The sequence below is a fragment of the Nelumbo lutea genome, chromosome 3, assembly GCF_056320005.1.
Source record: "Nelumbo lutea isolate HS-2025 chromosome 3, American lotus-T2T, whole genome shotgun sequence".
Classification (NCBI taxonomy): Eukaryota; Viridiplantae; Streptophyta; class Magnoliopsida; order Proteales; family Nelumbonaceae; genus Nelumbo; species Nelumbo lutea.
The window spans coordinates 41015358-41087446 of NC_142686.1; the positions used below are offsets into that span (position 1 = coordinate 41015358).

Genomic DNA, 72089 nt, shown 5'->3' on the forward strand with positions numbered 1-72089 from the left:
TGTTAATAAATTTTTTACATATTTCCAAGTGAATGTATTTTGGAAAAAAAAATTGCTCCTTCTTCTAAGTAATTCCGCTTTTTCATGGTGGATGATTCAGCCACATCTCTTATTTTATTAAAAAATTTAAATATCAAATGAGCTGGCTTGAACATCCACGGTGAAAAAGCGGAAGTATTTACTTGCAGGATGGAGAGAGATAAAGGTCCGAGTTCGGGATTTTTCTAAGCTTTAGTGGTAGGTAACATGAAACCTCAGGGCTCAGGGGATATTCAAATATGTTAATAGCCAGTAATCTTCTTTCATGTGTATTTGTGTACTGACCCCTGGACAACGAATCGATTAGGGTTCCGGTTTTCAGGTTGAACGGTCCGATTGTTGGAATTTAATATATGGCCCATTTTGACAAAAAATATAAAATAAAAAACAGTTAAAACCGTTGAATAGTTCAAATGATTCAATTGCCCGAATTAACAATTTACTGACTAAATCAATATTTTTTAGTAAAATTCCAATTTTAGGACCTAATCGGTTCCTTTTTTCCAGTCTGACCATCCGGCCCAGTTCAGTTTTGAAAACCATTGATACTGACTGTTGTTGTGGTTAGAGAGATGTGCCGAATGTTGTACAAAATGTAGGAGGAGAGGGATACTATTTCTTGGAAATTGGAATACCATGACTTTTAGGCTTTGTACCGGAAATTTTGATAGAGGGGCATTGTTTTACCTTACCATGAGATGAAAAGGATTGGATTATGGGCCTGTTTGGTACATCTTTTTCTTGTAATTCTGATAGTCAAAAGATGCATTGATCTTTTGACATAAGATCTGGACAGCCTGAAGATAATTTGGCATTGGCATGTCTTTCCGTGCGTCTGTCCACATCTTTCCACATGAGATTAAAATGCGAAAGACACGAGAAACCTCAAATTAAACTTTCCGAAATCAGCCCGAAATGCGCTTCTTGCATCTTTTTGACACCGTCTTTTAGTAGTTAGATCTTCCGTGAATCAAACGGGAATAGATAAAAAATCGGCCTTTCCAACTTGTAAACAGCCGAAGAACCATGAGGAAAGCACGCCAAATGGGCCATATGTCCTTCTCTCAAAAATATTAGAGTTACATTTCTGCTGTCGTTGATTCGGCTGAAATGGGTAATTTGGTGATCTGCTGAGGAATTCAAGAAGATTGTTCTAGATGATACTTCCAACTTCAAAAGGTGGGGTGGGGACTGGGAAGTTTGTTTTGGGGTGAACATAGGTCGGGTTCAGATTGTCGATTGGCATTTGACAAGCATTAAGTTTTGAGTTGAGTTGTTACCCATAAGCCCATAACCCAAAACTGCGTCTTAGGCTTTTGAGTTTTTCACTTTTCTGAGTTAGAGGCTAACAAATTGGGTTAGGTTAGAATAGCAAAGCCCGACAAATGCAAAACAAATACCTCAATATTATTATTTTGACAAAAATAAAACAACTTTTTCGGGTCTAATTAAATCTAAAATTACATATACATTTAATAATAAATCGATTACATCATTAATAGCACCATCAATGATTAAAAATAAATAAATAAACCAATTACTTTGACTAATTCATCTCTAATATTCCAAATATTTAATGTGACTTTGTTTATCTTTTCATTAGAGAGATGCACATTTTATCCGAAATGATTTAATATACAGATAAAGGGTGCAAAATCTGAATTCAATGCAATTACCAAAATCTGAGCCAACTGATGGTGGCTCAGTTGGTAGGTTGATCAAATCCCGTGGCCACCAGGGGTTGAAGGGTTAAGGGAAAGGAGATGGGCTATCCCCTGTTTTGTAAACCCATGAAGCAAAAAAAAAAAAAAAAAATGTAATTACCAAATCCAAAACAATTGGATCGTTAGACCGGGTTAGGTTGGGTAGTTCATCCTGAACTGTTAAATCCCAAACCAAATGTTTTAAAAATTGACCTGAAGGTCAAATCATTTTTTTGTCTCTGGGGATCGTTTGGACCGAACGGGTCAAACCACATCCTATATATATGTGTGTGCATAAATACATATTGTACCATTAAATAATGTATACTTATAATTTATATGTAATATATGCAAATTTATATTTTTATTTATAAAAAAATATTAAAAATTATGATTTGAGGCTAGAAAAGTTTTTTTTTTCACAAAAATAGTGGGGCAAGGCGTCTTGGAATATAATTCTCAAAAAAAAAAAAAAATCACCCAATTCAGACATCGGAACACAAAGTTATGGTCTCCAAAAGCTTGCATACGTGTTTAGTGTACAACCAATGACCTAATCATTAAGTTGAATGGGTCAATAGTCTAACCACCGGGATAGATGGTTTTTGACCTGCTCAACAATTTTTTGACAAAACTCCAAGTTTTATAGAAAGCAAACCCAAAATTATGGTTTGGTGATAATTCAGACAATTCAACCGACTAGGTCAATGAAGGGTTGAAACCACTACCCTAAACCCTAATCCTGATCCTATGCTTCTCACCCAACTTTGGGATTGGGTTTGCTTGTATTGGGTTCTGGTTGGCTAGGTTTGGCTTGTATCAAATTTGGGTTGATCTAGATTGGCTAAACCTATCTCAACGGAAAGTTAAGTTAGATTCATATTTTTCAACCCTAACCCAAAACCTAAACAATAACCTAAACAAACCCAATCAACTTTTTCAGTTTAGGTTTCAACTAACCTAAACCCAAATTGCTATCCTAGTTGCTTACAAAAAATAAGTTGCTGTCCTAGTTATAGGTTAAATATTTTGCTATTCCGCATGGAATTAGATTAAGGCTATGTGTAGGAGTGCTTAAAAATAAGTGCTTTTTGGGCTGGGATCAAACCACTAACCACTTATTGATGTTTACGAAAGAAGCTCAAAATAAATGTTTATTTTAAAAATAAGGACTTGTTTTTTAAACCCCAATTTCTAATTTATTTTTTCCCCGATTAGTTTTTAGAATACCAGTTATGCCCTTCGAATGTAAAAAAAGAAGGGATTGGGTATTTGATGTTTTCTTCTTCACTGTCTTCTCCTACCAGCGGCACATCTTCACCTTTGCCGGTTAGTTTGATTCCGTTCTCCATCTTCTCACCATACCAGCGGCAGAGCTGTGCTACACACTGATCAACGAGGTATTCCTATCGAAGTTTGGTTCCTCCTCATTTCTCAGTGAGACTACTGTTGTTGCCTTGGCTCTGTTCTTGACCTTACTGTGTGGTGTGATCGGTCATCTCCTGGAAGAGAACAGAACATATGGGCCAACGAGTCCATCACTGCCCTTCTTCTGGCTCGTTGCCATTTTGGATTTCAGTGTTTCGTTTTAATGATTTTGTGCTTTGATTTATCATTTTTTCCCTTTTTTGTTCTGCTTCATAAATGACGGGTGTTGTGTGCCATTTTAGGGCAACATCTCTGGAGTTGTTGTATTATTTGTGACCAAAGGCAAGAGCTTGCACATACTTTCTTTCATTAAGGAAATTGTTCTGCATTTATCTGCTTTCCCCGATCATTTTAAATGCTGGGTAAGATTTCGGGTGTGATCTGGGTTCCTGTACTCTCTTGTGCTCCTTGGGTGGCTTGGGATGCAACTCAATCCATTCGAAGCATTGGTCTCAAAGGAGCCAATGCCTTCTCTGATACCACGTTCATCTCTCATTCAACTGTATTGAAGCCATCGTGAACCCTGTCATCTGCTCTGCAACTTGCGACTTTTTTATATGTTGTTTTTGTATATCAATAAATGATAAATCTCAGCTCGGGGTTTACCAAAAGTTTGGATGTTTGTTGTAAATTGGGCAAAGCTTCAAATGTTTGCTTCAGAGAGGGTCTGTTTTATTACCGCATTCTCTGAGCGATCTTCCAAACCTCTTATTCCATTTAAGAATGAATCTATTTATATCCTTCGTTGTTCAAAAAATTTGTCTAAACAAATTATTGTTCAAGACAGTACAGTGTTTTAAGCAGTACAATAATTTAACAGTGTATTAAGAGCACAACGTGTACAATAATTTCTTCACTTCTTGAAATTTCAAGCACAAAAATGTGCTTGATTTACTGTTCAAAACACTATTAAATTATTGTGCATGTGGTACTCTTAAAACGAGGGTTAAAGTTATTTTTTGAAAAAAATAAGTGTTTCTAAGAGAAAAAAAAAAACATCAAACATTTCATGCACTTGATGGATGTCAAATATAAATAAGTATTTATTTGAGTAAACATTTATTTTTAAAATAAATACTTCCAACTTGGCCTAAACCAAAATGGCGAGGGCAGCAAATAGATAAAAGAACAAATCATAAATTCACAGATGTAGTTGGATCCAACTTTAATTCGTCAATATTTAGATTCAAATCCAATCTTATCCATCGGATTTATAGGATTTTGATCAAATATTCCAGTGCTAAATTAAGTTAAAAGAATGGTCAAATATTATATATTCGGATCTGGAATATATAAATCCTAAATATTGGATGAGATGGGAAGCTTGAATACTGTGGACGGATCAAATATTCCATTAACGGGCTAGGATCCACGATGTTCAAGACAACATCGTATAGTATACTACTGATGGGTATAGCCCATGAAGGAAGAAATTAAAAAACAAACACGCATAAAAAAACGATTTGACCAATTAAACTTAATAGTTGAAAACACGTAACTCTGGCCAATTAAACTGATCTTTCCCCATCAGAAGACAAGGCAGTACTAGGAATAATCATAGGGACAATTAATAGATGACCATGAATCAAAGACCGACTTTTAGGTCAGTTTTGCTGTTGAACCTTCTAACAGTTTCAGAAGGGGGAAAAAATCCTTGCAGAATGTCTCACTTTTTGCTAATTCTCAATAGGTTATTAACAAGATAACTAGGCCGGCGACTCTAACTAGATGGAATGAGCAGATCCTCGTGGAAGAAATTCGACACTTGTGCTGTTTTTTTTTTTTTTTAATTTATTTCTCTGTAACACAGAGAAAGTCTCGCTATATGGCAGATACAACTATAAGTCATAACCAAGGTTCAAATTATTGATACATCGGCTGATACGTATCCCTTTCGAGAACCCTCCAATACACCTCTACAGTGGGTGTATCAAGGGTCTGACCGGTTCAGGGGGTGGAACTCTAAACTGGCCCCCCTGAACCGGTTTCAGAAAAAGAAATAACTGTTTTGTTTCTGTTGACTTTCGATCTCCACCCTGGCCTAATTGTTAATGTTCCGGTGTTCTTTGGTGCGTTGTAGTTTCTTTTCCTTGATCAATGATCGCAAGCTTAAAAACTAAAGGAAGCAAAAGGTAGAAAAACCTATACAAATCTTTACAGATTACCTACCTTTCCTTTCATTTCCTGTACCTTTTCTTTCAAGCCAAACACAGCCCTAATGAGATGAGAAAAGGAAAATCTCGGTTCACCCACAGTTCTCACCAAACCTATTTCCTTGTCACTACGGCAAAAATCGACGGACCTTTCCTAGAGGGCAAAGGTTCGCTAGTTCTCTAATTTGTTTTTTCACTCGACATATTTGTATTGTACTCCTTCCATGGTTGCAAAAAGTGATATGCATATATAACAGTGTTTTAAAAGCGCAAGGGCCAATTTGCACCTGAGGCGCAATGCGAGGTGAGCACCTTTAAAAAGGCGCAAAATTACAAAAAAAGTCAGAAAATAAAAAAAATGCCTAAAAATTAAAAAAAACGCAAAAAAATATTAAACATAATGTTAATAAAAAATATAAACTTAAAATTTAAAATAAATGTTTAAAAAAACCTATTATCTAAAGTTTAAATGCATAAATATAACATGTAAAGCGTATTCAAATAAAAACTTAAAAATAAAAATATATAAAGCATTTTCAAGCATGTAAAACCTACAATCTCTTTTTTTCCTTAATTGCATTGCTTCAAATAGCTAATGTAATGTAAAATATATTGCATTATTGATTCTATAAGTTGCCTTTGTACCACGCCCCTCAAGGCGAGTCCGAACAAGTCTATGTTAGAGTTTGGAATTCTTATTTCTCACATAAAAAATAATGAATTTATAAATTTCATTGCCTTTTAAGAAGATATTTTATTGCAATGAATGAATGAACAATACTAACAAATAGGGGGTTCTCGGAGCTTCGGTAGCGAGCGAAATTTAAAAAATAGCAAAAAAGCGCAAAAATTTAAAAAGACACATGTCTGGATTGAGGCGCAAGGCGCACCAGGTGTGCGCCTAGGACATGGGCGAAGCGCATACCCCAAAATGTGCCTCACCTATGCACCTAGGTGCACCTTTTAAATCACTGATATATAGAGCGGAACAAAAAAAGAGATGAGAAAAATACCTGGTTACTCCGGAAAAAGTGTCATCTACAGGATCATTTGGCATCAAATTTGATCCCCCTCAGCAAACTGCAAACCCAGCCTCTCACCCAAGTTCTCTCAAGACAAACCGACCAGGGAAATGTAACGTGGTGTCCTCGATCCATCTATTTCCTTCATAAAAGAAGACGGTGAAAAGGATAGCAGAAAGAGCATAAAATTTGGTTGATGAAGCAGATTGCCGTGGAAGCAAATTAAATGATAAGACTATCAACAAAAGGGCAAATGAAATGATAAAGATCATGATTTCAATGAAGGCATTTTAAAAGCAGACCAAATAAAATGTCTCAATGTGTACTTTCAGGAAAATGATGTATCCGACTTAAATTTACCAACCCAGACTCAATTGACTCAGGCATCAAAGCCGCATCAGAATCATCAGAAAAAACTATAGGACCACACATAATATCACCAAACGCCTGCTTTGCTGTAGCACTACTAGCAGGACCGTTTTTGCGATTGTCATTGCTGGCTGTTTGACCATGGCTACTGGTTGAATTGCTGGAAGCCTCAGAGGCATTCTCAAGGGAAGAACAGTGATTCCCAACGACTTCCAATTTTTCTTGATTAGAACTAGCCATGACCTCTATTTTCTTCTGACTGGAGGGTGGAACTGCCTCCTCTGATTCAGCATTGCCTGCAACTGATACTGGTTCTCCTGGCCTCATCCCCCAAGGAGTAGGAACTGTCTCCATTGCCTCATCTACAGGAGAAGTTGAAACCAGCTGCTCTAATTCAAACTTCTTGTCTCCAGGATTTGGAAATGGTTCCATATTCTCCGGATCAGAAGTTGGAACTGCTTCATCTGCTTTCTCTTGCTTTGTGTCCCAATTGGAAGTGGGAACCGGCTCCACTTTCTCTCCATTTGAAGCTAGCATCTTCTTTGGTTCCAAGTCAATATGTGATGAGACATGAGGTTTGGCCTTTGCCTCTTCACTTTGCCTCCAGTAGAGGACCATGGCTCGCTGCAAATTCAACCATAGAATCAGAAATGCAAAAGGGAAATCTTCAATCTATAAAATGAAACCCAACCGTTCATTATAGAACGGTTTAATTTTAGTGGCATATCATTCAATCATTTGTGACCTCATACAATGCAAAAACCAGAGAAGATGGTATTTGAATTAACATAATTTTAGAGTTGTCATGTTTAACAAGTAAATTTACAATTTCTTGTGGCTCACAGGCTACATGCTAGATTAGAAAAGCTAGGGTAAAGGCTATGGTGTTCATCATAAAAGATTGCTCAGAGGACAGTTTGGCGCAATGGCCATACACCCAAAGAAAGTCAAAAGATAGTAGGCCCATAAATGTACAAATACACATTTATGTCCTTAACAAACATGAAAGCAAAACTGCAACATAATTTTTCAACACCACACCTTTACTATTCAGATAAAGGAAAGGATTAACCAATTACATACATCACAAATGAACGCACCTCAAAAACAGAACTGTTAATTGCAGGGAAAAATGAATCACTCGAAGTGGTATAACAAATATCTGCACCATCTTCTGCAATCCCCTGTCATAGAAAATGAAATACGAAAAATACCATTACTCATCAATCAATAAATTATGAAAATTAAAGGAGAGATCATGTTTTCTATCAAAATCTACCTTTGGATTCCAGACATGATTGGTAACATTGTTATCATCATCAGTTTTATTTCCTTGAGCTGCCAATACACCCATGCACTGGCTGTACGATTCTGGACATGCAAGTTCCACCGAGACATCCAGCTTAGAGAGGTAAATATGGCAGAAATGATCACCATCATCACTTGAGGTTTTACACGAGTCGATGAGCTTTTTATGGATAGTTTTTGGAGGAGCTTCAGAAATATCCTTTCCTTGACGAGTGACACTGGATTGCTTTAACTCAATGTTTTCTGCCCCAGGACCAGGCTTATTCCGTTCATTCCGAGATCGCTGGGCTGATTGTCCAGCCCAGACTTCATCCACTTGGGCTCCTACTGGATAATCCTCCTGGGATGCTGTGGGCAACTCCATGTTCATACTACCATTTTGTCCCTTCCACATATCAGCACCTGTATCCCGTCCCCGACCACTCATCACATGTCTGTTCTGATCCCATTCTGGTCTCCCATAAATATGAGAATCATCCCCAAAAACACCATTATTTCCATCCCATCCATGCAAATGAGGGGGGCAAGACTCATCTGCTGGATTACGCCACGCAAATGGATGGCCAGGGCCAGAAAATCTGTCAGCATCAGGGATATGGTAATGAACACTTCCATGATTCAATTCCATTGATGGCCTAACACCAAAAATAGGTGGAACAGGAAACTGCTGCATCATTGCATGAAAGCTTCCAGGTGGTGGCCCATGTTGATAAGGAATGAAGCCATTAGTTACAGGGGAAGGCCAGTTTGGGTTACCTTTCCAAGCATTACCCTGCCCTCTCACTGTATTGGGATCATTACTCCTGAAACGGCTAACAGACTTACCCCTACCATCTTCATCTGAAGACCCGAAAAGTGAAGGACTGTCAACCCCACTTCTCAAAGGAGGTGGTGGAGGAAGAGATGAAGAGCTGCTAGGTAAGTTACCAGTTCTATTGAAAGATGATGAAACAGATACATTGTCACCATCGGCTTGAGAAAAATCATCTACCATTGGCTTCTCCAAGGGAAACTCTCGGCTTCCTCTATCTTCATTTGTTGAATAATCCCCAGCATCCCTGGAACTAGTGCTCCTCCACCCAGTTTCTCCAACATCAAGGCTCCGCCTCACACTGGTTCTGTTAGAATATCTTCGTTCAATACTTGTTGATGAAGGGAACTTATCCACCAACTCTATCGGTGAGGTGGCATGGACATCTGACCTTGGTGATCTTTCAGCTGACATCTCACCCAAATGGTTGACCTCTTTTTGGGTGGTCTTCTCCAAGCATTGAAACTCAGAAGCCTGTACCATGGCACCAGAAACACCAATGACATCTATTGTGGAAGTTACATTAGACCGAAATCTTTCTTCAGAAGTATAGTCTCTAAACCTCAAGTTTCTGTGCTTGGAGCTATGCCTGGAAATATGACAACAAATTCAATGGTTAATGGGTCCAAACTTATGATTCACTTATGATAGAAGAAAAAAATTATAATTACTGGCCCCAAATGCATTTATAAAACATTCTTATTGAGCTAATCTTTGGAAATTTTAACATTCAACAGCCACTGCAAAATTTCCACTACAACAATAGCCATGTTTCAGGAAAGTTCTGCATACTGTTTTCAAAGTTCCACAATAAATCTTGATCTCAGCATTCCAATTAATGCTTGTTCTTAAGCTAACCATTACAAACTTTAAGAATTCCAAATCGTAGAGAAGATTGACTTAAAATAAGCTTGTGAATCCTATAATCAAAGGTGATAAACTTTTGTTTTCTTAGAATTTAATTAAAAAGGTAAGCATATCTAATAAAAATGTAAGCAAACAGAAAAATTATTACGCCCCATTGCCAACCTACATCCACTGCACAAGTAAATGATGCCACCAATTTTTCTAAATGTACTTTTGTCTGCTGGCAAAAAGTTTATCATATATAAGGCAATATATGATTATATATTTTTCCAAATGTACCTTAACTCACATATTAATGGAAACATAAACTCAAAACAGATTTTAAATAAACACAGTTTTTTGTTTTAGTATGTTTTCTAAAACAAGAGCCCCTAAAAATTAAACAAATGATAGAATGTGAAACTAATTCCAAATCAATTTGCTTTAATTGTACAAATTAAGGGAATATTTAGAATTGTAAGTTATTCAAAGAAAAGAGGAATTCTAGTAAAATTTGAATCAGAGCCTTCAGGATTCACATTTTGAATAAGGAATGGGTGTTGTAAATCTTAAGATATTGACAACTATGATCAGAGACATCTAACTCCTATTGAAGCTACAAACTTTGGACAAAAAGATTGAAGGAATTCATGAAAGAGAAAGAGACTCGAGACTTCAAACATGTAAATGAAGCAGCAAAAAGTCCTATCCATAGGAAAATGACAACCCTGTATCCAAGCAATCCAATCTGGACTGACATAAGCAAATACATGCATAATATTGATATAAAGTTAAGTACATGTAAAACAGATGCCCATATGAACATGATTAGTCCTAGCCCAATGTGCTTCATTCTTTAAGGTCCTACATTCTGGAACATCTTCCTGATTGGGCAATCCTGTGAAGGCTTTATGGAGAGGGACAGTACCCCTAAAAATTGAAGCATTTTGCTGGGAAGTTTACCATGAAAAGTATAACACCTGTAAAGGTTCAAAGGAGAAAGCTTTATTGGTGCTATTGCCTCGTGTATGTGTGTGTGCGCGCCTTTTTTGTAGAGCAAGTGGTGAGAATGCTTTCCACCTACTAATCTCTTGCCTTTTGGCTACTTGTGATTGGGAGCATTTCTTTCCTTGGTTTGGTTGCAGGTGCAAACAACTTGATAGCTTGGCAGATTTGTTCCCATCATCTTTCTTCTCACTGTAAGAGCATAGACAGATAAAAGGCCACAGGCCTGATTTAACATGCCTTGTACTGAAACCAAACAGAACTAGTCCAATCCTACCTGAGGTACAAACATTAATGGCTGACAGCTTGCCATACCCATCTCTCTCTCTCTCTCTCTCTCTCTATATATATATATATATATATATATATATATATATAGCATGGATACTCTCTCTTCCACAGTCCCCCTCTTGGACCTCAATTTGACGAATCTACCAACATTCTCTTCTTTTCTCCCACCAGCTCAATCCACTGCCTGACCCTTGGACCTTCAAAGACTTGACTGTGGTTGCCCCATCCATGGGGAAATTTGTGTCAAGGTGTACAAGGGCCGGCATCCTTTAGTGCATTTGGGAGAGAAGAAAGCTAGACTCTTCAAGGATGAAAAGCTTGTATTGAAACAAGAGAACATGAAAAAGCAAGGCTGCACATTGGGCTAAGATCTTAGACAGCTTCATACTTTTGCCTTGTGGTCCGATAGGGAAAGGTGAATCAACTTGGCCTGAAATTCTCGCTGCAGCTATTGGGTGGCTAAAAATCAATGAAGGGGACTCAGTGTTATTGGGTGGCTAAAAATTAATGAAGCTGGATCATGGAAATATAGGCATGTGTAAGGGTAAAGTATTGATGTTGTAAGGGTAAATTAATGAAGCTGGATCATGGAAATATAGGCATGTGTAAGGGTAAATTAATGAAGCTGGATCATGGAAATATAGGCATGTGTAAGGGTAAATTAATGAAGCTGTTTTAGATGGGCCCGCAAAGCAAGGATAAACGGAAGAAAATTGTATTGGGTACCCCAAGGGTAAAGGATAATTTCTATATATTTCATACATAGGATGGTTCACTAGGCAAGGCTAAATATTGTTTTTGGGATGGCTAAGTATTGATGTTGTAAATATTCCTATTTATCTCTTGATGAATACATGTAAAAGCTGCTAATCAAAAAAGAAAAAAAAAAAGGTTGCACTAGTATGTTACAATTTTGTGTGCCATTTCTAATTTTTGTGCCCCATAAACATGGTTTAAAATGTAGACATATTTCCTATTACTTCCATGATATATTTCCATTTCCGTTGGTACTGACACAGAATATGCATGAGGATGCAAAAGCTAATTCATCTACCCCTTTAACGTGTAAGAGACCACTTTTCCTAAAAGTAGCCGTAGATGGTCTTTCATGCACATAATCCAACCATCTCAATCACCTCTCATTTTGTTACCTACTGGAGCTACCCCTATGTTCCTTGTTATGACTTTACTTCTAACCCTGTCCTTTCTAGTTTTACTACTCATCCATCTAAAAATTCACATTTCTACCACATTCATTTTTTGGACAAACTGTTTCTTAACTGCCCAACCATTTGCTCCATATAACATAATTGGCCTTACAACTGTTATATAGAATTTTCCTTTTAGCTGAAGCGGTGTTTACATATCACATAAGGCTCCAGATGTACCCCTTCATTTTGCCCATCCTGCTATAATTTTTTTTCTTTTGGATTAATGACAGGACAAATTTTATTAAAAGAAGAAATTTAGTACAAAGAAGGGGGAGGGACAAGCACTCTTAGCTCTCCCCAAAAAGGAAGATTACAGAACAGCCCAAAATAATTCATTACTTCCCACCCCTTGTGTTTAGCAAGCGTATTAGCAACAATATTTGCATCTCTTTTAACCCAATTACAAGACACCTCTACCCCTTGCAGCAATTTAACCACTTTTCTCTTTTCATGAATGTAGCACCACCATTCTTTTTCCTACTCTTTTTGAAGCCAACTAATTACAAGCTTCGAATCACCTTCTATCACCAACTTCCTGACATTCAGCTCTTTAGCCTTTTGGACCCCTTCCAATAACAGCTATAACTTCAGCCCTTAAGGAATCCCCTTCACCGATTGAGCCTGAGAAGAGAGCAATGATATTTCCTCCTTCATTCCTGAAAATTCCTCCAATGCCAGAAGGACCAGGATTTCCTTCACTGCTTCCATCAAAATTAAGTTTAATGAAACCACTAAAGGGTGGGAACCACAATGGCCTGACCGCCTTCTTAGGTGGAGCAGAAACAACCATGTCCCTCCACTTCCTCATCACCTAAATGCCAGGAACATCTCTGAAAATATCCAGACTTTACGTCTTTACCCAATGGACTACCTTGATAGTGATAGCTTCGATGACAGCTTCTATAATCCTTGATTTTTCATGGAAAAGCCTTTGATCCCTCTCCTCACAAATTGTCCAACACAACACCGCTGCCCTTGTGCACCTCCATAGTATTCTTCCCCTCTTTTTTGACCAGCTTAGGAAGTTAAAAGCAAATAGGCTTTGTACACCAGGAGGAGGGTTCCACCTGCACCCAAATTGAAGAAAAAGGGCAGGGAATTAATAAGCGATAGCAGTTCTCACCATTAACTTCGCAAAGGGAGCACCAGTGAGGGGAAAGGCACCAATGGGGTCCTTTTTCTTTGCAGAAGCTCAAAAGTATTAACTCTTTCCAAATACATTCCCCAGCACAAGCTACCAACCCTGAGCGGAATAGAATTACATCAAATCTCTTTGGATGGAAAGGAAGGCCCTTGGTTTTCACTTGATTGAATAAGGGCTGAAAGAAAGGAACCACAAGAGAAGTTATCTAAGGGTGAGGGGTCCAGATTCTCCCATCCCTCTTACTACCTTCCAAACACACCGCTTCCAAGGAAGGACATCCTGTTGTAATTCTTTGGGCAACATCCTCGATCTCTCCTTTGTTATGAATTGTTGAACCAAGGTAATGAAAGAGGTCACACCGAGTTATCTCTTGGTCTCCAATCCTAAGTGTACTCTGATTTGCACACCTATTATTATTAAATTTGCATTGCATATATTCTGTTTTAATCAATGCTTTTAAAACCAACCCGGATAATGAACCGGTTAAAGGTCTGGTTCCCGGGTCGAATGGTCAGCTCATTCTGACAAAAAAATTAAAAAATAGTCAAAACCGTTGAACGGTTTGAATGGTTCAACCACCCAGGTCAGCAGTTTGTTGACCAAATCAACATTTTTTTGGAAAAAAAACCGGTTTTGGTGAAAAATGGAACTGGTCACCTGACCGGTTCCCGGTTTTTCTGGCCCGACCGTCTGGTCCAATCGAGTTTTTGAAAACCATGGTTTTAATCCAACTTTTTTTTGATGAGTAATAGTAAAATTTTATTAATTCAAAAACTGATTTAGATTTTTGACTTCATATAACATCCAAGGGAGAGGCGCGAGCTTCAGCCCCTCCTAGAATCTTACAATTAAACTAGGAAAAAAAAAACAGGAATCACAGCTGAGCCAAAAACAATTCTTCCCTATTTACCCCTTGCTTGGCTAATACATCAGACAAAGTATTTGCTAATCTCCCCACCCACTGTAAACAGACCAACATATTCCTTGTCAACCAACTGAATTTCTGTATTTCATTCTTGTAGCACCACATAGCATCTTCAGCATTTTTCAACCAGCCCACCACCACCTTGGAATTCCCTTCAATTATCAGATGTTGTACCCCCAGCAAGTTTGCAAATTGCACCCCTTGTACAACAGCTAATAGCTCTGCCCTGATAGTCTCCAACTCCTAAAAAAGCAAGACAATCTCTCCATTCTCATTGCTCAAAACACCCCCCATTCCGGATAATCCTGGGTTACCCACGCTACTTCCATCAAAGTTCGACTTCAGTGAGCCTTCAGATGGAGGAGACCAGCTTGTAATTAACTTGTCCTTTAAGGGTGAACACCTCGCTACTACTGACCAGTTTCTCCAAAGTCTCCAGCCAAAGTATTGCCCTATGCAACACACAGTCTTTCAGCTCCTGATTGCTCCTTTCCTTTTCTTGAAAAATTCTAACATTCCTTTCTTCCCAAAGAGTCCAAATCAGGGCAGCGCAAGTGCATCTCCACATAAGTCTCCCTCTTTTTGTAGGCCAAGATAAAGTAGATTGGTCAAAGATCATGCGAACTTCTGTTGGTAAGCTCCACTTGTTGTAAAACCACTTGTTTCTTATGCAGTTGCTTGTAAACCTAATTTTGCATTTAATCCTTCACTAGTTTCATCAATTAATACCATGTCATCAGCAAACATCAGGCACTGTGAGGCTAAGTGTTAAACCTTTGTGAAGACCCATTGTAACGGTAAAATCTGATGCCTCTCCCACAGGTGTTCCAACATTAGTTTTTGCACCCTCATACATATTCTTACTTAGGTCCACATACCTATTTAGGCATCCTTTCTTTTCCAAAGCCCACCATTTTACCTCCTTAGGGACTACCTGTGGTCTACCATTTGCTCTCTCTAGATCAATGAAAACCATAAGGAAATCTCTTTTCTCCTCTCCAACCTTTTCTATCAATCATCTTAATAAAAAGATGATTTATCATTTCATAATTGTATAATTCTAAATATTTCGCAATGATGCTTGTTAGCATTGCTCAAAAAATATAACATTATCTACAAACATGACACTTAAAAACTACAACAAATCCACTCAGTATAGTCTATAAATCTTTCTACAAATCCAAAAAGAAATCAAAGTTAGGACTGCAAAAAAGGACCAAAGATTTGCACATTAAAAGGAATTTGGTATTATTCTGCATCAACAAAAAAGCTTTGTGCCTCATTATCCTTCTATTTCTCTTTTGTCCTAGTAAGTCTTAACTTTCTAATAAAAGAAAAAAACTTAAAATAATTAAATAAAAGTCAAGCCAATCAAACAGATACCAAATATTCTTAGCACTTTAAACATCAAGAAAAAGGAAAAGGTTAATCATAAGACAAACACACCCGTATCTACCTATAATCTTTTGTCAATACAAATTAGGGCATCCATTGTCTTTTAATAGGAGCATGCACTCCGATGACCCTTGAACTCTCCTACTCAAACATGCATTGCACAAACATGTTTACTACTTAAAACATGGATAAATATATGGTTCAAAGCTCTTACTAAAGTTTGGCTACTTCAATGAAGAAAGGATTCTCCTGTAGGTTATAATTTTATGTATTTTTCTTACATGTGCCGACTTGGTCTAAATAAAAGAATTCACAAGCATACCTATGCAAACACACAGTTTTATAGACACATGCACAGTTGATGCATAATTCATCCAAACCGAAACAGGGCCTGAGGTCTGGTAGACCTCCTTCTGGTTGGGCTCCAGATTAACCCTCGCTTTGACAAATATGAAGCAATCATGGTCAAGGTTCAACTTCAAGAATATTTTTGGGTTGGCACAAAGCACGATTTCCCTAAACAAATATGTGTTATTGCAACCAAGGTTTTCGAAAATTTGAAGTTTCATTTTGACTTTGAAAGGTTGTGAAATAAAAAAAATGTATGCAAACTTAATATAAAGACACCTAGATAAAATAGGACAGATTAGTGAATAAGAATAAGAAAAAGGAAAGTGGAGAATAAATAGAAAGATCATGTTTAAAAAGAAATACAAAACCAAAACAATATAAGAAAATTTTGCAGAAATTTTAAAAAGGCATTTTTTCCATGTCATTTAGACAAATGAAATTTGACTTTTCCAGTTTTGGAAAAAAGGTTAAAATATACTCTGGAAAAATTTTAAATCCTCCATTGAAACCTACTAACTGAACAAACTATGCTTCCGACAAGGAACAAGAGATTAGGATACCAATATTTACTTGATACATGCACCCATCAATGACAATCCAGACCACAGAATAAATTAATACAACTCATAAACACAAGGAATTGGCCATTGTAATAGTCAGGTCATGATTGAAAGTCTAAATAAGAGGTAATACAATAACAGAAAGAACACAATGGCCAATTATATTATACTACTTTGGGCACTGTCACCAAAGCCCTGGAATAACAGATGATGCTTCCCAATGGTTAAAGTTCATCCAGAACAATTCCTACTGTTGTCTAGACGTCAGTAAAAGAAGATAGTTCAAAAATGCAGAATAGGGAAATACCTGTCCTGATCTTTGGAAACATGAGAAGAGCTGGGGGACCTCATCCTATTATTGCTTACAGTAGAGTCTACATCTGTATGTCGTGATTGGGACCTTCCCCCGTCAGCAGGTGACTCTCCTTTACTACTGCTCAATGATTTCTTTTCCAAATCAGAACGGTGTTCCTTATTACTTCGGGACTTAAATTCACTATTATCGTCATTATCATCCGAAGACCTTTTTCTTCCCTTCTCATCTTTATATCTGGTTCCTCGGCTGTCACAATGTGGACTACCATCATCATCAATGTCCTGAGGTTTAGATTTTCTATGGCGGCTTTCTGCAGATCTAGTTTCATCTCTCAAATGCTTAGAATCAGACCTACTACTCATGTGATCTCTCGAGGAGTGTTCATCCATTTGTTTGTTATCTAAGTATCTGTGATCCCTATCCGTATCTTCTTGGTATTTATCTTTATGCCTTTCATCTCTATTCCTTTCATCTTTATATTTCCCGGTTTTGGAACGATCATCTCTAGAAGACAATCTTTTCTCATTACCATCCCTGCTATCTTCTTGATATTTGTTCTTGTCACGAGAGCTGTCTCTCCTATGCTTGATCCGTTTCTCAAGTTCTTTCTCCAATTCAGGATTGCGTAATTCATCTTGTATCTGCCACTCTATAAACACAAGTAGATCAAAGATGTGAACACAACTCCAATAAGAAATGGTAAAAGAACAACTAAGCATAGAAGGAAAAAAAGGCTTCTTATAAACAGATCAAATATAAATTTCTTATAATCTAGAGAGTTGACATAGAAAAACTTCAATACATGCACCAGAGTTGGAAAAAATAGGTTGAAAAGTAAAAGCTATAAGTAACATTTTATGTGGTTTTCTTCAAAGAAAATAAATAAAAAGAGTTAAGGCTGACAGAGAGAGAGAGAGAGAGGGAATAAGGGAGAGAGAGGACAAAAAGAATATGAACACATTAACAAATGCAAGTACCTTAGCAAGGAAGTTAACATGTAATTAACTTGTTTAAACTCTTTATCTTTATTAACAAAATTCCCATTATTACCAATAAAAAATGGGAATTGCTTAACTAGTATTCCTTTTTTACTGGGTAGCTTCTTAACTAGTATTCATCTGCTTGTCAGTTGGCTATATTTTTTATGTTATTGATAAAAAACCGATGTGCTTTTCCAAAGAATAGAGTTAATAACAGTAAGACCCATGCTTCTCAGCTCAAATGATTTATCTTGCTCTGAAAACTAAAAATGGGAGCTAAAATAGTTAACTACAAATGAATAATAACATGATATCACATGTACAACCAATCGAAACAAAGATGAACTCACAAATGATATGACAAACATGGTTTTGCATTTCCCCAAATTTTTTTGATAATCAATAAAAAGGAAAATTAATTAATAGAAAAAAGAAGTGCATCTGATAATGATGAGGTATCACTAGAAGACAAAGCTACAAAGAAAAACACAATAAAAGAAAGATACACTAAGAGAGAGGGGGAAAAAAATATAGTCCGTACAAACAAAAAGAAAAGAATCAGGCCAGCTGCAGTGTGTTTAAAAATCCAGCACAACGATTTTCCTTTGTAATTCCTTCAAACTCAGAGAAAAAGAATCCAGTCCATAATTCACTTGCCACAAAGAAGTGTTATATGTTCCCTTGAGCGAGCTTTCCCCTCAAATATTCTTCTATTCCTTTCAATCCAAAGTTCCCAGCAAACTGCAAAAGGAATGCAGTTCCAAGTGATCTTTGCCTTGTCATTTCCAGATATCTTAGGCCATTTGGAGAATATTTCCTCCACCAAATGAACTTGGAGAAAAGGCACTCAACCAGCAAATGAAAGACATTCCCCTCAGCATTCTCACAAAGACAGCATCTTCTAGCTAAGTGAAAGCCCTTGTCTTGAAGATGATTTAAAATCTTTTTTTTTTTTTTTGGTGGTTAAGATGATTTAAAGTCAAGATGCTATCAAGAGCAACTACCCAAGCAAAAGCTTCTACCCTTGGTGGAATAGGGTTTCTCCAAATGCCTTTCAACCCTGAATCTTCTCCAGTTGACCTTGAGAGGGACTTATGGAAGGATTTGATTGAGAACAGACCATTTCTAGATTCTTTCCACCATCGTGAATCTTTTCTTTCCACCTCAGGTTTGGCTGATTGTAAACTTTGCCAGAAGATATACACATTATTGAATTTCCCAATCTAAGTGAGACCTCCTAAATTTTAGACACCAAAATGCTCTACCTTGATTAATCTCAAAATTCTCTACAATGGAATTATTCTTCATACCCAAAACCAACCTATATAGGCGAGGGCAATGATCACACAACTTTCCAACACCCAACCAATCATCTTCCCAAAATTTAATTGTTGAACCATCACTAACTTTGAAGCAAACAAGATTAAGAAAAGCTAACTGTAAACACATAATCCCTTTCCACACACTTACCCCATAAGATGCCTTCACTTCCTTAGGGTCCCACCCAAATCCAATAACCCCATATTTGCAAGCCACCACCCTCCTCCAGAGCTCCTCCCTCTCCAACCCAAATCTCCATAACCATTTCCCTAAGAGGGCTTTATTGAGTATCTTCAATTTTCCTATCCCCACGCCCCCATCTTTTTTTTTTTCCTTGCACACTTTATCCCACTTAACTAAGTGGAATTTTTTCTCAATCCCTTTAACTCCCCATAAGAACTCCTTTTGCAATTTTTCAATTGAAATTTCCCCAAAATTTAAAGCAACAATTAATTCAACTAAAGCATCAAATTACACTATTCCATATTTTTTTTTATTTTTTCACTTTTTAAGGCCATTTCCTGTCCAAATGTACAAGTATTTTTGTTACAAGAAATGGTACAAACCTTCCAACCATCATATGGCACACAAGTAGGTATTTGCTACATCTTACTTTATATAGGAAGAGAATACATGGTCCTATTTTATACAAATGCTGTGAAATAAGATCCTATTTGCATTACGCCCAGCAGGTTGACTATGTGGAGTTTATCATGATCAGGCCACCCGTGTTCTCTATTTCCCTTAATGTTTGGAAAGCACTACACCAATGATTAGTATAAGCTATCAAATCTTTTTACCCACAAAGGGTGGTTCATCTCTTTGAAGATAAGTTAAAGTTAGTATGTTTCAGACAAAAAGGATTGTCTGATGTTGAACGGGTTAACATGACATCATCAAGGGAATAAGAAAAATTAAGTCAGAGAACTTAATCTGATCAAATTAAAACGACAGTTTGATGATGCAGGAAGGAGTGGGGGACAGAATGAAAAAAGTTACTCAACAAGGTAGACATGTGCTCTAAAGCCAAGGAATATTTTTACTCGTTAGAGGAAGAGCAGAAGGCTCCAGAAACAAAAGCAAGAAATCTTCTGTCATCATCAGGTGAGAAATCAACTTCAGCAATTATTCTTTGTGGAGATGATGAGTATCTTTTCTTTTTTTTTTCAATCAGCTGGAGGGATGAGTATCTTGAAGCCTAAATTCCACAATCTCAATAGGAAAATCTGCAAGGTTCTTCTTCAGGGATCTGGGAATTGAAAAATCAATGAACTAAAAAAGGCATCGTTGGCAAAGTGGTTACAGAGTTTTTGTAGGAAGAGAGAGACTCACTCTGGGGAAGGGCGGTCGCATGCAACTACAGGGTGGTTAGTTTTTAGTTGGATACTAGAAAGCATGAGATTCTTATGGGGTATGTAAGAGAAGGGAGCAGGTTGTGTGGTTCCCCTGCTCTACTAAGAGCCTCCCATACATAGATTAGTATTAGCCCAACAGGTATTAACCCCACCTCAATTCCCCTCTACCCACTAGCAGCGGACAGCATTTTAACAATTGATCATCCTAAGTTAAGAGGTTACAGGTACCAAACAGATGTGTAATGTGTAGAAAATAAGAGGGAAAGGTGTTCCACCTATTATTGGAGTGTAGCATACTGGATTTCATTTGAATATTTTTCCTTTTGTGCTCAAGACTCCAAAGATAAATCCATATTTAGCACAAGGATCAGAAGACGGTGAGGATAACTAAAGAAATCCATCCCAGCAGGTAAAAATTTGCTAGATGTGACCTAATATTTCTGATTAAAGATGGTGTGGAAAGAAGGAAACAGCTGTATTTCAAAGAAAAAAGATTGAGAAGGAAACTGGTTGCTGATTACTTTTGTCTACTCAAGGTTGAAAGTATTGATACGATACAGACAGGGTGTATTGGGTGTATCATTGGATTTTAGGCATTCAGGGTCACTGACTCACTGATATGCTAAACCCTTAGAGTTAACACACCTGGCCACTTTTGAAAGGTAAAACCCCTCCTATAGATGTCCAGAGTCAATTTTCAAAAGATAATTCTTTTTTACTCCATGTGGGTCGCCTTTTTGAATCACATGATACACAAAAATTGTGTATCATGCAATTTTCTGTTTGCCTTTTTAATTGTATTTTAGACAATGTTTTAAAACATGACCCAGTTTTCTGTCCAGGTGATAGTTCACCAATTTGATCATCCAGATTGAATGGGCCAAACTGCCAAAACAGATTATATGCTCTAGCCCTTAGATGGGAATAATGAGTTAAGTTTTTTGTAGAATAACTAATGAAAGAAAGGAAGAGACCATTGAAAATCCCCTCCCCTCACCCCCACTCTCTGTTTTCAATGGTCATCATCTCTGGTTGCCATCACTGATAACCACAAAGTGGGTTGAGACCTGCTTAACCAGAAGGGTCAACATTTTTTTTTTCTTTTAACTGGTTTGAGTAAAATGGAAGCAGTCTTGCTTCCAGAACCATCTGGATCAATGACAGTTTGAAAACATTGATTTCAGAGGTGAATTCCCACCCAAAACACATCTTATCATTGCCTGAAAAGATGCCTGTCAACAAAATATGAAAGATTCTTTAAATGGGGGAAAGAAGAAGGTGGACCACAGAAGACCAAAGGATAGATCTAAAAGGAGAGAGCTGGAAGAAGCTGTAAGGGGGTAGGTCAAAATCTTTGTAAGTTTTTCTTTTTTTGATTAATCACCCATAACTTTCCCCTTTACCCTTTTTTTCCAAAGTGCTGGTTGCGGGACTTGATTCCGCATCAATGCTGGAGCAACCCAGCTAACACACCAATGAGCCAGCCCTCGATTGTTCAAAATCTTTGTAAGTTGCAGATTAAATTGAGGAGCTTGGTTTTTTTACCAAGTGTCAGTTTGGGTGTTCTTCTGGTAAGGCCTAATGTGGTTTTCTGGTTTTTGGTGTTTAGCATGCTTGAGAGCCATCTTTTTTAGGAGTTTGTTGATATGTGAACACAGACATAAAAACAAAGGCCCCTGACCACAAGCCCTCTCTTCCTGACAAGTGGCATCATCAAAAAGGTTGTTATTTCCACTCTCATATAGAAGCATTCTTTTTCAGACATGTGTCTACCCACTCTATAAAAATTATGAACTTCAAATGGTAGTTTTTTTTTTTTTTGGATCAATAATACTTTCATTAATTCATCAATAGAAGATTTACAAAAGGAAGACAAACACACTTATCTTCCAAGAGCAACACAGTACCTCAAGAAAAGGAAAAAAGAAAGAGAAAAGAAAGAAAACACACTAAAGTTACAGCTTGGCCCAAAAAAGTGAATCCCTTTCTGCCCCTTGTTTATCTAAACCATCAGCTAGGGAATTAGCCAATCTTTTAACCCAACGTATCTTAACTTCCATCTCCCGCACCAGCCACTTGAATTTCCTCCTCTCGTTATTGTACTTCCATAAGCCATTGTGATCTTTAAGTAGCCACCCTATCACCACCTTTGAATCCCTTCAATTAAGAGTTTCCTGATGTTCAACTCCTTAGCTTTTTGGACTCCTTCCATAATTGCAAAAATCTCAGCTCTAAGGGAGTCACCCACTCCAATTGGGCCTAAGAACATGGCAGAAATGACCCCTTTTTCATCCCTAAAAACACCCCCAATCCCTGATTGTCCCGGATTTCCCCTGCTACACCCATCAAAGTTTAGTTTCACGAATCCACTAGGTGGAGGGGTCCAAGCCACACTCATTACTGACTTAGTTTGTGTGCAACTTGCAATTTCACCCCACTTCCTCAACATGTCATCCACAGTGTAATCTGTGAAAAGCTCCAAAGATTTCAGCCACTGTACCGCCCTAATATGAATGATAGCCCTTAGATCTGTTGCTCCTCTCTGAGCTTCTGAGAATATCCTGGAGTTTCTTTCTTCCCAAAATGTCCAACATACTACAACCCTTAGTCCTCTCCACATTGTCCTTCCCCTTTTTATCCACCACCTGAAAAAAGAAGGGGAAAAAAGGCCTTGCAAGTCTGATGGGGGGTTCCAACAACAACCAAATAGGGGCAAAGCCCATTCCCAAATTGACCTCGCAAAAAGGCAAGACACCAATAAGTGAAAACCAGTCTCCCCATCCGCTTTACAAAGAACACACTACTGAGGTGACAAACAAGTATTGGGTCTCTTCTTTTGGAGTAAATCACCAGTGTTGATTCTTTCCAAATAGGATTCCCAACAAAAACTACCAACCCTAGGAGGTATTGCTCTGCACCAAACCTCATTAATAGAAAAAGGAGGGAAGGTAGGACTGGTGGACTGACTTAAGACTTTGAAGAAAGAAGCACAAGTAAAAATGCCATTGGGAGAAGGTGTCCAAATTCTAGAATTCGCCCTAATGGGGTCTAAGACAACGTTATCAAGAATTGCAATAAGGCTCAAAATAATGTCAAAGTTTAAGTCCCTCAAATCCCTTCTTAGACTCAAGTTCCACCCAATTCCAGAAATGGAAGAGGACGGGGTGGTAAAAGACGAGATTGGCTCATTTTTCAAATCAGAAAGAGCAAACAAAGAAGGAAATTGGTCCTTTAGAGGGGCACTCCACACCCAGGTTTGTTCCAAAAAATTTATGGAGTTAACGGAATTCAAATCATACCTGATATTAGGGGAGAAAACTGGTAGTAGGTCATGAATGGCTTTCCAAGGAGAATTGCTTGTGGTCCTAACTCTGATTCCAGCGTCCCATCCATTATGCTCCAGCCCATGAATACTTGCCACTATTCTAGCCCAAAGCTTCTCCTTCTCCAAGGAGAATCTCCACAACCACTTTCCCAACAGAGTCATGTTCCTTCTCCTAACATTCCCAAGCCCCAAGCCACCACATGTCTTACTCCTACAAACTATCTCCCAGCTCACTCTATGATCCCTCTTTTCCTCTCTCGGTTCCCACATGAAATCTCTCATTAACTTCTCCAATCTATTAGCAACCTTCACTGGGATTTTAAACACCAACAAGAAAAAGATAGGTAAATTAGCAAGTGTGGCCTGAATAAGAGTAATTCTCCCACCAAGAGAGAGGTAGTTCTTTTTCCATGACACCAGTCTTTTTTCGAACCTTTCCACCACTGGGTTTCAAAAGCTCTCTCTCATGGGATTATCCCCTAAAGGCAACCCTAAGTAGTTCAAAAGCCAACCCGAGACTTCACACTCCAATACTTCACTAAAAAAGGTTAGTGGTAGTTACCTCCACTAAAAAGAAAAAAAGAAGAAACAACGCATTCAAAAAGTGGGTTATTGCATAGAAATAAAACCTGCTTGAGAAGTTTAAATTAAATAACAAATTTATATGAAAAAAATTAAACTTACAACATAAGTACTTGGTGTCAAACAAAAAATATCAAATTACACGGCCACGTACTTGGTACGGGGTGGTCACTCTCTAGTGTCATACAATTTTTTCCTAATAATTTTCTCTCTTCTTAAAAAGTGCTTTTAAAGGTTCATAAGAGAGTTTCAATTTGTCAGGTGCACCTCACATCACTTGGTGCTAATTTTGATGAAATTTTATGAATATGTGTTTTACCATATTGTAGGCCATAGGGTCTATTAATTATGCTTAGAATTCAAAGAATTTAGCATATGTAGGACTTAAATGTACAAGGGTACAAACCTTGGGTTAATAACAACAATACACTAATCAATTGAGCTAGTAGATTTTTTAAAATATTTTGTTTTTTCAGAATTTAAATTTGCATGATATTTTGTGTTTGTTCCTTTATTTTCTTTTTTGAAGGAAGTGCCTCACTTTGCTTAAGCATGCACTTCTACTTGTAGCTCAGGTTCTAGGTATGCCCAGTCCTAGTGGTTTAGTTGTGCTTCTCACATTTGAACAAAAAATAGGTTGAAACTAGTTTTTTCAAATTGTTATTGACTCATGCAGTACATCTGGTGAACAGATGGCCAATCCTGGATTTCAGATAGATTTGAGTTTTGACCATTTCACTTGGCTAACTGCCCAATTGAACTGCCAAACATGCCATTCATCCAGCTTTCCAAGGTCAACAGATGCTTTGGTTTTTAAACATTGGTCCCAGCAAAGATCTTTCCGAGGCCTAAGATTGCTAACCAGCATCACCCAATGGCTGATAAATCAACAAATTCCCAACTTTCTCACTTCTAATAATACATAGAATTTTAAAATATTATACAAGTTCAGAACACCATCAAAGATCCTGTCTTCTTTAAAACATCCACTTCCCATCCCAAGCTTCAGACAAGCCACCACAAACATTATATAACCATCTTTAAAAGCCCCACACCACCTATTCATTTATCCAAAATTCCAAACAACTCTACTTTTACAATGCGAACAATATGGTTTACCTCTATTTCTGCTATGAACTTGTGAAAAAAAATATGGTAGGGGGAAAAACGATATGCATGAACATAAACCATACAATCAAACAAAAGGACTTGGAATTTCATCTTGCTTTCTATGTCTTGCTTCTTTATTGATTGGCCTCCTTTGGGAGACTTTGCATCTGACCCTGGCATGGGTACTCTTAGATCCTCTTTCAAGTCTTTATTTATTAGTAACAAAGCTGGTTTTGTCCAGTTAGCAATCAAAAAAAGGACTTGGATTAACAATAAAACTACTTAAAGGAAAGCAATCAAAATAGCAGAATTCACAAAAGTTGAACAAGGAAGCAATTGGGCAAAACAAATGAAACAATTGTAAGAAGACAAGATGAAATATCATTATGCTAGAGATGATAATTTTCAGCCCAGCCTGGCCAGAAATTATTTATATAAGTTAAATATACAAATTTATGTGGTCTGGGCCTTGTTGTAATTTTCCCATTATTCTGAATAAATTACTTTACCTTTTTCCAAAAAAAATTATGTGCCATTTTATTTTATATTTAATGTTGCATATATAAATAGTATAATACGAAACATATAATACATATTAATATATTATATATAATGTTTTATATTACATAAAGTAAAACATAAATTTTATGCATATATTATTTGATATGTTTTATAATATATTTAATATTTCGTCTTTAAAATTACAGCCTTACAGTCCCAGAACCTAGCCTGGCTCAGGCCCATATAGGCCCAGACCCAGGCCCAAACCAACCTGGCACATGATCACCCCTAAATTATGCTATATAAAGCTATGGATACGTGCAGGGTATTTCTTAAATTTTGAATGGGCCCACTGGACCATCAGTCCTGATGCAGTGTAAATTTTTAAGCAGCAAAAACCACATATCTGGATTAAAAACCCCTCTCATTGATACCTAGTCTACGAACTTTTCTATCAATAACTGATTTTGTTAATGAAATAAAAGTGAAAACCTAATTCCCCAAGCATGAGTACCAGAATATCATCAACATACAAGTCCGTCCCTACCATCTTAGTTTGATAAGTTGGTTGATAAGACCATTCTGAGACCTAGGAGTGCTGTAATCTCAGTCCTTAGAGAATTACCTGCAGCAATTGGGCCTGAGAACTAAGAATGATCTTAGCTTACAAGCCTTAATCCATATAAAGATAATAAAGGTTCTCCCCTTTTTACTTAAATGATTCCCCGTCTCCTTTACATCCTAGTGTACAGTCCTGCAACATATCACTTGCATGACTCCCTAAAGAAACCAATTGATTGTTCCAAGCTCTGTTTCCACAAAAGTTTATGCACCAAACAGGAACCTCAGTTCTTATGCATGCCTCCTTCAAAGTCAGTGCAATGTCTCCTAACCACTCACAATATCTTACAACCACCATTTCTAATCCCTACAAAGCTCTTGAAATCCAAATTCCCATCAAACTGGAGCATTGTCAATGAGATAGTATAAACTTAGTTCCCAGAATCATCCAAAATTAACCCATCTAAATTTTCGCTCACATTATCTGTGAGTTTCAAACAGGAAAACTGGTTCGCTGCTGAATCATAGTTCAAAAAAAAAAATGATGAAGATCATGGTTCAAAAATTTTATGAATTATGACATGCAATTCAAATATTCTGAACTGCATGTTAAAAACACTTCTGACTTTTTTTCTAAATGGTTGATAGCATCATATCCAGAGATGCCCTACTTTTATAACTGAGTGAAGAAAATGGCTGCTCAAAGAAGGGGAAACGGGCTAGCTTAGTGGTGACAATTGCTAAGAAATAGCACTTAAGTCAAACGTGCCAATCAAGAAAAGTTGTTACCTAGGTTAAATCTTTGCCTGGTGAAAATAATTATTAATTATACCAGTGTAAGAAAATGTGTTATGCACATGTAGTGTACTAAGTAAAGAGTAAAGATAAAAGTTAACATTATTATGTAATCAAATTTTAACTTTTATAACATGCACCAAAACAAAGGCAATTATCCACTTTATATAGTATAAATGTTACATATTGTTTTCATCTGATTAAGTAAGATAATATTTAACTAGGCTGTGTTGTTGTTAACAAAATTAAACCCTGAACATTTGCGGGGCTCATAAAATATGTTAAAAACAAGTGGACAAAAGGATCCCAAAAGCAACACTAGTGTTCAAAAGAGCTTGTCATTAATATATTGATCAAATCTTCCTATTAGGAGTGGATAAACCACCTCTACTCAACCAGAGACAAATTCATGGCAAATACCAAAAAAAAAAAAAAAAATCTATGCAGCAAAGACGTTTCCTAAGCATGATACTGGTTGAACGTTCCCACCAAGACACGAATACATGCGAGCTAGCGATCCAACAAAACTATCCCTCCATGATAGTGGCCCCAAATCCCATACCAGAGAATTAGTAAACATGTCAGATGATCACTCGGCATTTTGCACAGTGCACCACACTAGAGCTAAAAGAAGGGAACTGGTAGTCAACAACAACAGGATGATAAATGCAGGAGCTGGAGTCCCTCGGACGCTGAATAATTATTAAACACAAGTAACTTGGTCACCGATACAAATAATTTCACCAAAATGGACTTTGAATCATTTTCTTAACACTTTTTCTTTGTCCCTTCTCTTCCCAAATAGATTTAGCATATACTCTCATGACAGCAAGTAGTTAAGTTTCTGACGAGTTCTAAGTTTATCTCCAACCCAGTTTTAATAATCCAAATACCTAAAAAAAGAAAGAAAAAAGAAAGCTTAACTCGTATGGCACTTTAACACTGCTAACCAACTAGCGATTTCATGCTTACAACCACATATAAAAGAGGCACATGACACTAACAAACATAGAAGATGCAGTTAGTTACCTTACCAGAATTTTCTACTTCCCGCCTCACGGAACGCTCTTCTTCTTGCTTCCCTGGAACGGTATCAACTGATCTCTCACGCCTAACATCTTGAATCTTTCTATCCTTTTCTGCTCCTCGGTCTTTGTCCCTTGCATCCTTGTACTGCTGAACCTCTTTTCTACCCCACTCCTTTTCTGACTTATGCTTTGACTCGACCTTACTCATGCTCCTCTTCGCCTCCTCATTTCCCCCAGTTAAACCCACATTGTCATCCTTCCTCTCGTTAACACATTCGCTCCTTCGGCTAGATTTACTCTTCGAATCAACCAAAACCTTCGATTTTAGGCCCTTCTCCGAATCAGGTCCATATACATCCCCTTTCATTTCTTTTTCTTGGATTAAATCCTCTCGCTGCTCATCCTCTCCACCGTTCCACCGATCAGTGACTGCGATGTCAGCCTTATCTTTCCGCTTCTTCGAACCAGCAAACTCTTCCGGCAAATCACCATTACCGGGACCGAAAACGTCTTTACCATCCTGAGACTGAGAGACAAGCTTGCGTTTCTCCCCAGAGGCTAAATCCCTGGAAACCCTAACAGCAGTTTCTTCCCTGCACTTCCTATCTTTCGAGTCCATCTCTTCTTCCGAGTCCGAATGTTCTCTAACATCCTTGGAACTGTGCCGATGTTGCCTGTGGGACTTGTGTTGAGAACTCCTCGGCATGACGGAATGCCCACAAAAAGTTAAGCAAAACCAAAATCTTGAAACCCTAACTTCAATGCTCAGAAGTCGGGACAAAGCAAACCCTAAATGGAATCTATGCTGATTGAAACTTTCAATGACGAAATAAACAGATGCGCTGCCCAAGCACTAGATCAGATGTCGATATGAAACCGAAGAGAAGTCGCCGGAAATCTGACAACTAACCGCCGAAACGAAGAAATGAATATTCTCCACCTACATGAAAGATGAGATTATCTGAGATTCGCCGGCTACCAGAAAAATCAAGATCAAGATAGAAAGCGGAGAGAAAGGGCATTGAAGAGAGAGAGAGAGAGAGAGAGAGTTTTGTGTTGGAAGTGTGATGTGAGTCCAGGGCCTCTCCTCTCGCAGAATGGCGGAGGATAATTCCTAACAGCGAGACAGATATGCCCCTGTTAAGTTTCAATATTTATTGTTTCAACCACGTGCCTTGTCTTAATGTTTTGTCCGATATGAGCACATCGCCGGCGGCACCGGAAAGCTGACTGTTTTTTGTTCCATCAGCAACGGGGAGGTAGCAGCCCATTCCCAAACCCAAAACCCTCCATTCCAGCCTGGTGGCCGGTGCATGTGGGATTCGACCCCAACTCGCCGGAGACCTAGGGAAAATTCTAATTTAGTACCTTAAACTTTGGGTAGTGTCAAATTAGTACTTGAACTTTCAATCGTGTGAATGCAGCATTTAATTTTTTTTTTAAATAGGGATAACTTAGTCCAAAACCGTCAATAAACATTAAATATCATGTAAAAGAACAAAAATGCCATCTACCATCTAATTTCTCCCAAAATCTTTTCCTGCAATCAATCAAACAATTCTTACTCACAGATCACGGGAAAAGCAGAGTTGCAATTGGTTGCATTTTGTTTGTGATACAAACAAATATGTACAGTGCAAAAAAAGGGCCCCTGATCAGTCCACAAATGCAAATTGGATTAGCATTTCTAAGACCATTTGTATTGTTGTTTGTTTCCAAACGAAGCAAACGCCTGTACATTTTTTGATAGCGTTTGGAAGAAAGCATAAAAGAAATCATAACTTATCGTTGTGATAGGGTTTAACAGTGACGGCAACCACCTCCCATGAACGATTGATGCATCTGTTAAGCTTGTTTACTCCCTCTTTGAAGAAAACAAATATTTATATCGAAAAAATGAATATGGAAATGTGTCGATTTCTCGAAACGAAACTGCCAAGAAATACAATTTCCACCATTTTATGATGCAAAAATGTATTCCAAACAAATGACTACAAACCTCAACCGGAGTACATAAATGTTATTGGTTTTGTGTTTGTATCACAAACAAACACAGCCAAAAGCTCTAAAATCAGAGAACGTGATCAACCCCTAACCAACGGCATGATAGCAAAGGTTGTTTCGTTTTCCGGCGGCTCTCCGGCCATTGTAATGGCTAGTGAATGCTGGTGCAGAGGCATCGACGGCTGTCGAATGTTGCCTCGGATCTGGAAAGCCTGAGGACTGCACTCCAACTCTCCATCAAGCTGAAACGCGTTATGCAGTCTGCTCCACTGTTGGCTTGCCAATGTTTACTCCTACATTGTTTACTAGGGCAAAGCAACTTGGCATTAGAAGGCATTCTTGGAAGAAAAGCTGTTGTTGTGAATGAATATAAAGTCTGAAATTGGTGAAGCAAGAAAAATATAAATTTGAAAGAAAAAGAAATGAAGAAGAAGATGTTGTCGAGGACAAGAAGACCATACATCAGACGACTATACTCACTAAGATATTAAGCTTCCCTTTGAATAGTGAGGAAGCTTTCTCCATGAGCTTCTCCCGTTGAAGTTGGACCAATACATCGCAGACTGAACTAATGACTTGGAGACCCGATTCACTCTATAAGGCCTGGTTGAGCTCAATTTTATTGTGACAACAAATATGTACAAATGCTCCAAAGATAGTAAGGTCTTCCACGTTGAAAAGACGATGAAAAACACATGCCGCCATTACATGAATTTACAGAGTGACTGAGTGAGTGGTGAACAAACTACCAGCGAGAGAGACCCAATCCCTCCGGTGATAAGTGCTGTCATTCTTTGAAGAGATCATTTCATTCTCCTTCACCCTTCGGCCAAAAACGCCATATTGCCTCCCATTCATGATTCTCCCAATGTCAAGGTAGAAGATAATGAATAACTGACTGTTAATTAACCATAATGACCAATTTAACACTTTTTGAAAATTTGAATACTATAATAACACATTTGAAAGTTGGGATACTAACTTCACACTACCCCCAAAGTCTTGGGGAAAAAGCAATGAAAAACAATGAACTCGTGGCATTGATGTGGTAAGTATAATAAGATCCATGATCCTATAAGAATCAAACGGGTCCAGCCGAACAATCAGCGTGGTTGAATGATTGACTACTGACTACTTCTAAAAGGCGTGGGATCAAACACAAGTTAGGGGCGAGCATGGGTCGTTCGATTTGGTTCCAAGGCAAAACTTGACTGACTTCGGACGGTTCTGGTGCTTAGAAGTATAACCTATCCCATCAATATTAGTTCTAGTGTTGGTTCTAGAACTGGCAATTTGAGAATCGGTTCCAAAGTCTATTCGGGAAACTTGTTCCTTCTTTATCACCACATCCAAAAGATATAATTTATTTTTTTAATATTTGATTTTTTAATAATAATGATAATAATAATTCATAACTTATATTACCTTTTTTATTGATTAATATGAGTAATTTAATTTATAGATTATTATAATATATTAATATATAGGTAAAATTTATCATTCTAATTTAAAATTTGTAAATATTACCTTTTACATTACTTATTATACGCATTAAATATTAAATTAAAGAAAAAATGATAAAATCACTTAAGTCAATAGTGAAATGAGACCATGCTCTTTATAACCATGAGTGTTTGGGTTCAATTCTTCAAGTCCTCAAAGTCTTTTGGGATTTATTTCAATGTGTGGTTTGGTTGTAAGACTGGTTCCACCATGATCAACCAAGGCCAACCAAGGTCGGTTCTTTGAGTCAATTCAAGTATAGTAAATGCTTAGACTTAATAACTGAGCTAGGTGAGGGATGAGGGCTCCAATAATTTGGAACCAGACTTATTTGGTAATAGATTGGGTATGATTGGTTCAAGGCCAGTTTGACATCAGTTCCATTCGGCTTTGGGTAAAACCTATCATTTGCTCTCCCCAAGTTCATCTTGCTGCCCCCCGTCCCTCTATGCGACATGTAACTTTGAAGTTAATAAGAGTTCAAAAGAAATAGTACTCACTTAAGAGGGCTTTTATGTTTCTACTTTTGCTTTGCCATGTAAAGCCATAAGCAAGGTAGAGCCCGTTTGGAAAGCTTAGTTTAGAAAAGTACAAATTTAAATATGTAGAATGCAAAACCCTGTATTTGCATGGAATATGTACAGTATAGAATAAATAATAATACAAAATTTAAGGTTTTACACTCTACATATTTGCATTTGTACTTCTTCCAAACTGAGCCTAAAGTTCAAAATGCTTATTGTACAGCTATTTACACTGCTCTCAGTTGAAGCTTCTTTAGTATCTCTTCAAAGTGATTCGGCTCAACCAATTCAAAATTTCAGCCCTCCCAAAAGCACCCAATTTTTTGAGGGTTTTCATGTTGTTGCTTTGGTTGTGTTTGGTTGTAGTGCAATTTTATTTGCACTAGTACAAAGGCATGAGAGTGCAAATGAAAAAATGCATATTCTCGTTTAACTTTATTTTGTGTTTTACTTATTCTGCTTCATATTAATTTACTTCATTTGTACTGCAATCAAACAAAATAAGTTAAAATTTAAAACAAAAATAATAGGTCAGAATTTACATTCAAATCATTTGCACTACCATAGTTTTGCATTAGTGCAAATTTATTTGCATCGCAACCAAACACAGCCTTTTGAATTTTGTGAGGTAGGATTCACTTGGAATAGCTTACATGTAATGCTTGCTAAAAATGAAGAGCCCAAATTAACTAAGAGGACTTTTAGGTACCAGCTTCTGGCTTTATGAGGTGGACCCCGGCTAAATAGCCCATAATAGTAGCCCAAAATAGTTGGCTTTCAGCCAAAAATAGGGCTTTTCATTGAAGTTTCTTTAAGTGATTTCTCCGAAGCAACTCAATCAAAACTTCAGCCTTTTACAAGTCCTTAATTACTATTTATCCATTTACGCGGTTCTTTGATTAAACTCCTTCGAAGCAGCTCAGATCAGGCAACATAAAGCCCTGTATTGTCTTTTTACACCGGATGTATAAGATACTATGAGTAGAGAGAACAAGAGAAGTAGCATATGAGGCCTGAGCATCATCTATTCTATCATCATCACCAATTAAATAGGGCCTATTGGTTATAATAAGATCTTATTATGGCAAAGCTGATAAGGCCCATTAATACTAGGGTCAAGACCAGCTCTACGTTGAGGGCTTGACTCAAACCAAAACCAACCGATTGACTGCCCAAATGCCTCGGAATCCATTGAACACCTACCATTCACCTTGTGTTTATATACTTACCATCCAACACAGTTCAAATCTGCTTCTTCCAAGCGTCTAGGGATGTGTCAACCAAGCCTTTGTCATCCTAGAAAGGATATTTTTTTTTTCTGGTAAGACAGAAGGGAGCATGGTTTTTAAAAACGAACCGGTGACGGAATCGGTCAGGGGTCCGGTTACCGGTTCGAACAGTGACCATTCGACCCAAACAGCCGGCCTGTTCTGACAAAAAAATTAAAAAAAATTAAAACCGTTCAAATGGTTCGAATGATTAACCGGCCAATTCAGCAATTTACAGACCAAAATCAACGGTTTTGGAGGAAAACGGAATTGATCCCAGTTTTTCCAGTCCGACAGTCCGATCCAGTTTGGTTTTGAAAACCATGGAAAGGAGTGTTCAAAGGCCTTAACCTTCCTGGTTATATATCTACTAGAAAGTTGAAACAAGCAACGCAACATTAGGTTCATACAAATACTTCATAATTTTTATTAGTTAGATGCAAATGTGACCACAAAACTTTTTATCAGTTAAATGACATGGTAGAAACTTCTTTCTGACAGATATAGCATTCATGTCAATGAATGAAAATGAATTTAAATAAACTGTTTTTTCTTTTTTTTTTTTTTTCTGTTAGTGAAATGATTCTTGTTATTATAATGGTTTTATTTGGAGAAAATGAAAGTAGGGTTTAAGAAAATAAGGAAAAGAAAAAGAAAATAAAAAAATTTTAGGTGAGTTTTTTGGGGTCTGATTTGCAAATCAGAATCGGAATTGAAATCGAAATTGAAATCCTTTGAAATCAGAATGGCTGTTCCCATAATCTGTTTTGTTCAGATAAGAATGACTGGGAATTTCATTCCCATGGGAGGGGCAGGGAATGGCCACCCCACCAAACAGTTGGAATTAGAATAGCCCATTCCGATTCTAGACCCCTATTCCTGCAAACCAAACGGGGCCTTAGTAATTTAACGCATTCTAACATTTGACTTAACGGGTGTTTAACAACGGTTGGTTATATTTCAAAAAACAAAACCCTATTCTCGAACACCCACTATCAAGATAGTTTACAATTCAAATTTTGGATTCTTGAGCAGAGTTGCAAATGCAGAGGGAAGAAAATGCATTTGCAAATAGGGGAAGGAATGAAGTTTGTCATTTTCTTTTCTCCCCTCAAGAAAATTTGAGAAGGGGACGTGTAGAGTCATTCCCCCACCGTTTAGCCGGAATCATTAGAAATGAATGCATAAAAAAGATTGAGCTGTGCATGTACAAGTTGATTGGGGTGTCTGCACCTTGAACTGTGCATCTATGGGCTAAAGGGATATCCACTTTGACCAGCTGGACAAGCCAAACTAAGCCGGAGATGAAAATCGTGATAGTGTTTAATATTCACAGTTGCAAGAACTTCTCCAAAATGAATTATTGAAAAGCAGCAACATTTGCATGATACATGGAAATCTCCTCCAGCAATCCTTGTCTGCCGACTGCCATTCCAATTTTCAGTGCAAAACCTAAAGGATGTAAGATAAGCCCCCATCTCCCATCAAAGCAGCTACCAGGGCTAGTTTTTCATCCTCATGTGGAATCTTATAATTAACCCATCATTAGCTTAACAACCGAAATGGGAAACCTCTAAGCTCATAGACTGTGGAAACATGCCTAAAGAATAGGGTAGGAAAAATACATTAAAAAAGTCTAATTGTAATTACTAGTAATTCAAAATTTATACCAAGGACAAGCATGGAAGCCATCTACTTCAAACATACGAGAGACTACCCTTTTTAGATCAGTCCCTGGCGTTGCAGGTCAGTATATGTCTTCTTGTTGTAGATGTTGCCCTCCTTGTCTTCGTATTCCTCTTCCAGGTCTGGTCGCCACTTATTCAATCCTTGCCTTTCTTGTATCTTCTCCCACAGCACTCTCGCTTCCTGCATAATGGATAAATATGCTGTCTTCAATCAGTTTGTTGAACAGATTATGGTAACTTTCGGTTGGGAAGATTCTCTTATTTTTTTATCAGTAATTTGGGAGTGTGCTTCTACATCTAGTATATTCCAATTTGTAGAAAATCGTCAGACACAGAGATGATTATTACATAAGAAATCCTGATACTCTTTCCTTCCCAAAATTTATTTATTTGTACCAATATGTTTTAAAAAACATCTTAAGCCTTCACCCTCTAAGGGAAGCTGAAGAAAAATGTCCCAAGGCTCCCAAAAGCATAAAGCACAAACCTTTTACCTTGAGATAACTTGTGTGTAGACCTGTTCATGGGCCGGGTGGCCTGACAGGCCGGCCCGATCCCCGGACGGGCTTGAACATGCTTATAGGCCCGCGGGCTTAAAGTCGGGCCAAAAAGCCTGGCCCGCAATAAATTCGATCCGGGCTCGAGTTTTGTCAAAATAGCCCGGCCCGACCCGACCTAATATTAAACTTAAAATTAGTTATGTGATTATGTCCATTTGAATAAATTTTTTGATTTAAGAATATAAAATTGTGTTCTAAAATTGAAAAAGGGAAAATTACCATCTTGAAGGCTTATTGTTCATTTAAATAGAAAAAAAATACTATCTGAATTTTTAATTCTAATTTGAATAGGGAAAATTGTTTTTTTTTTTCAATTAGGTCGGGCTTCGGGCTCGGGCTTGGGTTTCGGGCTTTTTACTAGGGCCGGGCTCGGGCTCGGGCCTGGTATATTTTCATTAGTGACAAATGAAAGCCCAGCCCGAGCCTGGCTTGAGCCCGGCCCGGCCCGGCCCATGAACAGGTCTACTTGTGTGTTGTCTGTATGCATGTGTATATATGTAAATATGTATGTATATGTATTCATGTATGTAAACTAGTGTAGGAACCCATGCGATGCAAGAGGTTTTATAGAAACTAGTAAGAGATTATGGAAAAGAAAATGTAATTCAAACCAACTAACACAAAATCTTCGATGACCATAAAAGATGATTTTTAAGGGAAAAAATCATAACATATTAATCAAGCATTGTTTTGTAGCATTTGTACAACCTTACTTTTAGCTTCTGCACAACCATTTTATTATTAGAGGTAACTCACTTTAAGTTGATCCAAGTTTCTGAGAAAAATATTAAATTTGAAAAATAAATTTTGGAGGAAGAGCTCTACCGCTGGAACTAATATTGGGGATGAAACAAGTAAAGATGTGCTAAACTCAAGGTTACTTGGCGGCTCAATGATTCCTTATCCTACATTGGACTCCCCCTAGGTCGTGGTAACCCCAAGTCTAGCTCCTTCTGGAACTCTGTTTTAGAGAGACTCGTGAAAAATCTGGCCTCTTAAAAGTAAAACCATATTTTGCTGGGGGTTAGCACTGAATTGGTAAAATCAACCTTTGTAAATCTCCTAGTATATTACATATCAGTATTTAAAATCTCTTGTTCAGTAGTAAAGAGAACTGAGAAGATTATAAAGGACTTTTTGTGGGAACCAAGAGACTCTAAAAAGGATTTTCTAATCAAAAGAAAAGAGGAAGGAGAGTTGGGTTTGAGTAGACTGGTGATTGGAAATACCTTTGTGTTGAGAAATGGTTTGGCATTTTCCTTGGGACTTTGATAAATTATCATGACGAGAGCTTATGTATGATATGGTATTTTCTAGATGTTCTTTTTTCATGAAAACCATTTTTTGTATCTTGGTCATTTTGTAGTAGGATTTTACATTGCAAATACAGTTGGACTTTCATTGCTTATCTCCACCAGTTTAAATTGCTATGGTAATACCTCTCTTTGAATGTGATAGGAGATATAAGTGGTTTTCCAAATGACATGATCAGCCCAATCCCATAGACATGGGATCAACCAACATCAAATAAATCTAAAACAAAATAAGTAATCACCACAAAAAATCTAAAAATAGAACAAATACATTTACAATATCAAAATAGAGAGAGAGAGAGAAGAGCATACATTTATAGATGTAATTTCATTGAAGTTCTTGGTGTTTGGAATACCAAGGCAACGCATCCCATGTTGATGGCGCCATTCCTTGAAGTGTCGCTCAAAGGCCCTACGTCCCCAATAACTATGATTCCCACATATTTCGCACTTAAATTCCTGAAAAGCATGTCAAAGAAACTGTGACAAGGTGCTAAATAAAGCCATTTATGCTTGCCTGAAAAGCAGGTAAAATTGTGCAAGAAAGCTTAATTATCTTTGGGTGATTGGGTCCTGTAGCTCCAGACCCAACATCCCAGCTAAAAGTCAGCAGCTATCTCCTTTTTAGCTCTCTTCTTGGAATTTTCATGCATATGCATTCAAAGAGGAAGCAATCTAACAGCTAACGTGACAAAGAAACTGTTCTATATATATATAGCTGTATAGTTGTATACATAAAGTTAGAAACAACAGAAACCCCGTCATCTGAAACAATGAGAGGAAATTAAAGTAATGATGACATGAAGAAATAGTGATCGGAAAATTCTCAGGGAAGAGATTTAGATAAATAGGAACCTTATACCTGCAAAATAGAAATGTAAAACATGAAACAATGTATGATTGGCTACGAACCCATACTAATGGGTTCAGAAGCTCCTTAAACTGGGTAAAGGGGGAATACCTGGCCAAGACCATGAAGCTTATACAACCAGTACGGGATAGGCTTGCCATCCCAGCCCATTGGCAACTTGAGAGGATTATAAATTTGCTGCTCCTCTTCATCACTTTCGGTGTCAGCTTGTACCTCTTCCTGCTTCAAATTTGAGGTGTATGTTATTTACCAATGGCAGTGACCAGTGAGCATGAACTAAAAAAATGTGATTCACAACAGTGAGGATCATTAAAGTTTGAACCTTTGATTTTTGATAATCAACCAGAAAAATAACACAATCAGACTACATACCACAAATTACAGATGTATGCAAGCCGGTTACTACAGGCCATAACTAAGAGATTATAGTAAATCAAACAATTCTTCTTTTGTTATTGTTCTTATAAAATATTTTCAGATACAGACAAATAGCATGTAATTGAAGGAACAAGATCAGATGGATGGGAGAATATGGTCAAAGTGAATTTCATCCATGGTCATATTAAAATATGATTCATCGCCCACTAATTCAAAGAACAGTCAACAAATAGACAGTTTCTACAGAATTTTTTCATTTAAGATTTCACAAAGCCCATCACTAAAGTCTCTATCAAGCATAAGTAGCATCACCTCTTCGCGTTCAGCCTCCATTTCCTCATATGTCAAAGCTTGCTTCTTCTCAACATTTTCTTTGGTTTGCATGATTGTCTGCATGGTGACAAATAAAAGAATGATTATTGATATGGGCAGAGACGTCATCCATTATCATAATCATTAACTCTGCATGTATATATGAAGAAATACCCTTATCTAGATACTAGGTAATATCATTTTCTATGAAGTGCATCATACCAAATGAAGTCCTGAAGGAGTGCATACAGGAATTTTCTTAATGAGAGAGAGAGAGAACCTCATTTAGCAATTCGCATAGCCGCTTCATCTTTGCCTCCATGAGGGCAATTTCTTTGAAATTGTCCTTCTGTTGGGAAGCTTGTTTTGCACCACTTTTTTCGAGTAAATGTGAGCCTTTAGCAAAATGCTTTTTATCAAGTTTCTCTAGAGGGGTGTGCTGCACAGGAAATAGAAATTTGAAGTATATAGTCATCAGACATAATCCTTTCAAAATTGAGCTTCAGGTAGGTAAGAGAGATTTAACAAAAGTGAAGGGAGAAAACACATCTCCAAAATAATTTCATAAAAAAAAAAACATTTCAATTTTACAATAATACAGAGATTCATTCAATTAATAACTACACCAAATTAAAAAGGAAAAACACTAGAAAATTCAATGAGCCATCAGTCATAGAATGGTAATTCATCATCAGTCACAGTGTAGATTATTTGAAACTTCTATGAGCCATCTATAAGCAGTTGGTTCTAGGTTTTACTTTCACATTAAACATGATAAATATTATAAAGAATATCTCTATGAAGTCTTGATATTTCACATTGCAGTTACCAAATTCAAACTGCAAAGTGCTTCTTGTTTAACATTTGGAGTGCATTTCTGTATTTACACTCATGATGCAGTACACATTTTTAATTGGAGCACACAACACTAAGCTGTTTATCAAAAACAAAACATACAGAAGAATTAACATGATTAACTTGGTATTTTATTTTCATTCTGTCCCGGTAATTACTTAGATATTTAGATTCAACAAGAAAATAGAATTAGAATATAAACCACCAAGAAGACAAAAATACCTTAGCATAAGGAAGACATTTCCTACCAGAAGAACTTTGTTAATTCATTTCCACAAAGAAAATTTGACTAGATATCATAGTTTTAGGAGTTCTGGCTTTTTTGTACAGCTTCTCATTGTATAAAGGACCTTTTCATTAATACAATTATACTTTACCTTTTGCTCAAAAAAAATTAATATGATCATTTAACTGGGGTGTATAGGTAATTATGCCCCTTTTGGATATTGAAATGAGTTGCTGGTAACACACTTTTGGCCTTCAAGGTCAATGCAAGTGCATGAAGACCTAAGTTAAAGGACATGTTAGGCAATAGCAACTCTTGAATCACACTTATCTTATTAATCGCATGCCTTCTAGGGTTTTGGGGTTCAAATCTCCCTTTAGTGTTTTCTTTCCAGACCTTAATGTTTTCTCCATTCCTTTGCAAGTCCTTGGGTGCACTTGCTATGTTCATGTCCCTAGTTTCCAAAGACGTAAGTTTGAACCCAAATCCAGGAAGTGCGTTTTTCTAGGATATGCCTCCACACAGAAAGGTTATTGCTGCTTTGATCCCAGTAGTGGCACTAGTTTTGCTTCTACGGATGTCACTTTTGCAGAGTCAGCTCCTTTTATAGTCATTCCTCTGAGGGGGAGCCCTGTAATGAGTTGTTGGCTTCTCCCCTACCTTTACCAGCTCCTAGTGACTCTTGTGTTGGTCCTTCTTTGGTTCTTGTAGTTAAATCTTTTGGCTCCCCCATTCCTGCACATCCTCCACCTCCCCCCTAGTCCTCCTGTGTTCACTACACCTCCTGTTCTTCAGAGGTGGTACCAACGGCAAAGGCTAAGGCATGGACAGCTTGTTCCCCCATCTCCAAGTAAGCCTTCGACATTTCCAGTCACTGAAAAGAGGACAAGTGCTATACTGCCATCACCAGTACCTTCATTCCTAGACCTTAACCCACCCATTGCCATAAGAAAAGGTAAACGGAAATGTATTGCTCATTAATTTGTTGTCCCCTTCCTACTATTCCTTCTTAGCTTCCAGTTCAGCCCAACCTGTCCCTAAGAATGTAATAGAAGCCTTGTCTAGGCCAGAACAGAGGGATGCCATTAGAACTGTGATACTTGAGATATTGTAGACTTGCCTACTGGGAAGGAGCCTGTTGGTTGTTAATGGGCTTACACTATAAAGTATCATGCTAATGGACAAATTGAAAGGTATAAAGCCCACCTTGTTGCCAAGGGATATACTTAGGTCTATGGGATCGATTATATGGAGACCTTTTCTCAAGTGGCTAAGATGACATCTGTGAGGGTTTTGTTGTCTTTAACAGTGAACTATGATTGGCCTCTTTATTTGTTTGATGTAAAAAATGCCTTCTTGAATGGTGACTTGGCAGAAAAGGTGTATATGTCCCTTTGCCCTGGAATTAGGCCTGTAAGCAGTATTTGAAAATCCGAACTAGAATCTGAGATTCGACACAGTCGAATCGGATTCAAATATGTATTGATCTGATCCAATAAATATCCGAACTGATTATATATATACAAAGAAGGTTAATAATGTAAATAACAAAATTTGAGATTCTCCATTTTCATATCTCCTTTCTCATTTCACATTGAATCGAGCAAACATGAAACATTCGAACCTCTGTATCTCTCTCCAGTCTCCATCTCCTTTCAAACCCTAACCCTCCCTTCGCCGTCGCCACCCGAGCAACCACACCGGCTACATCAACGACTGGACGATCGAGTACCGTTCACCCGCCACCACTCCTCATCCTCTACCTCTCCTCAGTTCTCTCTCGTATCTCATCTAATCATCTTCTCCTCTTTCAAATCTCGATTTAGCATCGCTACCGTCCGAGCAACCGCCATCACCAACAGCAATGTCAGTGACAGTAGTCTTGATCGAAACCACCATCACCACCTCACTGGCCACCACTGCCATCACCACCAGCCACCATTGCCATCGATAGAATTCGCATCAAATCGAATATTTGATTTGATAATCGAAATCGAATTCTAATTGAAAGATTTGATATCCATCAGATATCGAATCGAATTCGAATATTAGTGTTCATAATCAGTTTCGAATTCAAATCTAGGCTGATTCGATTTAAATTCAATCCATTTACAAGCCTACCTAGAATGTATGTTAAGGAGATGCAAGATAAGGTGTTTAAATTAAAGAAGTCTCTTTATGGATTTAAACAATCTACTTGTGCTTGGTTTGATAGATTCTGGACTGCACTTGTTCAATTTGGTTTACTCAAACACAGCAAAACCATACTCTATTTGTAAAGACGAAAGCTTCTCATGTCACCTTCCTCATTGTATACGTGGATGACATTGTTGTCACAATAAATTCATGATCTCAAATGCTTCCTTAACTCTAAGTTTGAGATTAAAGATTTGGGGGAGCTGCAGCTTTTCTTAGGGGTTGAGGAAGCTAGATCTAAAGAGGGGATTTTCATCTCCCAGCAAAAATATGTGCTGGACCTTCTCACTGAGATTGGAAAACTTGGTGCCAAACCTGCTTCCACTCCTATTGATGTGAATCATAAGCTCTCGGTTGATGATGGAGAGCTCTTGACCGATAAGGGAGTTTTTCAGAAATTGTTGGGGAAACTTCTATACCTATGTATAACACGGCCAAAAATTTCCTATATGTGAGTGTGATTAGCCAGTTTATGCATGCTCCTAGAGACACATATGGCTGCTACAAAAAAGGGTGTTGTGTTATCTAAAGGGAATTCCTGAGAAGGGTATACTCTTTGATGGGCATGGCCATATGAAGTTAGAGGCATATATAGGTGCGACTGGGTAGGTAGTATAGATGACAAACGATCCCCATTGTATTATTGTGCCATGGTTGCTAGAAATATTGTTTCCTGGAGGAGTAAGAAGTATTCTGCTGTTGCTTGACCTTTAGCTAAGGCAGAGTATAGGGCTATGGCCCATGGGTTGTCAAAGTTGTTGTGGCTCATATCTCTCCTAGAAGAGATATGAATAGATTATGATAAGTTGCTGATGTTGTATTGTTATAATTAGACTGCCATCGACATTGCTCATAACCTAGTTTAGCATGACAGAACCAAACACATTGAGGCAGACAGACACTTCATATGAGAGTGGCCTCAGGGGAAGTGTGTCTCCCTTTCATGTCTTCATAGGAACAACTAGCAAATATCCGGGCCAAGGGAGTTCCTAATGTGAAGCTCCAACGCTATGTAAGCAGGCTATGCATGACTGACATCTATGCTCAGCTTGAGGGGGAGTGTAAAGAAATTAGGCTGAATGGGCCTTAGTTTTGTTCAGTTATTCAGTTATTTTCTTTCTTTTTTTTCTGCTGTAGTGAGCTGCCTTTATGGGCCTTAAACACTTTTATTCTTATGTTCCTTGAGTCAGCCACCTAACTAGGGGAAACCATGTAACTTTCTCTTTTATTTATTTCAGCATATATAACATGTTTAAGGGATAGAGAGATATACGATTCAGCTCTCTTCTCCTCCCCTTTTCTTCCACTTTCTTCTTTCTCATGAACAGCTTCTTCTTCCTACTTTCTTCATTATTTTTCTTGTTAATTTGTTCTACAATCAAGATATTGTTGGACTTGTTTTCTTCTCATCACATTAGCTACTAAAAGTGATGCATTCGTAGAGAAATAGACAGATTGAAAGTTTCACATGTTGAATTGTTGAATGGTTGAATATGTTTTATATGTTATGTTTGATTTTGTTTCTATCTTGAATGTGTTTTAAATATTATGTTTATACATTTTAATTTGATCCAATAGACTTTTTAAACATTTAGTTTCTTTAAACATTTAAGTTTGCATTTTTGGAATTAATACTATTTCTTTTATTTTTCTGATTTTTTATTTAAAATTTTCACCTTGCTTGAAAAAGGCATGCACCTCACCTTGCACCTCTGGCACAAAAAGCCCATTGCACTTTTCTTGTGCCTCATGCTTTTTTTTTATTTCTTTTGAAAGGCTACACAACGGGGGGTAGCCCATCCCCCAATCCAGGTGCAAGTGGGATTCGATCCCAAGTCTAGGTGCCAAAAGCTCCCCCAAGGGAAAAAAAAAACACCACACACACACACACACTAGATTATCCATAGAGCCCACCAGGCACCTATGGGACCACCAGGCCTGGTTGATAATCTAATGGAGCCAAATGTATTGATGGTTTCCATTTCAAAAGAAAGAGATAATAATCTCCTTGAGGTTTTAGGAAGAGCAACTGATGTGTCAGGTGGGTTCACTCACTATCTTGGGCCTTAAGGAAATTGAGTTGGCAAAGCACAGCTAAAATGTCTATAAATATGTATCTTTGTAATTGACTAGATGGAGAAAATATGGAATATCAAAATTTAAATTTGGTGATTTATATAGTCTATAAATCATCAAACTTAAAAAGTCTATATCGAAATTTAAATTTTGTAAATTAAATTTAAAAAATCTATAAGAGACTTGATTTAGAAAGTCTGTAAGAGACTCTCCCTCTCTTCTTTTCTTTTGTTTTTAATTATCAATCGCATCATACCTAAGTACTTAGTACAAGTATATCTAGACATCAACTTATTAGTATAGCACTTAAAATGATTTATTAACTACTATGATTTATCACAGAGGATAATAGAGGACTCCTTGGGATAGCACAACAACCCATATAGTGCTACTCATCATTAAAATTGTAGTTCAAAAGTTTAGTTAGCATTTTATGCATGCAAGTTGGGATGAAATATTGCTACAGGGCACAAGAAGGCAGGGATGTGGTAAGATTTTGTTGTGGAGAGAGAAGAGTACCATATACATATTTCTTTTTCCTCAATGCAGCTACAATAATTGTATACCTTACCTTTGTAAGAAAAAGCCTTTCTGCACGCTGCTGAACAGTACCACCTGTTTTCAGTCCTAAAGCAGCCAGTGCCTGTCAGAAAACATCACACAATCAACAAAGTGATTATTTAAGATGGAAACTGGTAAAAGTAATAGGATGCCCTGAGGTCTAAAAAATAAAAATATTATAAAAGAAATAAGTTGGTTCAGGGTGATCTTACCATGCTCAAATGCACAAAAAAAAAGCTACTATTATCTGATAAAAATAAGAAAATTGCTATTTTATACGGATTATGAAAGTGGTATGACAAGTTTGATGATTAATGTGATTTGAGGTTACCATCTGGTTGACAAGTTTGATGATTCTGGGGGACAACGGGTGTAAAAGACTTTATTAGGAGTTGGTCATCGTATGAATCCTGTTAATGATCAGAAGCTGGTGCTGATAAAAAAAAAAAGATCAGAAGCCGGTGGCTCTCTTCATTTCTATTCCCCCTTTTTTTAAGGTGAAGTGTTGAATTATTGATAAAAAAAGGTAAAGTGTTGAATTACATTAATGGAAAAGCCAATTACATCAGCCCATATACAATGAGAGCAAATAGAGTGGGAAACTGGGAATATACAAAAAGAACTAACGAATCACTCAAAATAAGCCCAGCTTGCAAAGAAAGAAATAAGCTGGACACCCTCAAAAGCTCTTTGTACACCCAACCAGGAGCATAAAAAACCTATAATGTTCTTAACTGAGTCTAAATCTGTACATTTGTTGAAAAAAATGTGACTAGTTCTTTCTTTCCAAAGAGACTAAAAGATAGAAGAAGCCAAAGAACTGATTCCGGTGGGTAAAAATGAACACCCAAACAGGACCAAGCCATTTCTATTCACCTTCAAAACATGTTATAATGTTATATAACCAACCTGACTTTATGAGCTTGATAACTTCACAGAGAGGTCTGATTCTTGGGATGAGCCAAAATGCATCAATGATGGTTGGAATTTTTTTTGGTGGCTAGGGAAGACTAAAGGGCCTTGACACAGGAGAATAACTTTAGCTATAACTGGCTCCAGATCCCATCCAGAGGCGTCTTGACACATTTTTGTTCCACCTTGATTATTATTATTTTTTTATTGGAAATGGTAACTTCATTAACACAATGTTAAGTACAACTGTCAACCCCTAAACAGGTATCGAGTCCCCAGTAATCTTTATTGCAAAACTACCCAGAGCATAGCCTCCCTCACAGTCCCTGGTCCACCTTGATTAATAACAAACCCTGTTTCCAGATTCATGTCATGAGACTAAGGGGCTGTTTGATAACAGCTGAAGATGCTGAACTAAAAAAGTTATCACTTTGACTTTTAGTGAATCAGACTTTAAGGATGCTATGGGCTGCTTAATGGCTGAAACAGACGTTGGGTAGACCACTATATCCCTGAAAGTTCTATTATTTGATCATTTTAACAGCCCCTAAGTGACAGACTTTCATATCATAAACCTATATCTCCCAGGTCACTTCCAATGCATAGAATTTCAAAGCCTTTCAGGTTAGAGGATAAATAGCTGTTGGACAAAATTTTCATACTTACAGTGCAGAAGTTGAATTTGTTCTCTTTCTCTAGTGCAGAAGTCGAGATACCCCCAGCATCCCAACCAGTCGCCTAGGTTAGCTTTGGTGTCATAGTTGTCAAGGGAAAACCTAGGTGATAAGGTGCTTTTAGGGGGTTGCCTCGCCTAAACAACTAAATATTTATATGCAAGACACAACATAATGTTTTTTTATATTTTTATTTTATGTTATTAATAGCAGTACAATATATATCATTAGACTAAATCATCCATATTGTAGGTTTATGGTGCTAATATTATTAATTTTATACTAGTTTCTTTTTATTATTTTCTTATTTGGGTTCAGTCGACACACAAGTCGGTGACATAGGAGCCGTTTGATAATGACTGAAGTTGCTGAGACTTACTGCTTTGTCTTTTAGTTGATAAATAAATAAATAATAAAACCTTCAGGGGTATATGATCGATCCAATTTCAGTTTCAGCCATTAAGGAACCCACAACCTCCTTAAAAACTTGTTATTTTTAAGCTTTTTAATTAAGCATCTTCAGCTGTTAGCAGATGGACCTATAGTCTTTTGAACCCTTTAAGACTTTAAAACCTGAATTGATAATTAAGAAGTAACTTGAAGATTTTATCCAATTCGCTCACAAGGACAATCAATAGGACCTCTTCATCATCATCTTCTTCCTCCTGTGTTTTGTATGCTTTCTTTCCTTTCTTATTTTTCTTCTCATAAATATGTTGGTTTTCTATCTTTTGATATGGGGTTTATGCATATTTCACGAGGATCATGGTAAATATTAGTTAAAGATTACTGCTTATTACTATGAAACCTAGGAAACAACCCTAGGATTTATATTATATATACAAACATATATATTTTATTTTTTTATTTTCAAAAACTCATCGCCTAGGAGCCTGCCTAGACGACTAGGCGACAAGGCACTCCCCTGTCTCCTAGAGCCTTGGTGCCTTGAAAACTATGATTTCAACCAATAGGATCACAGATGACAGTGAACAATCTTCTATTGCTGGAAGGCCCAGATCATGGACCACTTGACTGTTGTATTATGTATGCTAACATAAAGCATAACAAGTTCACACGCTAAATCTGCAATCTATGACAGAGGGTAATAATGAAAATGCAGAAAAGATATATGCATGCTACACTGATTATGCAGTATACATTTTTTCTATAAATAGATAGTGCGGTATACTTGATCCAAAGGGAAGTCTTTCAGGGCATGATAAATTCAACTTAGTATCTAGAAATTTTGAGATGATCAGAAAGAAAACCATTTACCTCCTTCAATTTTTCAGGTCCTACTTCAATTAGTTCCTCCACTGTGCTGTAGTAATCAAGATCTATTACAGTATCCGGAGCTGAAACGTCTCCATTCTCTTGGCCCTTACTTTCCCATCCTTCTACCTTACCATCTGCCCAGAGCTCTTCAAATTCAGTTTCAACCTGCCACAAGCCGATCAGCATCTCAGTGGGAAAGAATAAGATGATGCACTTTGCGGGTCAGAAATCTTAACCAATTGTATAAAAGTATTGACCCCCCTCCCCCCCCCAAAAAAAAAAGTCAGCTTAGCAAAATATTACGCAATTTAAGATGCCTAAATTTGAACATGGAAATAAGCTTACAATCTGGAATTGGATACTCAACCAAGGCTCAGGTGGCTTTTGTTAAAACTGTTTTTCAGCCATTGTTGGGGTCAGTCATTGGACTTTAATATACTGGATGGACTAGATTGTCCATATAAAATTTTAGATATATCAACCATGCACTGCATCTCCTCATTTTGGACATCACACTTATTTCATGATGGAAGTGATATGGTATAGTTTTTCTTTACGAGTAACTATAAATCTTTATTAATTGTTTAAAAGAACAATATGTACAGTGTTGTCTCAGAAACACTCCATTTGGCCTAGTTTCACAAGCCACTCAAACTACACGTGCTGTTGTCCTTTACTGGACCAAACCCCAAAAATACACATGTTATACAACTTCCCAATACCAGATAGGGTCAGATTTGCAATGTTACACCCATTTGCATCCCCTTTGTGATGGAGACCAAACAAAGGGACACAAATGGTTGTAGCATTGGGTTGGGATATTGAAGGAATTTAATTATTATTTTTGAATGGTAACTCTATTCTAAGACGCAAATGGTTGTAGCATTGGGTTGGGACATTGAAGGAATTTAATTATTATTTTTGAATGGTAACTCTATTCTAAGACTACACCTTTAAGAGTATCAATAAGGGTTATTGCATCTGAAAGTTCAAAGTCCCTTAGACCCGCTTCTTAGGCCTAAATCACAAGCTAACCCCTGTTCTAAAGGAGATGCACATTAAGAGAAGACTTTTTTTTCGCAAGAATAAGAATAATAAGTAAAATTCAGTCCTTCAGGAGTAGCTTGTTTGCAATACCATTTCATTTGCACTGGTAAAAAAAGTATGGAACTGCAAATAAGTTTGTTTTGTTTACAGTGCAAATGAACTAAAATAGAACTAGTGCAAATAAAAGTGAAGTAGAAAACTGGAATTTAAACTTCTTGATTTTTGCTCACATACATATTGTACTGGTGCAAGTAAAATTGTATTGCAAACAAAACAAGCAGAGAAGTGTCACCCCACCAAATATCTTGCCAAAATTTTATTTTATTACCTGAGAGGACATAAAGTTGAACTAATTGAAAAAAAAAAAGGCTTTCCATGGAGAAGCTAAGGATGCTCTCAGGTTCAGCCACGTGTCCCAACCATTAGCTGACGCACTGTGAATGATGGAAGAAATGGCTTTCCAGGGTGAAGCTAAGGATGCTCTCAGGTTCAGCTGTGTGTCCCAACTATTAGCTGACATACCATGAAATACTTTTGACTACCTCGTGCCACAAGCTGTTTGAGTCCAAAGGGAATCTCCAAAACTAAATGCTCAGAAGTGACAGGATTTTAGGTTTCATTCTTCCCATGTCTGGCCTGCCTTCCTCTTTGATCTTACAAGCAGACTCCTTAATTCCCTTTCTTTCCCTTTCCCTCAGATCTGTGGATCCTTTCTTCCCTCAACTTCTCTCTGTATTTCAACTGGCATTTTTCTCTTCAGTCTTCAATCTTTATCCACCCCCCACCCAAAAAAAAATCATCAGAGTCTACCCTTACACACTTGTCATCCCTTGTGCTGGCCATGCAATTCTGTTCTAATTGGCATTTGGCAAACACCAAGAAACCACCAGCGGTGAGAAGAAAAATCAATCAAGACTTGGTTTTGGGTTCTTTTTCGTGTTAGTAACAGTCCAAAGTTTTTGGGATTCTAATTTTAATCCCATAATAGTGAAAAAGAGAAGCTCATTAAAAAACTACGACTTTAGCTGGATCTGTGAAAGTATTGTGCTTTTTATCTGGTTCATGTTCAATTTTTATGGACGAGAATGAAGATTTCAAATTCAAGCTGTTACAGTTTCAGCCTTAATTTCTAATTAGGGAAGTTTCTCTTCTCCTCCCTCAAGTTGGGATTAGATCTTTTTTTGATAAGCATTTCTTCAGGCAGTATTTTTTTTTCCTATTAACAAATTTATTGAGAAACAAGCTGATCAAAAAATATTATAAAGAAATAATAGAAAATAAGGGTCCTTAGTTACATGCAAGGTTTAAAGTATTGATACACCCTGGTATGCCAGCAAGTGTGTATCGATACTTTGTACCCCATGCTTTTTTTTAGTTTTTTGTTTTCAAAGTTCCAGTTTTGCATATATGTTTATATTGTTTAATCAATAAAAACATCGGTCTCCTGAAAAGACCTTTAAATAGGTGAAAAAACCTTACATGCAGAAACCACAAGTATAGAAACCCCCAATTTGATTGTCTGAGGTCAAGAATTGTAGACATAAAATGATAGAGCTTATACAGTGTTTTAAAAGCAAGAGGCACCAGAAAAGTGCAAAGGCCTTCTAGCCCCAGGGCACAAGGTGCAAGGCAAGACTTGGATGAAACAAGGCACAAATTTATGATTTTTTTCCCAAAAAATAGAACACTAATACATAAAATAAATATGCAAACCTGAATTTCAAAAGAAATTGAATGAATTAAAAAGCATATTTGCTCAAATTAAAATACATAAGCATAGCATACAAAACAAATTTGAAGTGAAAGTGAAAGCAAAATATGGATCATACCAAAGTCCATAGAGCACACAAAAATTCAAGCATTGCAGACTCTTAGCATGTTTATCCATCTCCTAATTGCATTACTTAAAGTATTTACTGTGATTTTAGACATCTTGCATTCCTAAACTTAGGAGGTTGCAATTCCTAATACCAGGGTCTCACATTCCTAATTATATATATAGGGGTTGTTTTTGTGATTTTGGTCAAAATTCATTGTATTTTAGGGTTAGGGATCAAATATCAGTTATATGGTTGTTAAGTCTTTAATGAAAACATTTTAATCTGAGATCCTATATGCAATAACTAGGGCTGTAGGTAATAATTATACAGGTCTTTGTTCTTATGTCTTTAAAGAGTTAGCACTTAGCAGAACAATTCAAAGGTGTAAAACATGTAAGAATGTGTAAGGTAACAAAAAAAAAACTGATAAAAGACATGAGCACAGGCCACCTTGCACCTGAAACCCAGGCTTGCACCTCCTGAAAGGGATAACGCCTGGGTTCAAGCAAGGCGCATGACTTAAATGCACCTAGGCATGAACTAGCTTAGTGAGGAGCACATTTACAGATTACAAAAAATTCCTAATTTATAGAAAAGATATGTCAGGGTGGGAGATTCATCCTCATTAAAGCTTCTTTGGCAAACCTGCCCACATACTATCTCTCGACCTTTCGAATGGCAACCAAAATTGCCAACCGGCTTCAAAGGCTTCAAAGAAATTTTCTGTGGGAAGGAAGTGGGGAAAGTGATCTCATCTGGTGAATTGGTCCCAGGTGTGCAAATCTAAGGAGGATGAAGGCTTGGGAATAGATCTTCTAAGTAAAAGGTTGTGGAGATATCCTCAGGAACCGAATACCCTATGGACTGAGATCATCACCAGCAAGTATGGGAAGCACACCAGCGGTTGGGATTGCAGTTTGCACTTGAACCGGGTCAAGGACATAAACCCTTGGAAAGGTATACTCTCAACCTACCAATTTTTCATTTCCTATATCAGGTATAAAGTGGGAAATGGGGATAAAATAAAATTCTGGACTGATGTATGGTGGGGTGACTCTACCTTGGCTGCATCCTTTCCTCGCCTCTGCAGCCTTACCCGAAACAAAGAGGCTCCCATCTCCTTTGTTTTATCCTTAAACCAATCTCAGTACACTCTCAGAGAAGTGTACCTCTCCCCAAATACCACTGACACTCGAGAGTCTGGACCCTACACCCAGCAGGTAAGTTTTCGACTAAGTCCTGCTTCAGGGTTCTAATCCAGGAAGAACAGACAACTGTACATTTCCCTTTCAAGACGGTTTGGTGCACACACATTCCATCCAGAGTTTGTTTTTTTGTGTGGGAAGCTAGTCTGAAGAAGATCAACACTTCTGATCTCCTCCAGAAAAAGAACCATGGAAGGTCCTATTTATCCCCACACGTATGCTGTTGTTGCTTAAAAGCCAGGGAATCAGCCAATCATATTCTGATCCACTGTGAAAAAACTAGAAAATTCTGGATTTTCTTTCTCAATCTTTTCAATTATAGTTGGACTTTCCCTGAACATGTGAATAGACTCTATCAGACAATGGACAGCAAGAGGGTTAAGCAAAAGAGGAAGGACTCTATGGCTTTCTGTAGCACATGCTATCCTTTGAAGCATCTGGGAAGAGAGAAATAGTCACATTTTCAACAACAAAAATAGAAACTATGAGGAGCTCTTGTCTATCATTTCCTATAGAAGTTGCCTTTGGACTTCCAACTCAGAGTTTTTTAAAGGAGTTCCCTTTTCTGATTTTCAAAGAAATGCTGCAAACTTCTTGTTTTCTAAACATCAGTCCTTATCACCCCCCTCCCCCAGTCTTCTGTTGCGGAAGGGGAGATAACCATGTACTTTGATGTAAGTGCGTTTAGAAACCCAGGTGCAGCAAGAATTGGTGGAATTTTCAGAAGAAGAGATGGTACAGTTAATTGGGTTTTCAGTGGACCGATTGGGATAGCCTCTTCAATGAAGGCTGAAATCATGGCAGCACTAACTGGAACCAGGATTGCAAGAGATTTGGGCTATCAGAACATTCTCATAAAAGGAGATTCAGCAAATACCATCAAGCGGTTAGCTGACCCAGGCAGTGGTTGATGGGCTTTAGCTCATTTCTTGGCTGAAGCTAGAGATATCCTTTCTAACTTAAATGCACAGTTGGGTTGGATCCCTAGGGAGCTAAACTCTGATGCGGATGGCCTTGCAAAAGCTGGTGCTTACAGGGATTTCTTGTTTAGTGATAGCTTTCTTCCTACTTAACCTTTGAGTTGTAGTGTCTGTCTTTCTTTGTACATCTTCTTATGTACCTCCAGGTTCATTAATAAAGTTACCATCTTTTTCAAAAATAAACTAGGAGTGATAAAACTTACATGCTTCATGTATTAATGCATCTGAAGTTCTGAACAAAATGGGCACATACAAAACTGGCAGAGAGAGAGAGAGAGAGATGGAGAATCACATCAAAGAAGTGATAAAGGTGTCAGAAAAGGAGGAACAATAAGAGTAGACCTTTGAAAACATTTTATCAAGATCCTGCAAAGGCTCCCTCCGCTGAAAAAAATATATTAAATACTCCAAAAGATGCTCTAAATACTCCTTGTACTGCCTGCAGAAACGGGACACATAAGATTAAAAGAAGAAAAAAAATTATAAAAAAAAAAACTAAGGATTCAAGTGAAGTCTTCATTGTCAGCTAACTAGAGAAACTTTTTCTACCAAAAAATGAAAAGCTTACCTTGTCAGTTTCAGGTTGCAAGGGATTTTATCAGGCTGTGAAAACACATCCAGATAAGCAGAGTACTCAATTGCCTCTCCAAACTTAGAATTTACATACTCATTGTATAATTCATGCATGTCCAAGTACCGCCCAAAAGCCTCCTGCAAATTAACCCCATACATATTACAACTTTAATAAAGGAAGTTAAAAATTCAATCAAATATCTGTGATATAGGATAGAAAGGGGAAATGTCCCACTAGGGTGTACATGGTGGGTAAAGAAAGAATTTAGATTTGGCACCAAACAAACTTCAAATTTCATTCCTCTTCTAAAAATTCAAATAGAACTATATGTTTTTTTTTCATTAACAATGACTATTCAACATAAAGGCATTTACATCTTACCAGGAAAAAGAGCTGCTTTTACAAACTCCAATTTTCAAGTAGGAAATTGACCAAAAACAATTTACTAGGATAAATATAACTAACACACGAGATACTCAAACAAGATCATAAACTCTTAATAAATTTAACCCACTTAATCCAACTACAGCTTTTTTTTCTTGGTTCTTGGGGCTATACTACAGAGGTAGGCCATCCCCATCCCCATAGCCCCCAACCCTGTGACAATGGGAAATGATCCCACACCTCTACTATAACCAACCAGAGACTGTATCAACCAAGCCACAATCAGTTCGTGGGGCTACTGCAGCTAAACAAACCAAAAACAACTCCAGGAGAAACCATATATAGAAAGACTAAAACCTTGTCACCTTTGGCGGAGATCTGTTCTTATTCCTCCTCCTCTGTGGTGTCCTCTCCGGCGAGGGCTCTTCTTGCTGGTTGATCTCCTTACTCAAACCCTCCACTCCCTCCTCGATTGCACCCACTAATCCCAATGAATCTCCCCCAGTCCCTTCAATGACTTCTTGGTTAGATTCACTTAGCCAATTCGGAACAAATAAAGGTGATGGGCCACCCCCTTCTCGGCCCACCCTAACTAGATCCCTTAGTAGGTGGGGTCGAATCCCATTTGGGTCACCCGAATGGTGATTTTCCTCAGATTCAAATACTCGCATTAACCTCTCCTCTCCTTACCCCTCCCCCCTTTGGTCCTCTCCTGTCGGCCTCTCCATTTGACAACCAAACTTTAAACCCTCTCTAGATGGCAACAGGTTGAAGTCCTTTAGACACTCCAAAAGAGCTTCTCTAAAGCCACATTTGAAATTCCCGCCTGACCTTGTAGAGCATTCGAATTTTGAAGCTCGTTCCCAATCTGACCATTCACTGTAGAGACAATTGGACGGTCAGGAGCTACATGTTGTTTACTAGTCTCGACAAAAGTGCCCAACCGAAGCTCTTAAGGACATGTCTCTCTTACGGATCACTAGTTGTTCGTCTCCTTCCTCTCTGACATCCCCTCAGAGTTGCCGCTCTCCTCCACCTCCTCTTCGATCACTACTGTTTTGCTTGCTTCTTAACCAATCTCTTTGCCTTCACTGTTGGCCTTCTCTCTTGCTAGATCCAAACCTAGAATGATGTCTCTCCCACCATAATCTCTATCTTTTATGGAATCACCCCCACCTCTTACCTTGATAAGAACCCATTACACGTTTTTAGTTCCTTTGCAAAGTTGCCTATGACTAGGAAACCCCAACATAGGTCACCAATCCCCTGTTCCCCTTCATAACACTAGGACACCACAACAACAAAGGCTGACTAAAGACTTTAATCCAAATTTCCTTTAGCGAGTAAATCTCCCCCTTCTCCGATTAGAAATATCCAACACTCACTACCCACCAACCGATCACCAAACAGTTTTGCCCCATCCTACATGGTCTTTGTCACAATACCCATGCTGCCTCTTCTCTCGTCGGGAAAATGAATAAGTACAATTTTCAATCATCTTTTTTATTCTCACACCTCCACCTCACCCCTAACTCTCACTACCTACCTCTCAACTTCATCCATCCTTACCCCTTTCTCAAAGCAACCAACTAAGCATGCCCATCAAGAAGTCCCTTCTTGCATTCACCCCTACTTCCTCTATTTCTAGAAACAATTGTTCTCCATCTCTTCTCAGAAAGGTATCTCCGAACCAAACCCTGACCATGCCCCTACCACCATTGTGTTCCTATAGGAGAATTTTTTTTCTTACATTTGAACCAAACCTTCTAGGGTTATACCAAGACTCCACCACCCATCTTCTTCCCAGACACTAGGGTTTCTAAATCTCCCTCTAAACACCACTAGACTTCCACCAAACTCCCCCCGAACAAGAGCTACTACATCACCATACTTCATCATCACAGTTTGTCATCATAACCTCTGTTTTTGAGGTAGGAAAATATATTGTGATCTTGTTCCAATTGTTGCCATGAATTGTTGAACTTTGCTACAATTCCCTCTACCCAATTTATGCATTTTGAGTTCATTGTAGAAACCCTAATTATTGAAGAAAAGGACGACTTCTTTACAGAATTGCAAAGAGAGATAAGCTAGGACTTTTGATTTTCTACCTCAATGTCGTGCACTCCCCCTACTTCTTACCCTCCTTTTCCCTAGCTCTGGCTTCCAAAGTAAAGAACCTATAACTTCAACTTTTCAAAATTCTAAAAGCTCTCTTATAAGACTCTTCAAGCTATCTTGAGTCTCTAAGTAATCCCATTCCCATAATACTAATAAAAATGAAAATAGCTTTCAAAAAACTCAAACTAGTGAAAATTCAAATGGCCCTAAATCACAAATTGCCACTAGTATATGAATATTCCATAGATTCTTTTCTTTTTCCACGCGTGCATCAATGCCATTACTTGTTCAATGTGCAGATGAATGTCTCAGCAAGGAATACTGGGCAACATAAAGGTAGAGGCAGATTCCATTAGTTGTGGCAAGCAAGTTGATATAAAACAGCATAGGCCCTTGGATTCGTAAACATACAATAAGGGAGGAGAAAGAGGGGCATTTGGAGTAACCTTCAAATGGACAAGAAAATTAGACAACAGTTTGGCTAATACATTGGCAAGACAAGGGAGTGAATAGGAATCATTTGTATTGGGAGTAACTTTCCAAGGGGAATGCTTGTAATTTGAAAATTAAAAATCAGATGTATTGGAGTGTGTGGCATTTGCTTGCCTATATGGGGTGCTTGAAACATCCTGTATATAACTATATATTAACATCATTCCTTTTTATAAATGTAAGAAATTAGCGAGTTACTAATAAAAAAAGGAATACTGGAGAAAGAAGGGTAAGGGGAAAAGACAGGAATTCTCAACTAAGATTCATCCTATCAAGAAAAAAAGTGAAACCAAGAAGCCATTTTACATTAAATTCCCATGGACTTGCACTACAATTTTGTTAAAATGGGAGAACATTTTGGCAAATGTGGTGGAAATTGGTGAACAGAAGTTGATGATTCTGAATGCTAGTGTGCAAAACTCCAAAATATTATTAAGAATCACATTTTTACGAACTTACAACAATGATTTTGGTTGAGAAGTGTTCGGTGAAACTGAAACCTCCCTAAAAATTCTGAGAAACCTTGTTTCCCATGTGACAAAATGGGAGGTATATGCAGCAAAAAAAAATTGTGGTTTTCCTTATATTAAGAAAATTTACAAAGAGGGAGAAACAGTAAAGGGTTCCAGAGTATGTTTGAACACTCTGAAAGCCAAGGCATTGCATCCCCAGTTCTGCACCCCTAATTTCAACCATTTTAATTTTGAGAACTTACACTTCATATTTCAATTCACTAAAATGCTGGATAAATTTGACAAACCATTCGCGCCTACTAAGAAGATCAGCAATAAACCTAACAGCAATGATAATTATGAAAACCGTAAAGTACAATCTCCCTGTTATGCAAAAAAAATTTCACAAAAAAAAAAAAGTTAGAAGTTTAGAAACAATTACAGAAGACACACAGATGGAGAGAGAGAGAGAGAGAGAGAGAGAGACCTCCCCACTGAACTCAATGTACGGTTCTTCTTTGAGCAATTCCTCATATTGCTCAGCTGCGTCAACAACATGCGCAACTGGATGGCGTCTATGATACTCACGAATCTGCAAAATAGAAGAGGAAAGACTCCAGAGGCTGAAAAATCTTATATAGAAATGCGATTCATTTTCCTAGTAACAATAGGAAATTAAGCGAAAAAACGAGGAGGGTAAGAAATTCATCTGCAAGTACGAACTCATGCCTCTTTGAGTCTGTCATAAAACGCGCTAAACACATTGGTTCCAGTAGCTGTTTGACCCCCGAGAGCGGCAATTTCATCCTTCCTCGCGTTATCTTTATCTTCGTAGATTTCAATCTGCAAGCATTTAGAATTATAGAATTTCAAAACAAAATTGTTTGAAAGGACGATAACATAAAGATTGATTATCTTCCCAGAAATCGAAGACAGAACGAGAGAGTTACGAGCTTTTCAGTTGTGGAGGTGATCGTATCGATCATGTTCCGGACTCGGTGGTTCTGGAACAAGCGTTCCTTGTTCGAGGCCGGCTCGCGCTGAAGATCCTTCACTATGAGACGTTCGAGACGCTCCACTTCCTCGTGAGCCGCCCTCGTCACTTCTAACAGAGTCGAAGACATCCTCACGACTCGACTCGAACGACTAGGGTTCAGTCACAGACTCACAACTAGCAGAGAAAGGATATACGTTCGGAGGTGGAAGAGAGGGTTTTAGCAAAATGTGCTTTTTTTCTGAAGGAAACAAGAGAAAAGGCGTTCTTTTGTCCGAACTCTTTTCTAAAACTAGAGCACCGCCGTCGGAGTTCAAAGATTGTCCCTACAACGCTCACAGCATATCTCCGCCGTATATTAGAAACATCTCCCGATGATAAAATCATCATCATTTAAAAATATTCTCAATACACGGAAGAGATGTAAGTAATCATGTGAGGGGCTGATTTGATCTCCCGCCATCGCCCAATCATCCAAAAATCGAGCACGGTCGACTCGCTTCAACGTAACCGTACATACGGAATATGGGTCGGCCATGGTCGTTTGGGTGGGCTTATCGGCGGTTGAACTTAATCCAATCATCATTGATTCCGATCGGACGGTGTTAACGAGGTGAGGCCGTAGTTTGTCTCGATTAATAATTCAAAACAAATGTAATAAAATAATACTAAGATAAATTATAAATACAATATAATGTCAATATTAATTATAATTAAAAGGGAAAATGAATTAGAACAATTAACGATAGGATAGGGGTGCAACTTGTTCGGGCCTAATCCGAGTCCGATTGAAGCTTTAACACGGGCCGGACTTGGATTTTTATTCCTCAATTTGGGTCTCGGTCTAAAATCCCAGTGTTTTTTGTTAAGCTGGGCATAACGCTTAGGAAGCCCTATAAGCTTAGCCCAACCCTAACCTAGCCCAAATCTGGCCTAATTTCTTTACATACATACTTTATTCATGCCCTCTACCATATGGCTCGGCTACATGAATCTTGTTTTGTCAATCTATTTTATTTAAAATCAAATACACACATAAATAGACCCAAAGAAATACCAATTATTAATCAGTATTAGCCTCAATTACAACTTGGAACTTCATTTTTTGATAATAATATAACTTTAACAAAAACTAAAAATGAGTGTAAATAGTAAGTGTTTACATGACATAGATATCATCGAGGTGCACTATTTAAGTGGGTTGGGTTGGGATTTAAGGGCAATGCAGGCCCAACCCTATGATTTGGGCCTAAGGCCTGATATTGAACTAAGCCTCATTTGGCTTGAGCCCAGGCCGAACTAAAACTTGATAGTTGACACACTTGGGTTGGGCTTAGGCCTGGTAGTTTAGTTAGGCTTATTTGGCCACGAATGTATTAAAAAAAAATGTCTGTCTCAAACCATATCCAACCCATTGACAATTCTAATTCATCTGCCAAGTGTAGACAATGGCCCATCTCAGGCAATTATATAGAATCTCCGGGGCTCCTGACAACAAAATTTATTCCAACACCCTACCAACATGATCTGACACCACACATCTCATACATGGTGGGCCAAGACTCATGGTAAAATGTGTAGTGTTGGAACATGTTTTGTTCGCAGGAAATCCCAATTCTGATGTGTGTGACAATATTTACATGGCTATTCTTGAAAACTCGGGGCAAGTTTTTCTAATTAATTTGGGACATGGAATCAAACAGTTTGGACTTGCTCCTTACAAAGGGCTTTTCACACCAGCGTTACAGCACTTTGACTCGCACATCTGAAACATTTCCATAAGTTATTATTTATGGGGAGATGTTTCCATTACATGACTAAAAGCCTGCAACATGCTATGAGGTTGGTATGAACTTTCATGCCAGGCAATTCACGTGTTAAAATCTGTTACTGAAATATAGAAAATAAGAGTGGATTTGACTGCAAATTTGTCTATTGAGTTAAAATAAGTGCTAAGTATGGGCCTTTTTTGGATATTGCTTTGAAATATTGCATGCGATTTCAACCATAGGATTTAAAGTTTGGAAAATATATACTCTAGAAAGGCGCCTGACAACGAATTAGGGGAACATAGGGAAAATTTTGGGTGAGTGATTCCAAGCCATGGTCTGCAAACTAGCAGCTAGGATACTTGAGGATAATCACTATGGGTTTGATATCTTGAATCTTACATCTTAAGACCCTATTCAGCCAAAAAAAAATTAAAACCAACTAATAGTAAGGACAATGTTATCACAAAGCCATTGTTGACCCACTGTGGAGCATTAACAATGTCATTGCTCATTGCAAGAGCATTTTCTCCTGCTTTTCAATCTTCATTGGTTTTGGGTTGAATAAATTGGACAGACCAATAAGAAATATTGAATTGAACCCGATCCATTTATAATGGATTTATATTAGACTGGATAGGATTAAATTAACCAATATCCGGTCTACTGATAGAAGATAAATGTGTCAATGGACCAGATTTGGGTTGGAACCCATCTAAATTAAAATCAATCCGAGACATCCCTACTCAAAAATCACCGATGAAGCTTTTCATCGGCTAGATTCGTGTGCACAGCTTTGTACTTGGTCCCTTTGTTCAGATTGTGTCTCTAGTATTGCACTTGCCGATGCATAGAACCAACACGAACGAATCAATTTGTGGTGCTCAAGCACTTTGTGAAAAAAAAATTGACAAAAATAATAACAATAAGTGATATGATATAAACGGCTTCATGTCAATGCAACCGCCAATATATTTTGCAATATTATGTATAAGAATTGTAGTCTATATACATGATACATCCCCTGCGACCAATGAGTAATTAACTCAACCGCTGGATGGCCCCTACAGCTACCCGCTTATAATACTTCATCAACTATTTATGAACGACCTACCACCTAATGTGGACGAGACAGGGTGCTCTGAGGCCGCTCAAAGTTAGCAAAAATCCAAAGCTTTGAACACTGATTAGTTTATGTGGGGTCTATTAATTAAGAGTGGTAGGAGACAATGTGGGTTGGTGAAATTTTATAAACAAATGAAACTTTCCGCCGAGTAGTAGGTAAGAAAATGGTATTCTGATAGGTATGTTCAAGGAAGGCACACATTAGTAGGTGTATAGGAGGTTCTTGTTCGTCAAAGATGCAGGGGGGAACCAAATAATTGGAGTTTGTATAGGTAGAGCCGTAGAGTAAGCAAATTTTGACTCAGAAAATGGTAGGTCAGGCCTTTGGTTTTCTTAGATTCTGGTACAATTGAGAACAATGTATGAATGTCGATAGGAGTAGTATAGTGAGGTCCACAGGAGTGGCCACGAAATGATAACATTTACCACTACTTCTTCAAGACAGTGGCTTTAGTTTTCCACATGCCAACAAGCATAAAATTCCAACCCATCATATCTCTATATATATTATGGAAAAATCTATGATGTCAGAAAGAGGAGTCCACCCATGAATTTTGATAAATATCATCCGGTATTTATGATACCAGTTGATAGGTTATAAGTTTTTTTTTATATATAAAAAAAAAAAAAAAAAAAGAAAGAGAGAGAGATCTAGAGTACTCTCATATGCTCACTCGAGACTACTCTTCTCATTGGTCACATCGTATTTATTTATTTTTTAATTAAATTATGTTAGATATAAAATGTCTCGATAAAAACTCTTAAATCCTAATTTCCTATTTCTATCATTACTCAAAAAAAAAAAAAACTCTTCAATATGAATGTTTGTAAACATCTCTCACCCCCCATTAAATCATTACCTTCCTTTCATTTTTTTCTTAACATCTTTTACTCTTTCTCTCTCTCTCTAAAATAAAGCATGTACACAAATCAGATCGGTGGATTGTTTTGGATTAAGAAGGACCAATCAAAGACCAACCCTCCCTAAAACGGAACTTTGACCTGGACCCAAATTTGCCACATCAACCAAAGCCTTACTTGCTAGTTTGTTTAGAATGTGGGAATCTATATCATCTTTATAGATTCAAGAATTTCAAATACTTAAACTGCTTAGCCCGTGGTGGCTGAGAGCCTCACTTGAAAACGTAGAGCATATCAAAATATATTGTTTCCCATTGTTTTGCGCTTTTTGTTGCATAATTGATTGACATTTAGTCATTTATTGATGCGGTTTGGGCAGATTTTTTAGAAAGATTTTCTGACAATCCAGATGGCCAAAAAACATATTAAACTTTTGGAGTTTTGTCTTTAAAGATTTAGATTGCTTAGTTTAAGCCCCATTTGGCATGTCTTTCAGCATGGTCTTTCAACTGTTTATAAGTCGGGGTAGACTACGCAATGGTTTTTTTCCATTTGGTTTATAATAGATTTAACCGCCAAAAGTTGGTGTGCCGAAAAGATGAGAGAAACCCATTTTGGGCTGATTTCAGGAAGCTCCAAATGGAGCTTTTCGCGTCTTTCTCACTTTACTCTCGTGCAGAAGACACAGAAATACGTGTGGTAGCTAAACTAGCTTTGGGCTGTTCAGATACTCATGCAAAAGCTCAATGCATTTTTTAACTATCAAAGCTACTAGAAGATCTTCTCAAAAAGACTTTTCAAACGGCCCCTAAGTATTAAAATCTATAATGATCTACCAAACTTTTAAATGAAAGATTTTAGGCACAGAAAGACAGACAAGAAACTTCTTCTTTTTTTTTTTTTGTTTTAGGTTTCCATGAGAATTTTAGGCATGGTTTTCAAAACCGAACCGGACCGGATGGTCAAATCAGAAAAACCAGGGACTAGTCAGGTGATTGGTTCCGTTTTACCCCATAACCGTTATTTTGCCAAAGACCGTTTATTTGGTCAGCAAACTGCTGACCTTGGTGGTCGATATGTTCAAACGATCCAATGGTTTAACCATTTTTTTATTTTTTTTGTCAGAATGGGTCGTCCGTTCAATTTGAATGACTAAGCTGTTTGACCCGAGAATCGGCCCCCTATCCAGTTCAGTTTTAAAACCCTTAATTTTAGGGCATAGTTCTTTCTAACTTCCTGTCTTTTATTACTAAACAAAAAGATAAAGATTAGGTCTTCCAAGCTTTGAAAAGCCCTAGCTCCCTACGCAGCACATGTAATGTGGTTACCTTATGGACCCCCCCACAAGTTGCACTATCTCAAATCAGCTCCCCCGTGCTCTGTTGTTGCCTATGGTTGAGTTGGTTCAAGCACCCAAATGCGAATTGCCTGCCCCCACATCTACAGCTCGCGTGGTATCGCTAGTAGTCGAATAGAAGAAACAAGCAGGAGAATCGAGCGTGGCTGACTTTGGCCTTTACAATCTGGAAGAAGTGGCAATTCAGTTGAAAGGTCTCCTCCCTCTCTCAAACGGCCAACAGCCTTTTCTTTTTTTGTTTAGACAGGAGGAGAAAAAACAAAGCGGAGAGAATAATAAAGTAATTTGTGAAGAGAAGTATGATGAAGCATGGATCATTAATTATCGTCACTGATGACCTGGGTCTGGCATCTGAGCTGATCGGATCATGGCACTATTCAGCTTCAACATGGATTATCAATGGCGGATCTCTAATCAGTCCATATAAAGAACTACGAAAGACCCTGATGATGACAAACACAAGTGAATTATTTACTGTTCGCCACATAAGTTCCAAACTAGTTGACTTTCTTCCCAATTTGGTAAGTAATTAATTGAATTTCTTAGCAAATGCCCGTGCCTTCCACGTAAGTTTTGGTCACAGAAGCCTCAGACTTTGTATCTGTATTATTGTTGTTACAGACTACAGAGCATGATGGATTCAATTCTTTGTTTTTTAAAGGATTTCGATTCAACTGGGGCTCACTATATCATTTATCAACCAAGAATTCTAGGTCCATCTCATATATAGCAACTGCAATGGAAATGACAGAGGAATCAGTTGACCATAAACAAAGCTTTAAACACTATAATCGCATTATTGTGTCTTGTGTTTATTGGTGTTGCAGTTATTTTTGTTTTAAAAAACAAAATCAACCATGTTGCTAAACACTCTCTTAATGTGCACGCTTCCTTTCTATCTGCAAACCCTTACATTCACTAAAGAGGACATCTCAATTGAGCCTTTTCAATTGGTTATAAGAACAATTTTGCTGATGGGACAGTTGTTTTTGCCTTTCAAAAACAAAACCAACCATATTGTCGAATACCCCCTAATCCACTCGTTTCCTTTCATTCTTCTCTTTCTGCTTCTTCACTATGAAATGAAATATCTAGCTGCAAACCCTTACTTTCACCAAAAGGACACATCTCAGTTGAGCTTTTTCAATCTGTTATCAGAATAATTTTGTTGATAGAATAGTTGTTTTTGTTTTCAAAAACAAAACCAATCATATTGTCAAACACCCCTTAATCTCCACGCATTTCCTTTCACTCTTCTCTTTCTATTCTCTCTATGAAATTAATATATATCTTTATATGCAAATCCTTTCATTCACCAAAGGACACATCTCATGAATTCTTTTTCAATTCGTTATTAGAGTCATTAATTTCAATAGTAATTTTTTATACCATGAATCTAATAAACAAACGACACACATTAAGTAATCTGCAACCAAAACAAGTGGAAACATAAATATATCAAACGACTAGGGTTCTTGTTTAAGCATTTCGGTGATCCAGCTGAGTTTACTTGGAATATTATTTGTCACAAAGTGCACTAACCCATCATCACAGACGAGGCATACCGACGTTGCGACCTTGAGACATATACTGTTAATATATTGAGATTTGAGAGCAAGAGATGAGAGAATATTAATATAGTGTCATTAATTAAGCTACATTATTTGTAGTTATAATAAATATTTATTTCTTTATTAAGTCTGCTTGTCTCTACACCTCATTGAGCTTTGTGATTCCCAAAAATAAAATTCTTAGAGAAAATTTCAGATTAGTACACTGTACTTTGGGTCTAATGTCATTTTGGTCCCTCAAACTTTAAAATATGATAATTCAGTACTCAAACATTCAAAACATGGCAATCTAATACTTGTCATTATTCAGCTGTTAATTTGTCGTTAAGTGACATTTGAAAAAGACACAAATACCATTCGAGTGTTATCTAATTTTCTTTATCAATCATACAAACATTGATAAAAAATTAACAGTCCAAAATCATTGCCTCTTCTATTCAAGAAAGTTGGGGTCACCAGAATGCCCATTAAAACATGATTCCAACTTTTTAAATGAAAGAGGTAAAAATTTGAGACTATTAATTTTTTATCAACATTTAAATAATTAATAAATAAAATTAGATAACACTTGAAGGACACTTGCATTTTTTTTTTCAAATGTCACTTAACAGCAGATTAACAATTGATTAACGATATATATTGAATTACCATATTTTCAAAATTCAGATACTGAATTGTGGCATTTTAAAATTTAGGCCCCAAAATTTTCACTTTAATTTATATATTATTACTTTAAACTATGTGCCAATAGACTTTTTTTTGTTTACGACCCACAACCTTTTCTTGTCATGTGTGTACCTTGACGAATGGGGATGGCGACGTGAAATAAAGAGAAGCTGAATAGCCTGAATTCACCAACGAAGCCACAAGAGAAACTGCAATTTTCTCTCTTTTTCTATTCCTTTCTCCTTTGTTTAATCGGCCGTTGAAGTGTGTAACAGATTTTTTAATATATATTGGTTATGTTTTTGGCTTGGGTTGCACCGAACCTGGGGTTTTACTTTTTTTACTAGGTCCGGGACGTAAGAAGCAAATCTCTTAGGCAGATAAACAGTGAGATCCGAATGTGTTAGGTATCTGTTTGGGTCACGAGCTGTTTGACATTGTCACGTCGATAAAAGTAGAATCCATACCAGATACCTTTTGGTAGGTAAGTCGGGATCTTACCTACCTCGCCAAAAAACTAGAAACAAACGAATCAGAAGTAGTTCTAGTTACGAATATTGGAATTACGGGTGAATTTATCTCAGATAAAGCTGTTAATATTGAAGTTTCCGATCCAATATTTGCCATATCTTCAAATGATAATGCCTTCTAATCACATTTCGAATGGTGAAGCCATACATACCAACCAGTGAATGAGTCAAATTAGTTAAAGCATGGCATCATTTCAGAAAATTTTCTAACAAGTCAACTGAAGAAGCTGTTATTATTATTATTGTAAAGTTAGGTCTTATTTGCATTTTAGAATAAAAAGAATTTTTTTCCTTCTGTTTAAAATCTAGTCTTTTGGTAGGAAAATTGTGTGTTATTCTAAGAAAAACGTGTTAGATTGAATGGTTACTTGAGAATGGTATCAGAGGCTGTCTGATCAAGTAGTTTAGTGTTGGGTTTTTGTCACTCTTATTATGAACCATTAATTAAATTTCAGCACAAGAATGAATGGGCATGTGCTTGTCCAGGCTTGAAGCCCGATTGACTTTTCTCACAAGGGGATGTATTAATAAAATATTATTCAGGGCCCTCACCTACCAGCTTAAGCTTTTAGATAAAACGATTGCTTGAAACATATCCTAACACTTTCATGCCCTTAAAAATTAAATTTTAGTGATCCCTAGTAACTGCCTATTAAATTAAGTAAAACAGTATTAACTATTATTTACTCTGTGGTGTTGGCTATTCCATGACTTTTGTATAATGTTGTTGCAGTTTCATATTATTATCTTAAAATAAGTTTTGTTTGGATAAACTTTTACTTTCGAGATTTTAGGCTGTGGAAAATAAAACTGAGCCAAAAATTATTTTGAGTGTTTGGTAAGAATTGCTTTTAAAAACATTACAATTAATGCTTTTAATCCTCAAAGCACAAATCCTGAACTTTATCCAAACATGACCTTAATTAACTTTTGCTCAAGTAAAACCATAACCCAGTTTCAAATGGGTGACAATAACCGTGTATATAACATAATATAATTAATTATTAATATTTCATTCTTACTTTCAGTACTAAATCTAATACATGCATCTTGAAGGTTTTTTAAGCTTAAACAACTACATCAATTGTAATTTGCATAAAAAAAAAATTGTAACAAGTTGTTTTCATTAAATTTATTTGCTAGTTAAATTATGTCACTTGCTATGCTGGCCTCAGTGGCCTTGCAGTATTTAATAATTGTTTACTAGGTACTGTTTGACCACAAATAGCCATATTTAGGCCGTTCATTGTTAACCCAAACAAAATATTCATTAGCTTTGATCAGGAAATGCTGAGTCATGGTAATAAGAACTGTTTAATTGTAGTGTAAATCCTGCTAAAAACGTTATGTTATTAAAAAGTCTAAAGTACGGATATTCTTTTTTTTTTTTTATTTCTGTACATATTTTAATGGGGGAAACGTAAGGTGACATGTCGGATGTTCCTCGAAATGGAGTGTTCAAACTTCAAACCTCAAAACAACTCGCACGAAGAGGATCTGCTAGGTCAGACATCTTGTCTACCTGTTGGGATCCGGTCCAAAGGTTCTTGTTGGACAGCAAAACCATAAGCCGATCACCATCAATTGCTTACAGCAATCCAAAGTCATGTTATTGTTCATCAATGAACTCATTGACAATAAAGTTAAGCTTCAATAGAAGCCAGTGGTTACTAAACAGTCAATGGGAAAATATAGGTTTTGACCAATTACAACCTGTAAATTTTGGTAAAAACCCACCTGATTGGTTACTGGTTGTAAATTGGAATTATAGCTAAACCCATAATCAATTTGGGTTTTCATTTTTTTTTTTACCAAAAAAAAAATGCTTATAGAAATTTCAGATCGATGGACCCCGCACCACTAAACCAAAAACAATAATGTGATAATCCTCCCAAACAGGCACTTGGTGAGGAGTCAAAATAATCCAACAATGTGCGAGGGTTTGGTAGGTAGTGCGGTGCTTTTGTATCTACTCAGCCCCATTGTGGTATGGCTGATATTACATGATTTGCACCACACCACACTTTGGAGGTGTTTTGTAGCATATATTAAAAATTGGGCGGTGTGTTGAGAATACATCACTGCATCATATCAGTGACAAATATGTGTGGGCTGAACCACACCACACCCCTATAGGCATTATGCAAGGTGTGGTTATTTTGATTTCATGCATCTCACCTACATCATGTGAGATGATTTATATTGTTAATTAAATAAAAATAATATTTTGTTTTTTAGTAATATATAATAAAAATATTAGCAAAATGCTAAGAGTCATTTATGAAATTAATATTACTGAATTTAAAGACAATTTGAAAATTAATAAATATTATAAATATCAATAAAAACTATAAAAGAATAATTCAAAACTACATTAACATTAGGTTGTTAGGAATACTAATTTGATATAAAAATAATAAGTAATAAAATATATACATATTTAATTAAAATTTAATAAAATGTACACATTTAATTAAAAATGTACAAAACATCATTAATTAATATGCAAGTCCAAAAAATATTATATAACAAAATTAATCAAATATTAAATATTAATATTCTATAACATATTTAATTAAATATTATATAACAAAATTTATTATTTAATATGCAAGTCTAAAAAACTCCATGGTAAAAAACAATCCACCCTATGAAGCATGTGCGAAGCATGGGATCACTCACTATAAAAAAACACGGTAGTATGGGTTGCTCCACATAAAACCTGAGAAATTGGGTCATGGTGTGGATCGGTCCACACCACATACTAACCGAACGCCCTAACACATCATGGTGCATTCCAAAATGCGGTATATTGTGGTCAGACCATGATACCAAATACCATCTTCATGAGGTCTTCAGGCTCAATTTGGAAAGAGTACAAATACAAAAATGTACAATGCAAATGCATACAAAATAATATAAAATATAAGATTTTGCACTCTACATATTTGTATTTGTACTCCTTCCAAACTGAGCCTTAGTAAAATTTTAAATGAAATGTTTAGTCATTTATAACATCACATATGGTGACCATCTAATTTATCGCGGTATGGATTGATACAGTGAATTGGATTGTTTGGTGAATGGTTAAAAAACAGAATATCACAATTTCTCTTTTACATCAAAATCCTATGAATCAGCCCACATGATGATAGATTGGATGATTATTATCAATGCAATGTCATAAATGACTGAAATATTTTATTTAGAACTTTACTAACAAAACATCTACACCATGGTACTAAACACTTGGGCTATGTTTGGTTGCAATGAAAATAAATTTGCACTAATGGAAAACCATGGTAGTACAAATGATTTGAGTGTAAATTCTGACTTATTTTTGTTTTAAATTATAGTTCATTTTGTTTGATTGCAGTATAAATGAAGTAAATTAAGAAATAAAACAGAATAAAGTAAAATCCAAAATAAAATTAAATAAGAATTTGCATTTTTTTTTACATTTGCACTCCCATACATTTTTACTAGTACAAATAAATTTGCACTGCAACCAAACACAGCCTTAGGGAGTGCAGTTCGAATAATGTGATTTCAACCACATCAAAGTGCAGTTAAGTGGATTAAAAGGCACCACAGCTTATAATAGAGACAGGACAACCAAACACTCCCCAAATCGACCACAATTCATAAAATTTAAAATTGCTACTATCACGGATGCTTGAAATGAGTAAGAGTTAATCTCTAAGGGAATAAAGAGATTTTTTTTTAATTGCAAAAAATATTCATTTGCAAATATGGGTGTCAATTGGACCGGATTTGGTCCAATCCGATCCAATCTAATATGAATCCATTAGAGATGGATCAAGTCTAATCCAATTTGATAAATATTTTAGACAAATTTGGATGAATTGAATTTAGAGAAAATTCCCAATAGGTATCTTCAGGCCGAGTGCTAATTTAATACCCAAACTTTATAATGTGACAATCTAATACCGAACTTTCATTTATACAAATGCGCGTTAAGTTTCATCTAATTTTCTTTATCAAATGAATCACAAACTAAAAAGATAACCTTTCCCAAACTCCAAAGGTTCCATCACCGCCACCACTTATTGCAACTACAAAAGTTGCCCCGGCGACTACAATTGCTATCTTCTCTTCCCTTGCGAAGGAGCATAGGGAACTAACCGACTACTACAGAGCAGAGAAAGCGTCGTCCAGCCACCTCTGCTCGTGGACGGGGGCATTATTTGCCCCTCCTGAGAAAGGGGAACTCAGGAGCACATGGAGAGCGTTTTGGACCTTGTTTACGCGCTTGTGGTGGCGGGTGTGCCGAAGGACGTCGTCTTTGTCCAGGGTTTTGGAGGCATGAGAGGGTTTTAGATACAGGCAGTTTGTGATAGGGTTTTGGGTTTCAGGGTTCTTCTTCTAATCTCGATTTTTTTACTATTAACTGCCACTATTCATCGTCTCCTTCATTGAATAGCGGCAGCACTCCTCTTCTCCCAGCAATACTCCTCCGATCCCTTCATCCCACATCGTTTTCATGAATCAGAAACTACATTTTAATTTGCTAATTCAAACCCGAATTCACTGATCACCTTCTTCGATTCGACACAATGGCGGCTGCGGTGGCTAACACTCAATCAACTCGTAGCGGTGAATCCAACTACTTTTTTTTAGCTACATTCTAGTGGCTCCTAATCATTTCTTGGGGTAAATCTTCATACAAAATGCTTCATCGGTCTCCCCATCATCGTTGACTCCTCAAACACATCGAAAGCCATTATTTGAAGACAAAAAATCAAAACAGAGATGATAGAATCGTCTCTTGCCGCATCATTTGAGTTCAAGTTAGGACATAACCCAGATGCATTTTAATTCAACTTGCTGAAAATGGTGCACCAAAGAGCAATTACAGGCCGAGCCGATGAAGCAAGCAACCATAGACGGACAGTCTTAAACTCTTTATCCTCCCGTTGGGCATGGAGGTGGCTAGCGGCGAACACTTTGGATTCTGTTTCATTTTCTTGAGAAAGAAGATGATGAATAGTGTATTTTATTTTTAAGAGTAATTTTGACATTTTCAAAATACTTAAATCTGTACATGAGGTCACGTGATATACATAACTGATGGTCCATTAACACTATGTACTAGATTATCGCAAAATGAAAGTTTGAGTATTAGATTGTCGCATTTTAAAGTTCGGGTACTAAATTGGCACTATTCATTAAGAATTTTTACTTGAATTTAATGTTTGGGTATATAGTCCATCCTGTTCAAATTGGTTTTAATTTAGATTGGTTCCAACCCAAACCTAATCCATTGACACCTGTATCTTATCTCTATTAAGGAACTTGATATTGGTTCAATCCAACTCAACCTAATATAAATCCATTATGTATGGACTAGGTCCATTAAGTCTGGATTGATCCAATTCAACATGTCTTATTGGTCCATTCAATTCGTTTAAATTGATTTTGATTTGGATGGGGTCCAACCCAAAACCAGTCCATTGACACTCCTATTTGCACACTTGCTCAATTATTAGATCATATTAGGCCCCATTTTGTTCATAGAAATAGGGCCTGGAATCAGAGTCGGAATAGGATATTTTGGTTCCAACTGTTTGAGGGAATGGCCATTCTCAGCCCCTCCCTTGGGAATGAAATCTCATTTCTGCTGATTTCAATTCCCATTTTGATTCTGACCTATCTGAACCAAACAGATCATGGGAATAGAGATCATTCCAATTCTGATTCCGAATATGAATCAAACAAACCCTAAAAGGTTTCTAATAATATTCTTTTCCATCATATATTATGCACCGAAACAAGACAAATTGCTTGAAACTTCCAAGCACCCACGAGCATGAACCTGTGATCCCATACAGGCCCACCACAAAGTAAAAAGATAGAGGAAAGGGGGAATAGGTTCAAACAAAAGCCTTTTTTGGAAGAGAGAGAAATAGCGAGAGATGTGTATACATCAGATTCAGATGAAGTAAGATTTGATGTAAAGCTTTTGGAGCCTCTCATTTGAGGATTAGAGGATCGCCAACATTTTGGAACAAATAAAGGGCTTGTATTATTTAGATGCTCCAATCTCTCTAGACTTTTTTTTTTCTTTGAGTTCAGACTATAACTGCTTTTGCTTTTTGAGTGTTGATTCCCTAATTCATTCAATTATTGATTTCGCCATATATACCGAATGAATGTCAGCTTCATTATCACGCCAAGAACAGTGTCTATTTTCTTTCCTGGTTGGTTCTGATGGTCTTAGTCTTAGTCGACATTCAGTCATTCACATAATTGAGATTCTCTCCATGAAAATTTTCAAATGAAGCATCAATTATGCACTAACCAAGCATAGTTCCTTTTATAGGGGAACACCATTATTAGACTTCTCACCGGCATGACCCGGATTATGCCATACCAACTGGACCAGCTGGTGTGGACGTTAAGGCATTCTGATTTTTATAGGCGAACACCATTATCAGACCAACTCACCGGCATGACCAAGATTATACCACTCCAACTGAACGTTGTC

General features: G+C 37.2%; 2 protein-coding genes and 1 long non-coding RNA gene across 3 annotated transcripts; 1 reads left to right on the forward strand and 2 right to left on the reverse strand.

Moving 5' to 3' along the window:
* The first annotated feature begins 3009 nt into the window (after positions 1 to 3009).
* Positions 3010 to 3502, forward strand: LOC148864461 (uncharacterized). The gene is made up of 2 exons (XR_016110627.1): positions 3010 to 3142; positions 3413 to 3502. It is a non-coding gene; the product is annotated as an uncharacterized LOC148864461 (long non-coding RNA).
* A 3097-nt stretch (positions 3503 to 6599) lies between these two features.
* On the reverse strand, positions 6600 to 29561 carry LOC148864462 (uncharacterized). The gene is made up of 5 exons (XM_088980476.1): positions 28441 to 29561; positions 16869 to 17526; positions 7994 to 9422; positions 7815 to 7898; positions 6600 to 7338 (listed from the first exon to the last, which is right to left on the reverse strand). Exons 1-5 carry the CDS (start codon positions 29138 to 29140, stop codon positions 6661 to 6663), a joined length of 3549 nt encoding a protein of 1182 aa, XP_088836602.1. The 5' UTR covers positions 29141 to 29561; the 3' UTR covers positions 6600 to 6660.
* Positions 29562 to 35069: 5508 nt separating this feature from the next.
* Positions 35070 to 58035, reverse strand: ATO (splicing factor-like protein). The gene is made up of 12 exons (XM_088977286.1): positions 57659 to 58035; positions 57438 to 57551; positions 57196 to 57300; positions 53254 to 53396; positions 53028 to 53124; positions 47634 to 47798; positions 44780 to 44851; positions 39136 to 39294; positions 38856 to 38933; positions 38256 to 38384; positions 37607 to 37753; positions 35070 to 35602 (listed from the first exon to the last, which is right to left on the reverse strand). Exons 1-12 carry the CDS (start codon positions 57830 to 57832, stop codon positions 35456 to 35458), a joined length of 1530 nt encoding a protein of 509 aa, XP_088833412.1. The 5' UTR covers positions 57833 to 58035; the 3' UTR covers positions 35070 to 35455.
* Between the last annotated feature and the right edge of the window lie 14054 nt (positions 58036 to 72089).

What these genes read in the sequence shown, in the direction of transcription:
- LOC148864462 (XM_088980476.1), bottom strand. Translation starts at nt 29,140, where the DNA reads ATGCCGAGGAGTTCTCAACACAAGTCCCACAGGCAACATCGGCACAGT. An exon ending in GCGGGAAGTAGAAAATTCTG is followed by an intron (nt 17,527 to 28,440) that starts GTAAGGTAACTA and finishes TTGTGTTTATAG; the next exon opens with AGTGGCAGATACAAGATGAA. An exon ending in GTTTCCAAAGATCAGGACAG is followed by an intron (nt 9,423 to 16,868) that starts GTATTTCCCTAT and finishes TCATATTTCCAG; the next exon opens with GCATAGCTCCAAGCACAGAA.
- ATO (XM_088977286.1), bottom strand. Translation starts at nt 57,832, where the DNA reads ATGTCTTCGACTCTGTTAGAAGTGACGAGGGCGGCTCACGAGGAAGTG. An exon ending in GACCTGAAAAATTGAAGGAG is followed by an intron (nt 44,852 to 47,633) that starts GTAAATGGTTTT and finishes GTTTTCTGACAG; the next exon opens with GCACTGGCTGCTTTAGGACT. An exon ending in ATGAAATTACATCTATAAAT is followed by an intron (nt 35,603 to 37,606) that starts GTATGCTCTTCT and finishes TCCATTATGCAG; the next exon opens with GAAGCGAGAGTGCTGTGGGA.